Below are 72,089 nucleotides of genomic sequence, written 5' to 3'. Positions count from 1 at the left end.
CGCTGCAAAACACAAAAAAAAATCAAATCATTTAACAACCAGTCAAACAACCATATATATAAAAAAAACCCTCATCATTAATTCACCCTCATGTTGTTCAATCCCTCCATGACCTTCTTTTCCTGTGGAAAATAAAACCATACAATGAAAGTCACTGGGGTGCAGTGCTGTTTTGCACCACATTAACTTTTCAAAATTCACTCACTCTTAAAAATATCTCTTTTGTGCTCCACAGAAAAAAAAAAGGAAAAAAAAAGTCAAATAGGTTTGGAGCAACATGAAGGTGAGTAAATGACAATTTTCATTTTTGGGTGAACTCATCTTACATTTGGCATTTAAGGATGCACAAAAGATTTTCAATTTCACAAAACAGTTAACAGTGAGAATTCAACTTCAAAGACTTGTATAAGGATTATATAAAAAGAGACCCTTACATTTCAGGAAAAAAAAAACAAAAAAAAACAAACAAACTGGTTACTATATTTTTGTTCCTGCAGAACATTCAACAATTTAAATACAAAATTTGTATTTTAAGATCTATATTCTAAAACTTTTTTTTGGCATACAGTATAAAGCAGTGGAAGCTGGTGAAAGTGGATTGAAGGCTAAAATGGTCAATTTTTCTTCTGACTGTAACTTTATTAAAATGGTTTTAATTAAATCGGGAATTGAACTTGATGCTAGTTCGGCTAGTAGTTTTTTGCTGTGGTTTCAAAATTGGAAGCAAGAATTGTGAAAGAATAGCGTTATAAGCCTATTTATTAGAATGCAAGGTTACATGAGACAAAAACATTGAAAACAACAACGATTTTATTTTTTTGTGGTGGGGCCAGTAGAAAAAATCCTTAGTGTTGAGCCCTGTGCATATTATAGATCTTATTGTGAACAATTCATCCGTGCTTTGTGTGTAATATTTAATCAAAATGTCAAAACTGTATCTTTCTGTGGCCCTGTTTACACCTAGTATAAGATGCATTTTGGTCAATCCACTATCAACACTTCTGTCCTGATTTCTTTGAGTGGAGGGTCTATGTATAGATAAATGTATGGGTTTTTCAGATCTTTCAATCAAATGGACGAAAAAAGCTAAAGCAATATATATAGGAATGCGAATGGAGACAATGAAAAAAAAAAAAAAAAAAAAACATATACGAAGAGCAGCAGCTTTAGTTTCTGCTCTGATAGCCACAAGACCATGGCTGTTTCTATTATATGTCAAATTATTCACATATCTTGTAAAGTTTCCATACTTTGGTCTAGTCGGTTGATGAGTGTCCGACAGGCGACTTCAGTCTCTGGACTGGGGTGATCGAGAACTTTTCTACACCATTTCAGTGGTGATTCAGGCCCCCGTTCAGTCACAACCTGCTTCTTTGGTGACACGTACAACCTGAAGAGAAGAAAAACAGGATGTTTTGCATTTACAGAACAGCAATAATGTAAGTAAACCTGTAAAATTAGTTTTGGAGAAGAAATTAAAAATTAGTCACAGCACCTGAAAAAAAGCACTTCTGGAGAGCTCTGGTGTGTCTTTATCTATCAGACTATTTTACCAATCATCAAGTCTTACAATGACAGAACTTTCTATCCCATGAAAATGTCACACCAGAGCTTCCTGTTCTTCTACATGATTGTTGTTCAAATGTAAATATAGGGGAAATTTAAACAGTCGTTTCTGTGGGACAGACAGTGTTTACTAGAACAGATGCTTGAAGTTCATTTGTGAAACATCCATCCATCATGAACAGCTCATCAAAATTCTGCACATGCCAATAAATGCTGCTCTGATGGAGCCCATTCTCTTTCTAGACAGACACAAACATTCATTTCTTTTTGAGAGGAGGAATATAACAATGGCAATAAGATTCCCAATCCTTTTTGAAAGCAGAGTTTGGACTGCTGACTCATGTGAAAGGATTGCCAGCAGTCAAAAAATTTACAAGACACTTATGGCGCTTTTCCACTGCGTGGTACGACTTGGCTCGGTTTGGCATGGCTTTGGCACTTTACTTTTGGTTTGCTTTTCCAATGCAGTTTAGTACCGCTTCAAAGAGGGTGGAATTATAAACTGATTGAACAGTCTGCACCTCATCTACTGACTACGATACAGCCATTTTTCAAGTTGCGTGCGACAGTCGTTTAAAGCAAGTTGCGCGAACAAATGATACTGCAGTGGCTGTTACTGACTATTTAAATCTAGTGGGTTTAGTGCCTCGGGTTTCAAATCCAATGACACTAGTAGTGATGATTCTCTCTGACCAATCAGTGATCTGCAAGTGTTTACACGTCACATTTAGTATCGGTACTGCACGCCTGGAACCTCAACCGAGGTGGTACTATTTAAGCGAACCGTACCGTATTGGGCCGTCCCATGCAGCGGAAAACTGCCAATATTTGAATTAAAGGGGACATGACAATCAACTTTTCCTTAATCTTTTGACATATAAGTGGTTTGAACCATTAAAACTAAATGTTGTCTTCATTATAAACAAAGCATTTTTTTTAATTTATTTTCCTTGATCTTTTGACATAAGGGGTCATTGAACTAGTCATTTTTTAGTTGAAGACAGAATTAATTAATATTTAGTCACTTAACAGCTGACACCCGCGGACTAGAGCACGAACGCATAATATTCACTTAGGCTGTCTACACTGGATACAGTATAGAGATTCACTTTCTGACATACTCCACACGCTTGAGTCTGTCAACAACAGGACAAATGGAAGATTAAAGGAACACTCACTTTGATGTGTCGTGTTTAAACTGCTCATTTCTGTACAAAGTTCAGAAGGATTTCAGCATCAGAAACAAGTGGATGGTTTATTTTAATGGCGTACCGGATCGCATTGGAAGATTATATGTTTGTACGGGCACAGTGTAATGAAGAGATCAAAAAAACTTTTTGTTAAAAGATGAAGCAGTCAACTGTATTGGTTTTATATGGATGTTTTCAAAACACACTAATTTACAATAGCAGCAGGCATTGATAGGCATTGTACTTGTAGATACTTGATACAATGACATTAGCCAAGTGGCCATTTACTGACAAGCCTTAAAAGGAGTCGCCACTTAAAAACAGAGAGGACAGAGGGTAAGAATGAGGGATGAAAAAAAAATGTCCACTTTTTTTTGTGAAAAAAAAAAACAAAAAAACTTTGAAGGTTTAGTTCACCCAAAAATGAAAATGATAATTTAATAGTCATTTTAACTGATGATAAAAATAATAATTGATTGTTTAATATTTTATACCGTGAAACCATGATACTTTTTGAGTCTTATCATACTGTTACAACCCTACTCTTTTAAAAAGCATGAGCTTTTAAATTTATAATGAAATTCAAACAATAAATGTGTTGAGAAATGTTCACGTTTCCTCTTTACTGCTAGTTACAGCAGGAATAAAACATGAATGGACATCAGATGGCATGTTGATAGATACAGAACAACTGCCTATGGTTTACCAGTCCTTATATTTACATTAATTACTTTACATTAATCAGATATATGAGAGACAACATTAACAACATGCCAAACAAAATGACACACTGCAGCTTTATGTAACTAGTCCTATTAAAAAAAAAAAAAAAAAAAAAAAAAAACCCTGTTGTAGTCACCATCCAGGTCAAAACAATCCTCTTTTTTCACCATCTACAATGAGCAGTATCACATGAAGCATAAATCCACCAAAAGCTGCTTACAACCTCACCAAAGATACGACCCAATGCTGCTACCAGACATGGCTCTATTAACCTCAAGCAGCAGATATGCACATATGGAGAGGCTAATTGCTGGCCAATGTCAATCCACTGAAGCATTAGTGGCTAGATTATTCTGATGAAAATTAAAGCTGCATTAGAGAGATTAGCTGCTTGTTATTGATTTGTTTTGGGAATTCTCTATTAACTAAAATCAATGCAAAATAAAATACAAGGGATGTACTAAAAAAGAACAGCCTTTAGCCTAATAATTACATTTATGAAAATCGATCTTTTTAGGGGTGCCCCCTAATAGCCGATTAAACATTAGTCGTCGAGAAGAGGCTTAGTCAACCAAATATTTATTAATTGGTTAGTTGCAGAAAAGAACTCCACAGGAAGGGGCAAAGTCTGTGGCAGATCACTAAAACGGCTGGTCCATGTGGTAATTATGTCTGGCAGGAAATCCAAATGTTCGCCTATCATTCATCGATCTCAAACATAATTGAAACAAGCAAGTAGTAGCTTAACGTTAGCCACTTCACATGGCCGCTCGCTCTAACGTTAACCTAGATAAATGTGTGCTATTATTAGCCACATATCTAATTCATGCATAGTGTGGAAGCTAAATTAGTACCTTGCTTTACTGCATGACATGTTTAACTAACGTGCATTTTTTCTCTATAGGCCAGGGATGCAAACACATCAGGGTGAAAAAGGTGAGAAAGATGCGAGACATCCCAGGCGGGTCAAGCCATAAAAAATAACATTCCAAAAATTGCAGGTGCAGTAAAATAATTGAATCTCCCTACTTTTAATGGAGACTACTGTGTTGAGCTTCAGGATGAAGTTTCATTTGCTGCAGTTTTTCGCATCAGCTTGCTGAAGAGATACTGAGCTACTCGAAACACATGAAGTGACCAGCATTAATGAAGTTTGCACATGCATCACGGTCATTGTGATGTGTGTGGAATGTTTAATAGGACTTTATATACTTAGTTTAATATCTCCTAAATTTATACAATTACCTTTGTTTTTTGTTTTTTCTCAAAACTAAGTGGAACAAAAGCAGAACAAGCTGTAATCTGTCAATCAGTAACTTTTGTGTGTGCAGCACTCGCGCTTTCAGAGCTGTGCGCGTTCATTGTCTTGCGTGGTGGATTAAATCTCTCACTTTATATCAAGTTTAGCTACCAACTTAATAAAACACGCTGTGTTACTATGATGAATGATTAACTTAAAATGTATTTCTGCATGCAGGTATACTCTATCTGAATTAAATACATACACATCTCTCACTTTGGCTCACGTGTCATAGGTTGCTGTTGCTGGTTTAGGCTAATAAGGAAATGTAATTTTCCCTAAGAATAATTTTTGCTTTAAAGAAATCCTTATTTGTGCGTCGGCTGCAGATATCTAAATTAGAGAAAATCATAGGTACTGGTGGGTGGATGATTTGTTTTTAACAGCAGGTTAAAACAATGCATCTCTTGTCATCTCCACTATACTGTGGAGATGACAAGTCAGTATTATCAACTTCAACCTTGTAGCCAACATTTTACATATAATATTCTTTCTCAACACAAACTCAAATCATTTTCCAATGCCACCACCCAATTTAAATAATTAACTTAATACCATTAAAATGTGTGACTAATCGACTAATGGCTTAAATGAACGACTACTATCAACTAGAAAAATTTTTAGTCAGGGGAATCCTTCGATCTTTTTTTCCCATATTTATTTCCACAAAAACTGAACATAATATCTGATTAACATTCATCTTATTACTAGTCTTCTCCACTAGATGTCAACCTCTTATTTACCTTGCGCGATGTAGCCTGTCATTCATTCAGCACTTAATATAGCAGATGCAGGTGCACCTTTCAGTGCAAATGGCATTTCGGAATTTATAAACTTTCTGGTCACAAGAGTTATCATTTTCAAATTGCACGTTTTAAAGTCTTGTCCGTTTAAACAGTCTAGTGCAAGAAGATACGAAAGAAAACTCAATTCGGTACTCGCACGCTGTACGAGAAGTTTTCTGTGAGCACGTATGCGAATTAAGCGCCCAGAGAGCCACATGCGAATACTAAATTGAGTTCTTTCATATCTTCTTGTGCTTGAATGGACAAATTTACACAAAATTCTGTCAGAATGCCCGTTTTGGTGAGTATCCCACAGTCATCATTTGGCTTTATTATTGTTAGCCGTTTATTTTAGAAACTGTTTTATAAATATTATTTTAGAAATATTTTCCCCACATTTGCATCCAAAATAGGGCTGGGCGGTATATCAAGTTTGAACGATATATCAATATATATCTATATACAATATAGGATGAGGCAATACCGTTTATATCGATATACAGTAGTTTGATCCTATGAGCACATCTGAAAAATAGCAGAGGACACACAGACTGACGCAGTGAGCTGCTGCGGGGAAAGTGCATAATCCAATTGGTCCTAAACATGAGTCATGCTTTATATAAAGGGCTTCAAAACTTGTAAGATATAGACAGTTTCATGTGGCTTGCCCCATCAGATGCTCTGACAGATACATGCGCTGACAGATTGTGCTGTTTGAGATGTGGCGTTTTCATCAGTGCATAACTTACATTTCACAGGTATATTCTCTTTCTCTAAATGTTAGAAACTCTTGCAAATATTTCCATTTTGTTGTCAGGAGTGGACGAGCCGTGTTACAATTTTAACCCTTTTTTCTTTTATTCATAATGTGTAACATAGCCTACATGGTTACATTCACTATATTTGTTTTCATAGCCAATATGAACATTGTTTGTAGGACAACACTAAGCAGTATGTGATTTTTTTTTTTAACAAATAAATAAATAAATAAATAAATAAATACAGAAAAAAAGAAAATTTGACTTTTTTTGGTGTCCAAATAATAATAATAATAAATAAAAAAAAAAAAAAAAATAAAAAATAAAGAGTAGAAAATAGGGTTATATAATGTACATTGCCATTCAGCCAAGAAATACTGAAATATTCCTATCACCCAGCCCTAATGCAAAACCACCTCTTGCAGTAATCCTTCCTCACTGACATGCAGGCTGTGTATTTAGTTATTGGCTTAGTTATTGGCGGAAGGCGTAGAACTTTGTGTAAGTGATTTGAACAGCGAGAGGCGTTACACTTTCTTCTTAAGTTGAACACGGAAGGCGGTCTGGTGGAAGCTAGATATTTTAATTTATAACTTGTAAAATATGGATATTTTTCTTACACAAATGCATCACTTTGCTTCAGAAGGCCTTGATTAACCCCCCAGAGCTGTGTGGAGTATGTTTATAATGGATGGAAGCACTTTCTTCAGCTTCATACTCGTTGGTCCCAATCACTGCCATTATAAAGCTTGGATGCGTCAGGATATTTATTAACATAACTCTGATTGTGTTCATCAGAAAGAAGAGGAGCCAGAAGATCAATAAGATCATTCACCAATGCATCACTTGTACACATTCTGAATGACAGTAGTCGCAAAATATCTCACAATAAATGACATTGTTACCTCATTTTGTTCCAAACTCCTAAGACTTCAAATCACAAATCAAGAAATTTTTAATGAGAGTTTAATCCAAGTTTTGTAAGGAGATATCATCGTTTTATATGATAGATTTAATTTAGGCATTTATTCACATAAAAACACACATACATACACATAAAAACACAAAGTGGGCGTTTCATGAGAACCAATGAGGTTTGTTCTAATGTGTGACACGTTTGAGCTTCTGTGTTTAGCATGTGATTGGCACTATGTATGTGTTTTAATTGTTTATGTAAATAAATGCCTAAATTACATCTGTTCATCATAAAGCAGTCATATCTCCTTATAAAACTTTGATAAACCACTTGCTTAATATGGAATTGTTTTACGCTGCCTTTATGACTTTTTTTGGATCTTCTAAGTTCAGGTTACCTGGGGCCTGTACCATGATGGTAGTTGAACAAACTCAGGGTTATAGTTTGTCATAAGCTGACCAAACCACATCACTCCAATCTGGCTTTGTTGGTACCATGATGCTGATCATCAGCTTTCTCTGTTCTATTGGTTCAAATAAAGTATCAAAAGCAAATAATCATATGGTTTTATTAAACAACACTTAAAATACATAATATAATACACATAATATAAACATCAACTCATGTACATTGCGTATTATAACAAATGCCTGCAGAGGGCACCAACGGCCTGGGGGGCAATTCCAGAAAGCACGGTTAACTTATCGTAACGTATAACCTGAACTCTCAGTTGATTAACCCAAACCTTGCTTACTCGAGGTATCCTGGTTCCAAAAACCTATTTGGTGGTTGTGCAATCACTTTTTAAACTTTTAATTTAATAAGTAATCTTTATTCACTGAGAAGAATTATATTGTTTGTTTGATGCTAATTATTGAATAAGATTATATATTTTATTATCGAAATTATAGTATAGATAATGTCTTGCTATTAAAAGGGGGAATAAAGCAGTTACCACTTCATAATAATGCTTTATAATATAAAGCACTATTGTGATTACCACTATTGTGTTAACTAGCCCTGGAACAGAACCTGCTACGGAACAGGATATGTTCAGAGAGTAAATTGCTATGGCTACTTGCATACCCTGAAAGTTACCTCCGTTTTTGGAACCAAAAGTTGAGGTTATCCGTTAGCTTACTCTTAAACATACCCAGGTCTGTCACATAACCTGCTTTCTGGAATACCTCCCTGGTGATTGTTGTTGTTACACTTTACAGCAGATCAAATCCTTGTTTAATATTGGTCAAACAACATTTAAATCAAATGTCCAATTATTCTTTAATATTTGGCCACTTCATTATGATAGAAATGCTACCGTGAGGGTTTAAACTTTTATTTTGAAATTGCGATAAACAACAGTTTGCAAATTTAGAAACATTTGTGGCAAGGGGGGCGTAGTTCAGCGAAGTCTGCAGCGGGAGAGAGAGTCGGGAGACAAGCGGTGAGTGAGTGGTTCGCTGACCCCTGGGCACGCCACCATATGGTCCTCCGCGAGGTGGATGGCTGAGCCAAGCGACGTGGATCGAGTGGTACTGGAGCAATTCATCACTCGGCTTCCGAGGAAAACAGCCGAGTGGGTCCAGTGCCACCGCCCCACGTCGCAGGACTCGGCCATCCACCTCGCGGAGGACCATATGGTGGCGTGCCCAGGGGTCGGCGAACCACTCACTCACCACTTGTCTCCCGACTCTCTCTCCCGCTGCAGACTTCGCTGAACCACACCCCCCTCACCACAATATTGATCTATTCTCCTGAGTTGGCGTAGGTTTATGAGTGATTTTCGTTATATATGGTGAAATGGCGTATGTTGCATTACACTGATAAGCCACGCAATATCGCGTTCAATATCGATATGAATCGCCGTCGATATTGAATGCGATATTGCGTGGCTTATCAGTGAACTACGGCTCTGTCTATTAAATGCCGCTTCATTTGAAAGCAGGTGATGCCGATTTAGCGGTAATCAGGGAACCGGCTTTACTGACGAAATGCGCGTGACAAAAGCATCCGATATATCGCCCAGCCCTAATTCCCATATGAACATTATAAGCAACCCAAACATACAGAGATGAAGTTTGTTAACTGAGCACTCCACGCACGTAAATGACATTTCATTTCAGTTCATTTTGAAACCTGCTACACAAATACAAATTGAATCTCAGACTTTGTAATTTCACAATAGCACTATGCATTTATCGCGTTTGTCTGAGCGCTCTGAGCCTCAAGTGATGGAGGAAAAGAGACACAGTGACCGCAACTTCCAATTTTATTACATATATTTTGTAATGATTTTGGGTAACACTTTACAATAAGGTTCATTAGTTAAACATTAGTTAATGTATTAACAAACATGAACTAACCATGAGCAACACATTTGTTACTGTATTTACTAATCTTTGTTAACATTAGTTAATGAAAATACAGTTGTTCATTGTTTGTTCAAGTTAGTTCACAGTGTATTAACTAATGTTAACAAGATTTTAGTTTTAACATTAACAAAGATTACTAAATGCTGTAGAAGTGCAGTTCATTATTAGTTCATGTTAACTAATGAACCTTATTGTAAAGTGTTACCTGATTTTGTTCTCTTGAACACATGGGATAGAAACAGCTAATAAAAATATATTAATTTGTGTGTTGAAGATGAAGCAAAGTCTTATGGGTTCGAGGGTGAGTAAATTATCATTTTGGGTGTCATCTTAAAGGCCATTGTTCACTTTTTAGGATAGGCTCTTTTAACCCTTTAAGCCCTGAAGGCATCTTAGAATTGCTTTTTTTGTTGCTGTTGCTATAGTTTTTTTGAGTGATATACACAAAAGTAAAGACTCATAACTCCAAAACTATAGCAAGGAGTGTAAAAAAGGTAGGTTTGGTACATTTGGACATTATTGTGCAGAGGAAATGCTGATAAAAAAAAAAAAAAAAGTGTGCTCAAGGGAAATTTTACATATCTTATTTGACATGCAATAACTCAGGAAGGAAATAATGTAGCAATTAAAAAATAAATAAAAAAAATTGTGTGTGTTGCATGCACATGTGAGCTGCAACAAGATCTAATTTTGTGGTGATAGCATAAAAAGTAATCAAAAGTTACAGCATTTGGAACCAAGGTAGCCTTTTTGTTTAGCCCTTGACACCTCAAAGGCATTCTTAAAATGGTTGTTCCTCCGTGAAGATCTTGTGATCAATGCAATGGATTATGTTGATTTTGGACCATTTCAATAGTAATCCAAATCCACTGTAAATAAATGATGAGCCATTTTCTACAATCTGTGCATGTTTCATGAAGTTGCAACTTGCAAGCGTAAAAGCCACATGGATGCTACATTTGATTTTACTTAGCTACATGTGCGTCTGTGGAGCTTTATGTGTTATAACTCCAGGATAGAATATCTTTAGATCTAAGTGACGGATTACGACTCTTTGTAATCGTGAGAATCTGCTGTAAATAATGATGTACCATTTTCCACGTTCGGAGCATGTGTTCACAAATTCTTGATGTTACAAGCGAAAACAGGACAAACGCTGCATCCGTATATTTTTTACATATGGGTCTGGGGGGGCTTCATGAACAAAAACTCGCTTTAGTCAGAGCCCAAAATAATTATGCTTGTTGTACTCTACTCCATGAGACCTTTTAAATGACATATGAAACATGACTATCTGAGCTGTATGATTTGTTTTGTAATGTGTTTGACATATTACAGTACATAGTACAACAAAATATTTTATAAATTACGAAAACTTTTTTTAATTAGCAAATAACTCAACACTACTTTGGAGTTAATCAAATTGCATTGTAAAGTTCAGACTCTAAGCTTTCAAATGACACCTATTTTGTGATCAAGGCAGTAGTTTTGAAAGATATGATTATTAATTTTTTTGTAGTTAGTTGGTGCCTGTCGGTGGTACACTCCATTTTAGAGAGACTACTCAGAGTCAGCAATTGTTAAAGGATTACTCCACTTTCAAATGAAAATTACCCCAAGCTTTACTCACCCTCAAGCCATCCTAGGTGTATACGACTTTATTTTTCCTGACAAAGACAATCGGAGAAATATTAATAAATATCCTGACGCAGAGCTTTATAATGGCAGTATGCATTACAAAACAAGTATGAGCTGAAGAAAGTGTCTCCATCCACATTTATCCATCATAAACATATTCCACATGGCTCCGGAGGGATAATAAAGGCCTTCTGAAGCGAAGCAATGCGTTTGTGTAAAACAAAATATCGATAACAAGTTATGAAGTTAAATATCCAGCTTCTGCCAGACCGCCTTCCATATTCTTCAAAAAGCTTACGCTGTATGTCCTATGCCTTCCCTATTCAACTTATGGAACTGACACGACGCCAGTTCCGTTTTTTCCATAATACGAATGCAGAATGTGGTTTGGTGGAAGCTGGATATATTACTACCTAACTTGTTGAAAATGGATTTTTTTTTTTTTTTTTTTTTTTTTTTTTTACACACAAACGCATCGTTTCGCTGTTTATGATGGATAAATGTGGATGGAGACACCTTCTTCAGCTCAAACTCGTTTGGTAATGCGTACTGCCATTATAAAGCTCAGATGCTTTAGGATATGTATTAATATTTCGATTCTGAGCTTAGCTTTTAACAGTAGATGGCACTACTATACATGCTTTAGAAACACTCGTACACTGCCTGCTTCCAGTTCCTTTACACACACCACTTAAACCTAAAACAACCATTCATAAAGTTCAAAAAGGTTGAAGCAAATTACAAATCTCGCATCGTAAAAGCATTCTGAGCTTAGGCTCAGAATGCTTTGAATACATGACTCAACCAAATGTATGAGCGCTGTCCAGCAGTCTACTTCGTAAGCGGGTAAAAACTAGAATCGATGCATCGTCCCAGCCCTATTAGATGCATTAAAAAGCTGAGTTTCTAAGTTTTAAACGGATATGTATTTTGTGTTATTCCTGTCATTTTTTTCACGGGGGGAAATTGGAATGGGGGGGGGGGGGGGGGGGGGTGTACCGCCGGCGGTACACTGTGGATTTACAGGGTTAAAGGGTTAGTTCACCCAAAAATGAAAATTCTGGCATTTATTACTTACCCTCATGCCGTTCCACAACCGTAAGACCTTCGTTAATCTACGGAACACAAATTAAGATATTTTAGTTGAAATCCCATGGCTCAGAGAGGCCTTCATAGGGAGCAATGACATTTCCTCTCTCAAGATCCATTAATGTACTAAAAACATATTTAAATCAGTTCATGTGAGTACAGTGGTTCAATATTAATATTATAAAAGCGACGAGAGAATTTTTGAAGTGCCAGAAAAAAACAAAGTAACGACTTATTTAGTGATGGTCGATTTCAAAACACTGCTTCAGGAAGATTCGGAGCGTTATGAATCAGTGTATCGAATCTGCTGTTCAGAGCACCAAAGTCACGTGATTTCAGCTGTTGGCAGTTTGACACGCGATCTGAATCATGATTCGATACACTGATTTATTATGCTTCATGAAGCAGTGTTTTGAAATCGGCCATCACTAAATAAGTGGTTATTTTGTTTTTTTGGCGCACCAAAAATATATTCTCGTCGCTTTATAATAACATTGAGCCACTGTACTCACATGAACTGATTTAAATATGCTTTTAGTACCTTTATGGATCTGGAGAGAGGAAATGTCATTGCTCCCTATGGAGGCCTCACTGAGCCATTGGATTTCAACTAAAATATCTTAATTTGTGTTCCGAAGATTACCGAAGGTCTTACGGGTGTGGAACGGCATGAGGGCAAGTAATAAATGAATTTTCATTTTTGGGTGAACTAACCCTTTAAACTGATCCAGTAAAGAGCCACCTGGCAGCAACACCTTACTAATATTGCATACAACAACCTAGCAACCACTCACCAAACCCTAGCATCGTGGTGATGAGTTTTATATGAGCGAGCAAATGCCAGCCTTACATTTTTCAAAGAAAAAGTATAGCACATATTCAGTGCTACATGACATTATAATAAAAAGTCACTTTATTTTAAGGTGTGCTTGTTACAGCGCAATTATACATTTAATTACATAGTAATATGAATTAAAGGGTTAGTTCACCCAAAAAGGAAAATTCTTCTGTCATCAATTACTTACCCTCATGTCGTTCCACACCCTTAAGACCTTCATTCATCTTCAGAACACAAATTAAGATATTTTTCATGAAATCTGAGAGTTCTATGACTCCTCAATAGACAGCAATTTAACAACCACTGTCAAGGTCCAGAAAGGTACTAAAGACATTGTTAAAATAGCCCACGTCACTGCAGTGGTTCAACCTTAATTTTATGAAGCAAGGAGAATACTTTTTGTGCACAAAAACTACACAAAAATAAAGACTTTATTCAACAATATCTTCTCTTTTGTGTCATTCTCTTATGCTGTTTACGTCCCGCATTTTCAGGCTCATTATTGGCCGGCTTCTGCGTCAGCATCATATGCGCGTGTCGTGCTGCTCACGTGTACAGCTTTGGCCAAGCTTTGCTGAATAAAGTCGTTATTTTTGTTTTGTTTTGTTGTGCAAAAAAGTATTCTTGATGCTTTATAAAATTAAGGTTGAACCATTGCAGTGACGTTGACTGTTTTAACGATGTCTTTAGTACCTTTCTGGACCTTGACAGTGGTTGTTAAAGTGCTGTCTATTGAGGAGTCATATAGCTCTCAGACGTCATCAAAAATATCTTAATTTGTGTTCTGAAGATGAACGAAGGTCTTAAGGGTGTGGACCAACATGAGGGTGAGTAATTAATGACAGAATTTTCTTTTTTTGGTGAACTAACCCTTTAACAACATGTAGCTACTTACTGCTGTTTTTGGAGATCTAGCTTCTTGCAAAGTTCAGCTCCAACCCTGATCAAACAACATAACCAGCTAATTAAGATCTCCAGGAGCACTTGATAATTGTGTTAGATCAAGTTTGGAACTGAACTCTGCAGGTAGGTAGATCTCCAGGAACAGGATTGGGCTCCACTGCTTTAGGGTTAAGGTTTGGTTTAGGGTTAGTTTCAAGTAATTATGCATAATTTATAATCATTACAATAGTAAATACTAGGGATGTAACAGTTCTTGGTTTAAAAAAAAACAAAAACAACCCTACTATTCTCCACATGGTTCGACACGCACTTACTCGGTTCAACTCATATCTGATGACGCATGTACGCATCTATAATATGGTTTGTTGAAATTAAATAAAACAGACATAGTTAAGCTAATGTATGTTTCTGTCAATATGCATTGCGAGTGCCGTATATGCCATATGATCAGTCATTTACGCCGCCATCACCCAGGTGTTGATAGCATGCGAGCGCAGGTTAGAACTGAATAGCACACGTTGCTATCTGTGTTTAAACTAAGCTCATTTAAGCCTTGCCAATTTAAACATTCGAGCACAAGCAAAAGAGAACTCGCATGCGCGTGTTTGGAGAAGATTTGTGCACTCATCCGAAGCGTGCAGCGCACAAATATTGTGTTCTTTTTCAAGTTTTGCACTTGAACGGACAAATTCACACAAAAATTATGTCAACATGCTGTCTTGGTGAGTATCCTAGCAAACATAATAGGTTATGTCTTAAATTAACTTAAACACTTGAGAAAGAATGCATGTGTTCAGCATCAGTGTACTGAATCCGTGCATTATGACTTAAAGTGACAGCAGCCTAATATTCCTGCTGTCTGTATGTTAATCAATAAACAAATCAATAAATCAAAAACAAAAAAGACAAGGAAATCACTCATTATTTAAATTATACAGTGAAGATTAAATGCAATGTTGTTTTACATTTGATTAGCTACTGTATTCAAATTATGTACCTGTAAACTAAGATACATGAAAAACCTGAAAAGCATTTTATTTTATTTGTATCTTTGCTCTTCTGTATTTGTGCTGTTGCTTGTAGTTTATGTTCTTATTTTCTTTATTTTTATTTAACAGTAGTACTTTTTTACCTGAACATAGCACATAATGAACCATACTGAAACCGTGACGTGACCCTAAAACCGTGATAAAAACTGAACCATGAGTCATTTGAACCATTGCACCCCTAGTAAATACTGTAAAATAAAAGTGTTACCGAAAGATCAATAGACCCACCAGCTGTCTTCATCCTCGGCCTGAGCACACGTCTCCAAGTCAAGTACATCCACCTCGTCCAAGGCGGACTGGTCCATACCCGCATGACCTGCTCCCAGTGTCTCTGAATCACAGACGTCTGGAGACAGACTCGTGACAAAGCATGCCAGTGTTTGTTTGGAGCCAGAAGCACACGGTAAACTCAAGAACCCATCCTGCTGCACTTCATCCTCTGCCCTGCAGGCATCAGGCAGTGGAGACATGTCCTCACTGCTACTGCTGCCCACTGGAGGTGACAGCACCAGGTTCCCAGCATCCTCTGCTCTGGGAGAAGTGTCCATGACCTCGTGCAGGCTATTAATGTTACTTCCTGTAGTGAGGTTGCTATTGCCCCCCAGCACTAGTTTGCTGCCCCTGTTGCGCAGGGCTTGATTTTGGACCTCCAGACGTCGCACCAGCTCCTGAAGCTTACGGACCTCCTCGAGCTCCACTGTGGTCAGATTCGGACCAAACTCTGGCTCAGAACTGGACATCGTGCCGTCTGCGTCACCATTATCGGCTGGCTGAATGACACTTCCACCATCAGGGACGACCATTCTCCTACAGAGTTAATGTAACAACGTGTGAACAACAATGATACAAACAAACAAAAAAATGATAAAACACATCATAGAAAAACAGCAAAATTCATCAACATATTTAGCTGCATTTCACAAAGCTTTTTTACGGTTTTACTTTTATAGTTCAATTTATTTACATACACAAATGCATTTACATACAGGTGCCTCCTGTTAGGCAGTTTGTTAGAAGTTAACGTGTTTTATAAGTAACCTATAATAGAAATATTAGCTAGTTAATCACGTAAAAATATTATTTAACAGAATTAAAACAAAATGCAACTTGTTATTTTATAATATTATTCGTTTTATTATTCGACACTAAAACACAGGGGGTTCTATGTTTGCAGTATGATCAAAATCAAACCTTGTGTTTCACATCTTTTAACAAACGAACACGTGAGTGTACTTTACGCGCATAATACGTTCCCCATAACGCTTTGTAAACATAGTTTTAGCCGGTGCTCACTTAAATATTTTTTACCAACATTACTATTATTAGAAATGAAATTGCACACGATTACTTAATAGTAAATATAACGATTATTTAGTGTATAGATGTTATTGTAGAGATGTTCAAGAAAGCAAAGGTTAAATCTAGATCCGTTACACTTACGAGCTCTTTAAACTAGAAGGTTAATACTGCCATATAAAGTAACAGCTATGTTATACAATATACATATTTGGTTAATAAGATGTTCAAAACAACAACAACAAAAAATGGCACACAAGTTAGCAAAACAAATAAACAAACCAGCAAACAAATGAGGTTTATTCAAACTAACAATGATATACATATAGAAAGAATTTAAAAGAACGTGAAATATTCTGTAAAGATTAAACAATACTTATATAATTAGCGAAAATGTGTTTAATAATCACAGAAATGTTGAAGTAGTTATTTGCATGAGCATTAAGCTAATGTTTGACTAGTAGCGTGTAAGCTGAGCTACTGTTTCCAATTAACTTATTAATAATCAACATACCTCTCCTTCGCCCCAGTTTCTGCAACTATCCGATTTAATGTTTCAATATTTAAAAACAAAAAAGTAGATTTAAATAAGTAACCCGCCGGTTTCTCGCTGTTATGCTGCAGACACTGTATTTTGTCTGTGTGGAGCTAGTTAGCTCGTTTGCTATCGACCTAAGGTGATGGACACCAGTTGAACCAATCGAATTAGAGGTCCCGCCCACTGCAGTAAGACACGAGCCATATTTGGAAGTGTAGCTCCGCCTGCTGGAGATTTGTGGAAGGTGATGGAGAGTCTGCAATAACAGGGTCTGTCCGGCAGATGGAGGCACGATAAAAAAAATAAAAAAAAAAAGTCCACTGCAGCTTTGTTTGTGTCGAAATAAATGTTTTTGTTCATAATAAAATGCTAGTGCACAAGTTCCTGAACACTGCATACTGTCTAGTGATTACTTTTGTTATAGAATGTAAAACAGCACAGCGATTATGCAACATTAAACTCCAAACAAAAGTGTTCTATATTTTTGTTATTTGACCTTACCCAGTTATCTTGCAAGTTATCATTTTTGGCAGGCATAAACATGTTTTAACTAGAAGTTGAGTATATAGCATTGTGGGACACCATGCATTGTCCTAGTTGTATAGGCACATTATGACAAATGTAGCAGATCATCTGGGTATTCTAAGCATACAGAATATTATATATATATATATATATATATATATATATATATATATATATATATATATATATTATATATATATATATATATTTTTTTTTTTTTTTTTTTTTATTGAACTGAGACCCATAGAATGGGTATTATAGGTATAAAAAGAACTTCATTTAAAGGACCTGGAACCTGCATAATGATGAATCCCTGTAACATGCATATTTTATTGCCTTATTGGAAGTATTAATTTATTTCTTTATTTATTAACCCTATAAAGCCTAACTAATAAAATAATAGTCGATAAAAAAAAAACTTTTTTTAATGGAACAGTTTGTTGAAACTTTAGACAAAATATTTATTTAAAAATAAAATCTTTTAAAAAAGAGTGCATATGGCTATGTGTTTTTGTTGAATAATGTTTAATACATGAGAATACGGATTTCACATTCAGGAAGAAAAAACACTTCAGTTATATTCAGAGGCCCAAACAGAGTAAAAATATGCAAATACTTTGGTGCAGGTTATGGCGAAAAAGTAAGATGAAATTCTGATCTTTATGACAGTATAGCAGACTACTAACATGAAATGCATAAACATATCAGTTGTCGCTCAATATCTGCCAATAATAATACAATAAGGTTCATTAGTTAACATTAGTTGACTACATTAGTTAAAAAGAACTAATAATGAACTGCACTTCTACAGCATTTATTAATCTTTGTTCATGTTAATTTCAACATTTACTAATACATTATTAAAATCTTGTTAACATTAGTTAATACACTGTGAACTAACATGAACAATGAACTGTATTTCCATTTTTACTAAAAGGCCTTTTATTTGAAAAAAAAAAAAGATTAAAAAAAAATACCAGACAACAGAAGGCATGTAGTAGATAAGAACAACAGGTTCTTCAGCAATGTTTTGATCATGTTGATAATTCAGATGCCTTTTAATTTGCATTTCAAATTTGACAGACTTTCAAACATGCTATATTGTAATTCTATAACAGGTATGGACATCCAGCACAAAATCAGAATGAACTTCCAAGCTTCACCTGCACTGTAACAGCTTCCTAATTTTGGCCATTCATTACACATGTACTGTATACAGAGTGAAAGTCATGGGGTGATATATGTGTCTTGAAGTGTGTATTGTTGGCTGAATACATACTCATATCAATAGAGGGTATGCACTGATGTCACTTTCCCATCGGAACAAGCCCCTTCAACTGGACTGAGTGGCAAAAGAGCCTGCTGCATGACTGAATTTAATAGGGGAAACTGTGAAAATACAAGTAAAACAAACGATTAAACTAAAGATTGGACTCAATAGTGTTCCTGTTACAGCTTATATCGTATTCCATGGATATTGAAATGCAGAATCGTGTTTCCAGACATTTATATGTGCCCAATTATGCAGAATATAAGATGGTAAATATTTAATTAATGAGTTGTCATAACAATATACAACAATACAATATATAGGGTATGATTTTATCCCAAAATTCAACATACAAAATGATAACTGCAAATTCACGTTTCTCTGCCTGGAGTCCAGTTGTTTCTGTGAATTGCAGCAATTCATTTGCTCCTGTTTTCTTTAGCTTTTGGCAGGCTATAAAATATTCCTCAGATTTCGTGTCAAATCTATTTATACAGTCAGTTGCAAAGCTCTTTCCCATTTTGAATGTGTTTTGTGTACTCTCAGCGCTGAAAACCAATGCTGCCACTCTGTGCATATACACACAGTCATTCTGGCCGACGGTGACGTCGTGTGCATACCTTCTATACAAGTTTTTCCATCAGATGTTACATAATCTTGATTGTGTTTCAAATTCCTCTGATTTTGTGCATAATGGTAATATGCATTAAAAATAAAACCAATTTTTCCAATGTCTCCATTAACACTCTTTTTGATCATTTGCAAGCTTTATTTAAAGTAAGAGTGGTCGTACAGGCAGGGTCAAAGCAGGGGCAAAAAGGAACAGCAAGGGCTAGGCAGAATCGTGGTCAGGATACAGGCAGTAGATCAGGGCAGGCAGATATCGTTCACAGTCCAGATAACAATAAACAGTCCAAAGGCAGAAGGCAGAGAATCATAAACCGGAACAATAACAGACAGGCAGACAGGATACAAACGCTCAGAATCTGAATCAAGACCTCGCAATGAGGTAGTGTGAGAGTGAATCTTAAATAGTCCAGAGAAGTGCTAAACTGTATGTGGCAACAGGTGATTGGTGTGGAGTGTGCATGTGACTGGCAGGGAGGATTATGGGAAATGGAGTCCGGAATGAACAGGAATGTGACATTTAATGCAGCGACTTTTGGATATTTTTATTAGGGCTGGGTTAAAAATATAAATTTTTCGATTTTAATCAATTCTCATTTTGATGGACCGATACTGATTCTTAAATCCCAAGAATCAATCTTTTAGTCTATGCTGTTTTGCTTTGACGCTGACAGATCGCTGTAGCACATCTGAATCAGCTAACTTGTGAATCAATATCTAATCAAATTGTAAAATTTGTGTCAATACCCAGCCCTAATTTTTAATTGTGACGTAAGGGTCCAAATACTGGTAACATTGTAACTGTTGCTCTGACTTTTTCCTGTATCTCCTTTGGAGTAGCTTATAGAGTACAATGAACTATATGCTTTAGCTCTCTTTATTTCCATTAAAATGTTGCATTGCATAATCATGGACCTGCAGAGTTTGTGGGAAATCACTCATGCTGAAAGGTAGAGAAATAAAAAGCGGTGAAGCACTGACATGTAGTGGCACAAGTAATCAAGATCAGGTCCAGACTGCACAAGCTGTAGTTCGCAAAATTGGCAACATGCCATCAGGCACAGGTTTTGTCCTCTGACACAATGTGGTTTTATTAGAGGGGTGTGTGAGTGTGATGACATCATAGAGGACCAATAAAAAGTGAACTTTGTGTGTTTGAATGTGTGTGTTATATCTCAAAAGGGCTGCTTTAATGTATTATAAAAATCCTGAAACATTTAAAGTGTAAAATAGTTTATGCCTTGGGTCTTGTGAATCTATTGGATTTCCAACTAGATTCATTTTTCACTTATCAGTGTTGCCTATAATTTACTGTGTTTGTTAAATTTCTTAACTGGTGGGTCATGGTTTAATTAAGCGTATCTGAGTAAAACGCGTTGTCCTGATTCAGTATCTGCTGTCAGGTGAGATGTTGTCAGTGTTATTAGGGGCCAAGCCTCGAAGGGACTGTAGCCCATATTGTAATTGTTAGTTTTCAGGGGCCAAGCCCCTATTTTCTTCACTCCACATTCTTCTTCTTCTTCTTCTTCTTCTTCTTCTTCTTCTTCTTCTTCTTCTTCTTCTTCTTCTTCTTCTTCCTTATGGGGTGTCTATGGCAGCCCTATGAACGGAACATTTGAAAATGATGAAATTTGGCACAGTTGTAGAGATGGTAATGAATAATGATTTGACCAATTTTGGAGTCTCTAGGGCACTCTATAGCACCACCACCAGTTAAAAACTGTATTTTTCTAAAGGTTATAACTTTTGAACCCTTTGTTCTATAAAAATTTAGTTATTCTGATTCCGCTCTTCATGCTGATCACATTCAAATTCTTACATTAAGACTCCACCCATTACAGTAATGGCCATTTTGTATTCAGTTTTTTTCATTACTCCTCCTTCAAATTTTGTCCAATACTTGTCCAAAATTGGCTCAAATGATCTTTGCACCGAGACGCACAGAAATGACTGAACATATTTCTTTTTATTCATCTTTGTTCAAAAGTTATGATGTTGCGAACTTAACAAGGTCGACCCAGAATTGGTTCAGAGGCTGTATCTCGGCCAAACTTTGAGGAATCATAATGAAAACTGGTATGCTTCATTGGAACCATGATCTAAGGGTTTTTTATTTGGGAACAGTGCCACCTACAGGTCATGAGATCTGAAAAATGGCTATTTTTGCTAATAATGTTTGAACAGTTTATCAGAAAATCATTATCTTGGTGTCATTTGTCATTTTCCAACAATGTGACTGACTGCCACACTGAAGCAAATGAAAAACCATTTTGTTCGCTACTCCTCCTACAAATTTTGCCTAGTTTTGTCCAAAATGGGCTCAGATGAACTTTGGATTGAGCAGAAATGACTGAACGGATTTTTGATATTCGCTACCTTTCCCAAGATATTCATCTCCGAATGTGTATTCTGTTAGCTTGCTAACCAATTGCCATTCTTTCTAATATGGCTCTTCAACTATCAAGTTAACCATAAGCTATATTGGCATTCAGTTAGCTTTGAATGCTAATTTGGTTAATATGCTAAGGAACTTTTTTGTAAAATTCATTCTCACACAGAAACCTCTCCTCAGCAGAATGGTTGTGCCTAAGAATGATCTCATTTGAAGCTATTAAAAATACAGCATGGGGTGAATTTATGTACACATTTATTGTTCTTGTTTTTCCCGAATGTCAATGGCAGCCCTATGAACCATAAGTAGGAAAATTATGAAATTTGGCACACTTATAGTGATGGTGATGAAAAGTAATTTGATCAACTTTAGAGCCTATAGGACCAACTCTATAGCAAAACCAGCAGTTAAAAAAAAAAAAAAAAACACTTTTCTAAAGGTTATAACTTTTGAACCATTTGTTCTAGAAAAATCAAACTTAGTACACCATATTCCTCTTTTAATTTTGCCTGCCCCAGACGCTGGGGGTTCGAGACCCTTGTAGGAAAACTTCATATAATTGTGTGTAATGTTGTGTCATTTCAGTTCCTTTATAATCCAGGTAAGCGTTGTACTAATCTTTATTTCTCTTGGATTAGACATAGGTGTGTTTTTGTTCATTCGGTTCTCTGAACTTCTGCTAATTTTGAGTTCATTCTCTCCGGTACTTCCGAACCAACTGTTTTTAATGTACATTCAATTTCTGCTGTTTTTGCTCTTCCTGCTCTGCATTGCACTTTCAGCCAGGCTTGGCCCTGTATCGCTGCTTGCAGCTATATTTCGAACAATATTTCTGTAACTTGTTAAGAAATAAAAAAACATACCTCAGAAAAACAAACTTTCCTGTCCAGTCAGACGTTATAATGTTCTCAAGGTTCTCACTCAATTGGTGCCTGCTGTATATCACCTTTACCTATTTATATATAAAGAGCAAATGAAATCACAAGCATGCAAAGTCGTGCTTATGTTGTTAGTTAATTCATGAAATTACCAAAAAGTAGGCTACCAATAAATTATGTAACTTGTACGTTGTGTGTTAGCTGGAAAGGATTTGCATGCAGGTATGATTTCCATATCAACATCAGGATCAGCGTCCATATGTTTTATTAACAGTTCATGTTAGCATTGTGTATTTACCATGGTAACTATAGTTTCCGTAACCTTAACCCAAAATACCACGTAATTTTCACTTTGCAATAAGTCACCAGGCTCCTCCGTCACACACACCCAGTGCTCACTTTCACCAGAATTCTAATCACTTGCCTGTACCTGTCCCTAATCAGCTCACTCATCAACCGCAGCACACACTTCTCAGTTGCTCACCATCTGGTCTCCAATGTGGATTACAACTCCTTAAGGCAGGCTCACACCACACAACTTTTGGCTGGATTTTGCTGTCGCAGACAGATTTCCAAGGAGTGTGGCAAAAGCCCTAGATTGCCGCCAAATTGATGCTTGTTGCGGTCACTGATGCTTGTCAAATATAAACACGTCATGTGATCTGAGCCTGTTTTCGAACCTGTTTGATATTATCGCACATGATCTTGTAGTGTGAGCTATGAAACAACATGGTAAACTGCTCTAATGATATCATGCACCTTAATGTACATGAATGTAAGGTGACAATTTGATCATAATTACCATCAGTTTTTGATGAACAGTTATGCACAGCCAGTCCGTGTGTATTTCTGTCGTTTTCTTCTTCTTTCTTTTTTTTTTTTAGTCTTTTTTTTTTTTTTCTATACATATGACTTGTGAGCTTGCCTTTACCTGATCTACTTACCTGCTCTACTTACCTGAAGTTGTCTCCTCTGGATTCCCAATTATACTCCTGAGATCTCCTCGTATAGTCTTATTCTCCTGGTAAGACTCTCCAATAACCTGTGTTTCCTCACCTGTTCCCTGCTCTGCTACTCACCTGTTCCAACCATCCAAGAAGTGTTTGCTCTCCAGTCTCCTCCACTCACAGGTCATCACATCCCAAGCTACCTGGTAAAAGGAAAGGACCACTCATCAGTCATCAATAACTATGACTTTATTATTACTCACCTGCTTCATCTGTGCATTCCATCTGTTCAATAAAAACCTGTTTAAGTTTGACGATAATCCTTTTTCTGACTGGTATTCTGTTACACTTTGTGTTATTTTCTATATTTTTGATGACTGTGGTGGCTCATACCAACTTACTAACTGATGAAAAACTAGTTTAGGACTGCTATTTAATAGCCTTAATAGGCCAGTATAGATCCATATATTTTAGATATTTATCACCCCATCGTAATTGACCATTTATCTCTAAAGTACTGGAAAAGGAGGTTTTCCATCAATTGCCTGCATTTTTAAGTGACAAAGACTTATTAGACAAGTATCAATCGGATCTTAGACAGCAGCACAGTACAGAGTCAGCATTGCTTAAGGTACTGAATGAACCTTTGTTAGCTGTGTATTCAGCTGACTGCAATTCTGGTCCTCCTGGATCTCAGTGCATCTTTTGACACCATTGACCTGCATGCTATTTTGCTTGAACAGTTATAAGTAGGTTGGAATTCAAGGAACCACATTAAACTGGTTTAAATTGTATCTTTCTGATAGAACATTTTCAGTGGAGGTTGGGAATTTTTCTTCCTCTCCGGTACCATTAACTTGTGTTGTACCTCAGGGATCAATTTTGGGCCCGCTCTTGTTTTCGTTGTATTTGCTCCCTTTAGTTTTGATTTTTCAGAAGCATAATATCCTGTATTAATTTTTATGTGGATGATACCCAGCTATTCCTCCCTTTGAAACATGCACTCTTTGTTGGACTGTCTTGCAGAGGTAAGATGCTGGCTGGCAGCTAACTTTCTTACGCTGAATGAATCTAAAACAGAAATTGTATTTTTTGGACCACCAGCATCTATTAAACAGATAAACAACAATCTGGGACATGTATCTATGATATCTTTATCATGCTCATGTTAGAAATTTGGGAGTGATATTTGATAACAGCCTAAAATTTGATAACAAATTTATTCAGTGGTGAAGAGTGTCTTTTATCATTTCAGATCCAGTGCAAAATTGAAAGTGTTTTGTAGCAGTAAAGGATTTGGAGACAGTGGTTCATGCTTTTGTTTCCTCTAGGCTGGATTACTGTAATTCACTGTACCTTGGTGTGGCTCAAACCTCTTTGTCCCACCTTCAAATGGTACAAAACAATGTTACAAGTCTCTTTACAGGAATAAGAAAAAGGGAACATATTTCTCTTGTTCTGTCTTCACTACACTGGTTGAATATTGTGTTAAAGGGTTAGTTCACCCAAAAATGAAAATTCTGTCATTTATTACTTACCCTCATGACGTTCCACACCCGTAAGACCTTCGTTCATCTTCAGAACACAAATTAAGATATTTTAGTTAAAATCTGATGGCTCAGTGAGGCCTCCATAGAAAGCAATGTCATTTCCTCTATCAAGATCCATAAAAGTACTAAAAACATATTTAAATCGGTTCATGTGAGAACAGTGGTTCAATATTAATATTATAAAGCGACGAGAATATTTTTGGAGCGCCAAAAATAACAAAATAACGACTTATTTAGTGATGGCTGATTTAAAAAAACTGCTTCATGAAGCATCGGAGCACAAGTGAATCAGTGTGTGACACACTGATTCACTGTGTTCTGATTCACAAAACACTTAATTTGTGTTCTGAAGATGAACGAAGGTCTTACGGGTGTGGAACGTCATGAGGGTAAGTAATAAATGACAGAATTTTCATTTTTGGGTGAACTAACCCTTTAACACAATATTCAACCAGTGTAGTGAAGACAGAACAAGAGAAATATGTTCCCTTTTTCTTACTGATTTAAATATGTTTTTAGTACCTTTATGGATCTTGAGAGAGGAAGTGACATTCACATTGCTTCCTATGGAGGCCTCACGGAGACATCAGATTTCAAGTAAAATATCTTAATTTGTGTTCCGAAGATGAACGAAGGTCTTAAGGGTGTGAAACGGCATGAGGGTAAGTAATAAATGACAGAATTTTCATTTTTGGGTGAACTAACCCTTTAAATTTAAGGAAATGTCTAGGTCCTTAAAGAGTCATAAAACGCTAAAACATTTTTGAGATGTTAACAGATATGTACAGATTGCACATCAATGCAAATAGCAATAGCACTCATTTTGTGAAGTGTTTTTTTCCAAAAGTGAGGTATAGGCCTATACGTTAATTCTAAGTTAATTAAGAGTTGGAGTACTGTGGGTATTTGGAAATCTAAACAATTCTTGCCACTCACGATTCTGAAGTAAAGCAGTTGAATGTTTACTGCTGCTCTTTTATATGTCAATGACATTAATTAGGGGCATTTGCAAGGTAGAGATTGGAAACCACTAATCTGCAAACAATTTCAAGATAACTCTCTCTCTCTCTCTCTCTCTCTCTCTCTCTCTCTCTCTCTCTCTCTCACAGACACACACAATCCCTGTGTGCCAAACTACCTAAAATGATGCCTTCGGAGGGTTAGTGTCGGTCTAATCAATTTTTTTTTTTTTTTTTTTTTTTTTTAAATAAAAACAACTTTATAAATGAGTTCCAAATCACACCCTCCCCCTTCCTCTCTCTCTCTCTCTCTTTGAGAATTGCCTCTTATCCCTCACAGTCACACATACTGTACAGCAGGCATCCTTTATATTCTAAATAACTGGATAGAAACAGCCAGATACTCTGACATAAGGGCTGCTTTTGAGTACATATTGATACATTCTGAGGGATTACTTAATGTAAAAATGTAAAAGAAGCTTGATAAATAATAATACAAGAAACATCATATCTTTTAAACAGATATGATGTAAAATCTGACTTACCTGCAAAATTTGGGAATCTTTTTTGTAATTTATCATGGATGTTTGCAATGATTTTTGTGTTTGGCAATCAAATGAAACTCTGCATAGACTCTTTCATACAAACATCTGCCCTGTTATCTGTCAGAGCACAAATATGTTCTCTTCAGCATGACCACACATGTCCAAGTGCGGTGAAACATTCTTTGGCTTTCACGCTGAACATCTTCACTAATTTATCAAAGCTAACTTTCACACTCTTTCACTGCATTCTTTTTGTGAGCTCCGCTTCAAAAATATTTATGGTGGTTAAACTTTATTTCAATTGTCCACTTTAGACATTCTATAACTTTGTAACTACATGCAACTAACTATCATTAGAGTATTAGAAAATGGTCTAAAACGGTCTATCAAAATAAAATGATACCTTCATGGTTTCTTGCAGTTTTGTAGAGGGAATATTCAGCACATTTGAATGTGCAGATGTATGTGTCCCATATGCTGTAATATGTTGCTATCTGTACTAATCAACCAAAACCTGCATTTTTAAAATTCTTAATAGATTTATAAATGACAATGACTTTTGAAATTTGTTAGACTGTACTATAAGACAGTGATCATGCACTGTGTCTGAGAATTCACTCCCTCACACCCTTTGGCACAAGTGGCTTTTTACGCAACTGCGTAAAGGTGTGGTACTTTATAATAAGATAAAACTCCTTTAATAAGTTAAATAAATAAAGGAATGGTTCCTCCAAACATGAAAACTTACTCAGCCTTATGTAACTAAAAACTTTTGTTTTTCTGTCATCCATGAAACACAAGCTACAAAAAGGACTTTATAAGTACCATTAAAAATAAATAAATAAATAAAACCCTAAAATTTTATGATAACTTTGTGTGGAGAAGATGGGCCAATAACAACTGCAAGCAGATCGAGTTCATTCATGAACAAATCATTCAGACAAGATCAGTGAATTCCTTCAACCAATTCTTGGAAATAATTAAACTCTGAAGATTTTTTTTTTTTTTTTTTTCGTAAATGGCACAGCAATACTTTCATGAACAGGCATGTAGGGAAGATGTCAAGATTCAAAAATGTGTCCTGTGACTTCAGTCATAATTTTATATACAATAAAACATTTTCATTTGGTTTGTAAAATGTTTTTTATGCATGTTTGAGCGGAGTTTTTGTTGCAGTTACACTGTTCTGAGCAAGCGCTTTTAAAAAGTGAATCATTTTGTGAAGCAATTTGATTCAAAGTTTCGAAAAGCTTCTTTTCTCCCATCACTATCTATGTGGACTTTTATTTTGATACTTTCCTGTTTCTCCGCTTTCGGTTTCCTAGTTTCTGTGGTTGGCTATCATTTGCACACCTGTGTCTAGTTTAGTTTCCCTTGTATAACCCTGAGTTTCAGCTGTCCTCTGTCAGTTCTCATCTTTATTTGTATATGGTTTGTTTATCTTCATATGTATCTCTAGCGATGTCCTGAGTTTCATAATAAAAACTATTTAAAGTGTATCCTGAGTGGTATTCCAGAAAGTTACATACCCGGTTATATTTAAGGGTACGTAAGTGGTTAACCTCAACTTTTGGTTCCAAAAATGGTAACTTTTCAGGGTAAGTAGTCATAGCAACTTACTCTCTAAACATAGATTACACTATATATATATATATATATATATATATATATATATATATATATATATATATATATATATATATATATATATATATATATATATATATCATTATATCGACATATAAAGCACTACTAAAACAAGATAGTGATACACATATCATACATTGTTGATCTGCATTCAGACTTATAATCTTGCAACAGTATGTTTTCTATGCTATAATGTATTTCTATAATAAAAAAGTAACACATTACAATAAGGTTAATTTGTTAACATTAGTTAATGTTTTAACTAACATGAACTAAAACAATGAGCAATACATTTGTTACTGTATTTGGTAATCTTTGTTGTTAACATTAGTTAATAAAAATACAGCTGTTAATAGTTTGTTCATGTTACTTCAGAGTACATTAACTAATGTTAACAAATACAACTCTTGATTTTAATAATGTATTAATAAATGTTGAAATTAACAGTAAAAAAGATTAATAAATGCTGTAAAAGTGCAGTTCATTATTAGTTCATGATAAATAATGTAGTTAACTAATGGACCTTATTATAAAGTGACCAAAATAAACATATCTTACCTTTCAAGCAATGTGGAAGCAAAATGACTGAACAAAAAAATCAACTTTTACAGAAATGTTATCTCTGCAAGCACAGACTGTTATTTAGTATACTCAGGCATTCTTTTTATTATATATTTAGAACATAGTCTGTAAAAAATTTATTTAAAATCAATATAGTAAATAAAATTCAATATACCAATATAGAAAAATAACAATATAGTTCTTATTCACAGTGATTAAAGATTATTAAAAAGATTGAAAAATGATTGCACAGCCACCAAATAGGTGGCGATGTTGTGCACTAAGAATGTAAATCGGCATAAAAACAAAAGATAAAGAAGTAAGTAGTGTGCGCTCCTTTTCTTAGCGTCCGTTTCAATGGAGACTCGTCGATTCGTCGCTCAATGTCTTGTGTGTCAACCGTGAACATACTCTGGGTTGGCTTAACTTAGGACGTGTTTTTGAAACCAGCATACCTTGAGTAAGCAAGATTTGGATTAATCAAGTTCAGTGTGTGTTTGACGATAAGATAAACTTGCTTTTTTGGAATACCCCCCTGTTTGTGTGTTGCTTACCACAACATTTTAGTGTCCAGCAGGCAACACTCATCAAGCTGCACACATTTTGAGTTATCATTTATGTCACTCGCACAAATTGTACAGGACAAGATGCAGAAGTTCACTAACCCTAACCATGAGTATTGGTGATAACATTGTAACATGTTATAAATTCCCAGGACACCATTACTAAGGATTCTTTTCAATAAGCAAAAAGACACCTTTTAGAACTTTTTATCATTATTTATTAAACAAAAATATCATCTCACATGTCATTTAAAGAATGCAGAATGTCACCAGATTGATGTGGGCGGTCATTAGTTGGTAATGTTAGATATGTGCTCATTAACAGCCCACGTCATCATCTCCTATCTAAATAACACATTAAAAAGATTGAAAATATCCACAGTTGCAATTAATACATGATTCTCGTCATTTTAAAAATGCCAATAAGTTTAAAAATGATCTGATATGCAGAAGTAGAGCTGACGTCCAGGGGCTAAGTGTGAGGATGTGAGAAGAGCCATGACAGGATTCATTTTGCCACTTCTCCAGCCTTCTTTTCTTGCTCAATATCTGTGAACAGATGAAAGGAGAGTGGTGTAACAATGAATGTGGTGGTGCGGAGAGAATATGCCACATGACAAGTGAAACAGATGGCCTTCTCAAGCTTCTTGCCCAACTCAGGGTTAAACACTGTGGGCTCAGGGTACATTTACACGATAACGATGTACTAAAATTGGAAAACTTTTTTTTTTTTTTTTGCGTACAGACGACAACGTTGTCAAAACAATCCATGTTCACACGTATCCACGCAAACGACTAAAAACGTTGTATTCTGCTACCACGCCAGTAGTTGGCGATGTCACTTTGTAAAGAAACACACCTATAGACTGAACATGTAATACGCATGCGCATAACATCACTGTTTTCACAAATTCACATTTTTGTAGTATACATGGAGACAATAACGGTATAATTTTTAAAAAATTGCACTTTGAAACCTGTTTTCAAAGGTCTGTGTTTTCAGGCCCCCAAAATGCTGTTGTTATGTAAATGAATGACCAAAAGTTTTCTGTTTTTCTGTAGTGTAAATGACCCCTGAGAGTGAAAAGAGCTCTCTATCTTAAAAAAGTTCAAGTGACAAATACTACATATTCCATTTCAAATGTTTTTTTGTTTTGTTTTGTTTTGTTTTTTTATTAAAAGTAAGGACTCATTTTTAGCTAATAAACAGGGAATATAATTAGCCAACTAAAATATTTGAGAACCAATGTTATAGATCAGGGTTTCCTCAGGACACACCTCAGGTGTTTTAATTTGTGAGAGATCTAACACTGTTATAGAGTAAAGTTACAGACATTATATGCTGCTTTTGAAATAACCTGTATTGTATATTATATACAATACGTTAATTAAATATAAATAAAGGTGACTTCACTAAATCATCATTACAATGCCAACGCATCCATATTTTCTTGTATATTTCTTTCTCTTTTTTTTTTTTTTGAGGAAACTGTAAATGCAAATTGAGATGTAAATGAATTACTGCCTATATTGAATTACTTCCACTGAACGAGAAAACAAAGGACAACTTCAGGCACATTAAACAAAATACTACGCAAACAATTTAAATAGATCATATGGAAGATGTTTAGAATTATTATTAGTAGTTCTCATAGTAGTTGAGACATACTGATCTGAGCATCTTCAGATAACTTACAAGTTGCTCTGAAAACAGATATTAAAGGCAGTGCTTGGAGAAAATAAATGCTGAAATCAGTAAATAGAGTTTAAGATTTTGAAGCCCAATAAAGTGCAACCATTCATCATAAAACATATACACATCTCTGGAGAGTTAAAAAATGCCTTCTGTGAAGCAATGCGTTTGTGTAAGAAAAATATCTATTTTTAAATTAAAACTTTAAAAACTAAAATAACTAGCTTCTGGCAGACAGCCGTAAACGTCGGTTTACGACGAAACAGTGAACTCCGATGCATGACGTACTGATGAACGCAGAACCGCAGAGAAGAGAGCAAAACAAAACACTGATCATGAATTTCGATATAAGAGAATAGGAGCTTGATTTGTTGCTCTGCTGTATTTGTTTGAACAGCGAGAGGCGTCAAAGCTTACGCTACTCCTACATCGCGTCACGGGTTGCTCTTTTGGCTTTAGTCGACGTGTGTATGGCCGTCTGCCGGAAGCTAGTTATTTTAGTTTTTCAATTTTTAAATATGGATATTTTTCTTACACAAATGCATCGCTTTGCTTCAAATGGCCTTTATTAACCCCCCAGAGCCGTGTGGATATCTTTTATGATGGATGGATGCACTTTTTTGGGCTTCAAAATCTCATCCCCTATTCACTGCCATTATAAAGCTTGGAAGAGCCAGGACATTTTTTAATATAACTCTGATTGTATTCGTCTGAAAGAAGAATGTCATATACACCTAGGATGGCTTGAGGGTGAGTAAATCATGGGCTAATTTTCATTTTTGGGTGAACTATTTCTTTAAGTGTGCACTTCCTGGATTTTTACTTCTCATTCCCTGCCGTATGCAGTTGCATTTTATACCTGTGAGAATGGGTGTTACACCTATTTTCCTTAATGAAAATGAAGCTTAAAGTCCATAACACAGTTTTGTAAATTGTGCTGCTGTTAGTAATCATTGGAGTCACTTAACAGCCACTCCTTTCTATGTTGTAATCTTCTGCTCAGCTACAGGTGAAAGAGACAGACGGTCTTATCTCAGCAGAATTCCTCTGTAATGTATATTCTCAGGGGTGTAATTTCCACTGGGGATGGGGGGACATGTCCCCCCCACTACTCAAACCAAAGTTACACCCTTGTATATTCTTGTAATGTTTGCTTTGCCGTGTCAGATCGACACAAGACTGTGCAAGGGTGAGCAGTGTTCTGGAACAATGAATCATGTGGGCGAGGCTGCCAAACCCGCTTACCTTCTTTAGTCGGCAGAGTGTTCTTCTCCGCTGTGTTTGTCTTTTTTAGACACTTCTTGTCAAAGGTTTGCACTTCGTGTTTAACGGGGTTGTTGTCACTCATTTTGGAGAGTCTGTAAGAATCCAAGCAATTCAACTTTAGTCTCTACATGCAGTGTTTGCTTAGGCTTATCTTTTCCTAATTAGTCATTAAAAATGTCTCATGTTCGTGAATCAAAACACTCTTTACACAAATCATTTGACTTTCTATGAATTGACATTCTAATGCTTTGGTCAATGTGTGTTTATACAGTATTTGTGATTTATTTATTTTTTTTTTTTTGCTGTTCCTATCTTTCTCAAGCATAGCTGGTAAGGCGTATAACGGCATCTAAACTGTGGGTAAACCACATTTGAAAAAGGAGAAGTGTCATTTTTAACTACCCAAGAGCTATTTCCTCAAAGGTGTAAGGTTAAATTTTGCTTGTATGGACACGTCGACGTGCCCCACCCGCCCCTCAGGTGTGTGTTCAAAACCAAGTTACACAACCCCTTATCAGAAAGAGGCTGGCAAATATTAATACATTATTTATTTTTTTCTTTGGTTTTTCAGAAAAATTCAATCTAAGTGCGCTGGAGCTTGTATGTTTAACAGATAAAGTCAGCATAATGCTAAAGCTATAAAAAGATCTGCACACCAACAGGAAGTCATTTTACAAAATCACTCTGTTCTCATTAAAAAATAATCCTACTTTGTTAGCATATTGTCTTTGGTTTTCCATGGCATAAACATATTTTGTTAAGCATTACCTAATATGACTGAATAATTTAAGGGCCACTTTTTACAGTTTTATAATTTAATATCAGATCTCTCAAAAAAAGACAGATATGTGATGATACACAGTAACCCAGAAAACATATTAGTTTAGCTAACCAAGGCTTTTATTCGTGTGCTGAAGACTTCGATGTTCCCTCTCAGTGTTCTTGAGAGCCTCCGTGTTTTGTGAATATCAGAACAATTTCAAAGCAGAGAATCACACTTATATAGTAAATGAACGGAATTTCAGTGTGATGGTGATGAAGATCACGTTATAATCACGTTAAAATCCTCATGTCTTCACCACACCCAATATGACTCGGCGCCAATCTCAGAGATTTTGCAACACTGCCAAATACTTCATACATTAGAATGTTCCAAACGTTCCAAGTGACGTTTGCTGCAAATGGTTTTAATGCGCCATAAGAATTTATGACATAATGCGCAAAGCAAATTCATACACACCTTTTCTACACCGCAAAAACGTAAATACTGCACTTAATAAACTAAACTGCAAGCGCACACGCACACACTACGCATACTGCATTGACAAGCGTGCACAAGCATATGCTGCACTGCCTTGAAATTTAAAACATGAGTTCCCTTCTTTTTATTACTATACCTATTAAGTGCGTATGCACCGTAAACGTACAGTATCTAAATAACCGCATGTTTACAATTGTATAATGTACATACGCGCTTGTAAATACACATGTCCGTAATAATATCTGGAACAGTAGGCTATGCAAAAAATATATGATATGGTAGGTATCTGTTTCTCAAATTAAATAAACATATAATTCAAAAGCCTTACCTTTCGCTGGCCTCGATGCTGTGATACACAAAATATCTTAAGACAGAATCTCTGTGCAGTGCTCAAGGTGGGCAACTGGTTTAAATAGCCATCACACCCCGTTGCACAACATAACGCGTAATCCGCTTGCTCTGATTGGCCCAATCTCTCACCACTATGTTCGGATTGGATAAACTTGCAACGCAGTAACGGTAAATCGAATGTACAGTGAGTGAAAGCAAAGACTTTGGTGAAGTGAACGTGTTTCTAAATGTAGAGGATAAGAGAGACACATCGAATCAAAGTACTGCATCTTAAGTAACGTTAGATTTTACTATGGAAGCTTGTTTCCGCCACTGAATGAAACATGTAAAAGGCAATTGTGACTTTTTGCGTTTTTTTTATTTCACAATTTCGAGTTTATATAGTTTATATCGCAATTCTGACATTATGGCTCAATTGCGAGTTTATATCTCGCAACTGTGACAGAAAAAAAAATTGTAAACTCGCATTTGTCATGGGGAAAAAGTCAGAATTGGGAGATTAAAATGTCGCAATTATATGTTCCTTGGCGGAATCCAGCAGCGCCATCTTTTGGCGATTAACACCTTCAGGCACTGATGCAAAATCCTCAATACAAGATCATATTTTTTTAATCAATCCTAATTTGGAACTAACAATAATGCTCTTTCAAATCAATTAAGAGCCCACTGGATAGACTGAAACTTTGCAAAATTAATACCTAATGGATAAACTACAGTACTTTCAATTTCTCTTACAGGATCCCATATGGGATTAGTGCCAAATTATGATGACAACGGACAAAAAATAGATTTTTGAGCTACATAAAAAAAGAAAAACACCCCTTTCCCACACATGTTCCATATTTATGATTATCATTTATTAAAAACAAAAACAGTTTCACATGGTCTTGCTGAACAAACAGCATTTGAGGTATATTCAAGTAAAGAATAATGAGATAATTGCACAGGGTCTTCGATATACAGTACACATCAATGAATCCTGCAGCAGGCATGGCCTCGCAGCATTTACTATTAACCTGAGATATTCTGGGAGTTTGAATGATCATCTTGAGTGCCTTTCCAGCTGGTCGTATATGGCAGTAGTGATTCCCCAGGTGACGCAGGAGCGTAAGATGACCAAGAAGCCTCCACGGTACAGAAGAGTCAATCTGTGCTGACGCGCTGCCCAAAGCTGCTGCCAGCTGGTTTTTACTCCTCTGCCTCCTCCATCTACTCGGGCTTGCATGTTGGCCACCAGTACAGAAAGAGGGTACAGCGGCAGACTGATCACCACTGAGTTTAAGACGCCAGCTGTGAAAGAGGCTGCTACCGGAGAACAACCATAAGACCTGAGGGTATTAGACATGGGGCCCTTCAGGCCAAAATAGAGGCTGCTCCCTAAGGCATTGCGGATGAGTATAGGCAGAAAGGCTGTGTAGTACCCTGATGCTAAAGGCCTTGAAGCTAGTTTGAGCAATATGCTCCTTAAGGTAGGAAGACGACTGTCATTCCTGCTGTTCTGCAAGATGTTCTGCACACGCTCAAATGGAGTGAAGAGCAAGGCCTCCACCACACCCGCACCTAAACCTGCCAGAGCAGGGAGGGCATTCCTGGGAAGAGTAGGCATAGAGCAGAGGGAAAGCTGCTGTAGGAAGGTATCCTGGAGGCCGAACAGAAGCGTCCCATTAAGAGACCTCATCAGCAGGGGTGGTGCCACTCCACGGAACAGTTTCACTGGACCCTCCTTGAACAACTGGGCCACCGCTTCTCGTACTAAAGTGCTGTGCAACTGCTGGCGGAACACAGTCTTGTACAAAGGGAATGTAATGATTGTGGTCAAGGTGGAAATTAGGCTAGAAGTCCCTCCATGCAAGTAGCTGCGAAACCAGGCAGTAGAGTCGGCAGATTTGAGGACGTCTTCCTGGTTGTGATGCGAACTGCCTCCCATCTTCGGTACTGCTGGTGTAAGTGATGAGTCAAACTGCATTAATATGTTAAATTGCATTGCATTGGGAAATATTTTTAGAAAATAAAAAATCCAGTATCATAATTTTTTAACATAACTGTTGAGTAAACTAGTGAACACAAAGCCACCCTGACATACATTCAAGTAAGGGTAAACAGGTAGGCGGTCATGTGTTGTAATTTTATACTATTCATCCATTCTAATTTCTGTTTCTGTTGATATTTTTGTATGTTACCTTTGTAATTTGTGAATTTGTTCTGTTGAAAGCCTTAAAATTGTCCATAACAATTACAGATTTATCTTTTTTATGTAGTGGGGTAGTGGTTGTAACATTTTTTAAAATCGTTATACGTCTTAAACTTTGAGATATTTTCCCTGCATTTATCTGCTTTATCAGATTTTGAAATCTACAATTTAACCCTAAACTCTGTAGATTAACGTTAAAAGTTTAGTTCACCCAAAAATGAAAATTCTGTCATTTACTCACCTTCATGTCATTCCAAACCCGTAAGACTGTCGTTCATCTTTGGAACACAAATGAAGGTCTTTTTAATGAAATCTGAGAGCTTTCTGTCCCTCCATTGACAGTCTATGCAACTACTAATTTCAAGCCCCAGAAAGGTAGTAAAGACATCATTAAAGTAATCCATGTGACTTTTAGTGGTTTAACCTCAGTTTTCTGAGGTGGTTTAACCCCACAATTTTTGTGTTTAATCTCTGATGCGTGTTCACGGGAGCACCACCATGCATGCATGTTTTGTTGACGTGAGAGCGGACGTTGTTGTGTGAATGCGCGTAAGAGATTAATATTTTGTAAGTAAAGTGGTGAATTGTGTTGTTGTTTTTTTGCTTTTTTTGAAAGTGGTAGTCACGTAGGTTGTCAATGGAGGGACAGAAATCTCTCCGATTTCATTAAAAATATCTTAATTTGTGTTCCGAAGATAAACAAAAGTCATTCGGGTTTGGAACAACAAGAGGGTAAGTAATCAATGACAGAATTTTCATGTGTGGGTGATCTAACCCTTTAAGAAGTGGAGTTATTGTAACCTGCCCCACTCCCAGTGAGAGTTGTAACACTATAGAAACTAAACATCAGTTTAGTGTGTCCAGTAAATTTGATCCAAAAAGCGTAGAGACTGCAAGGCCCTGTCCTAAATGGCACACTTTATGCAGTCTTGCGGTCTTGTCCGTTAAGTCTACAAGACCATAGTTTGTCCCATTTGTCATTTTAGGTTTCAGAAGAATTCTTGCTAGCGCCCCCTTTTACTTTTGCCAATCTAGCACTGAAGCGAGCCCCACGGCAGACTTCTACCCGACAGTCAAATCGGCGTTTCATCACAAAAGTGTGGACCCAGAGGAAGACCGCAAGGGCTGAGGGTTCCATTTGGGACAGGGCCCATATCATAGAAAGCCCAAGCTTGGCAGGATGATCCCAAACGTGCACACAGACACACATACATCCGATACTAAGTGGGACTAATAAGGCGGCCATTTGCGTGTTGGATCATAACAAATTTCTAAAGAAAAAATTCTCTTTTTCCTTAAATCCACGCCATATAAAATGTATATCTCCAGTATTATTTCCATATATATATATATATATATATATTTATTTATTTTTTGCTACTTTGAATTTTCATAAAAGCCTATTTTTTTTTCAGGCCATTGGTCCGATCTTCACTAAATTTTGCACACAGCAGCTAGAGACAGTGCTGGCAAAAAAAAAAAGAAAAAAAAAAAGATTTGAGGTTCATCGAAGCAGAGGATCAAAGATTTTAGCTAATACTTTTACAAATTAACCTATATTACCTGAACGCAACGTCCAAACTTAATGAAACTATTTACTCTAATGGTTTGCAGTCAAATCTGTGATCTCCACAAGGCTTTGCTATAGATGATTAAATGTTCAGAAACATGCTTACATTCTAAAAAAAAAAAAAAAAATGCTGAGTTGTTTCAACCCACAATTTATTATAAAAATAAAATTTTTTATTAAAATAAATTATTATTATTTTTATTTTATTTATTTTTTTTTAGCATTTTTTAGAGTGATAGGTTCATGAATTTTAATGGGAATGATGGATGAAGGACATACTACTAATGTTGTCCAACAGAGGGAGCCACATGATAAGAAAAACCTTTTTGATCTCATTAATAAAAACCGTCCCTACTGTGGAGTAAAATGTTCAGTAGATAAAATACTTTAAGTAAAGAAAATACATATACATTCATTCTAGTTTATTATACAGATCAATATAATCAGTTTGCAGTCAAATCTGTGATCTCCAAAAGTCTTAGCTATAGATGATTAAATGTTACTCTATTTTTTTAAATAGGTTATTATACATTCTAATAATGTTGAAACCATTTTTTTTCTCATTGCCAGACTGAATGTAATGCTATGTTTAATACAATTAATTTTTGTCATATTCCCATGAATTGTAGTGATCATTAAAAAACAGAAATAGCCTCTTTATGTTCAGAGTGGTTGTACTGTCGCAGTGTACTCTACATTCATTCATTAAGCTTTTATCCAAAGCGACTTACAAATGAGGAACAACAGTGAGATCAAAAAGACAGTATCAATTCTGACACGCTTACCTTTGGGAAGATCTCTGTAACGTTAAACGTTTCCTGAAAAATGATAAACAACAAAACAGATCATTTCATGTGATCTGGTATGTCGTGTGTTGTTAAAAAAAAAAAAAAAAAAAAAAAACACGACAATCATTAATGTGAGGAAATGTGGAACGATTACAATGTAGAAAAAGCTATTTACTACCTCCAATCTGAGCTTTTCAGTGATGTGCAACCGTTCTCTGCGAATGTAATCTCTGACTTTAGGAATATGCATGCGTTATAAACAATATACAGTCGTATGACACGACTCATCTTTATACGGGTAAAGATGCGATGTGATGCTCATCCAGCTCCCTGTGACGTTTGCGTGATGCCGTGCTTCCTGTAATGCTTAATATGAAGCTTGAAAATGTATTTTGACTGATAAATTTAAGTTTATAAAAATAATTTGAAATTATAGCTCCAATATAACTGGCGCGTTGTTTAAGTATTTATTTACGTAAAATATTTTTCAGCTAAATTATTCACGCCATCCTGCAAACCTCCATGTCAACACAGCGGTAAGACTCGTTCTTGTAACTGCGGTCAAGCCAGCCGCAGTTTGAAAATACACGGTCAAGCCAGCCGCCAAAAAAAAAAAGTGTGTGCGCCTATTACTATAAATACGGTAATTTCAGGAACAGCAGAGAGAGAACGCGCTTTCAGAGCGCTTGAGTTGCCCATATCTATCTATCTATCTATCTATCTATCTATCTATCTATCTATCTATCTATCTATCTATCTATCTATCTATCTATCTATCTATCTATCTATCTATCTATCTATCTATCTATCTATCTATCTATCTATCTATATTCAGTCTAATATATAAAACATCTCTTTCTTTCTTTTTTCTTTCTTTTTCTAATATATCTATCTTTTTTCTTTCGATTATATATTCATCTCTTTCTTTTTTTCTTTCTAATGTTTCTTTCTCTTACTATATCTTTCTTTTTTCTAATATATCTATTTCTTTTTTCTTTCTAATGACTTTCTGATATTTCTTTCTTTCTCAACATATCTTTCTTTTTTTGTATTATATCTTTCTTTTTTCTAATATATCTCTTTCCTTTTTCTTTGTAATGTCTATCTTTCTAATATTTCTTTCTATCTCTCTGTTGTTATTTTCATATATATATATATATATATATATATATATATATATATATATATATATATATATATATATGACAATTACTCTTGAATTAAATTGTGTTACTGTCTTACTGCATAAGGATTACTGTCTGATCAGGCCTATAAAGACCTTATTTTAAATAAGTGGAAAATACCAATGGTCTGTTTCTATAGGGGACGTCCCATACAGTATGCATACCTCATAAATATCCCTTTTACTGCAGCATTTTGGAGATATGCCACATTATTTGACTTTGGAGGCCTATAAAGACTTCATTTCAAATAAGTAGAAAAAAATAATGGTCTGTTTCTATAGGGGGCGTCCCATAGAGTATGCATACCTCATATGAGTACATTTTACTGCAGCATTTTGGAGATATGCCACATTATTTGACTTCAAAGGTCTATAAACACCTCATTTCAAATAAGTAGAAAAAACAAATGGTCTGTTTCTATAGGGGATGTCCCATAGAGTATGCATACTCCATATGAGTACATTTTACTGCAGCATTTCGGAGATATGCCACATTATTTGACTTTGGAGACCTATAAACACCTCATTTCAAATAAGTAGAAAAAACTAATGGTTTGTTTCTATAGGGGACATCCCATAGAGTATGCATACCTCATATGAGTACATTTTACTGCAGCATTTTGGAGATATGCCACATTATTTGACTTTGGAGGCCTATAAAGACTTCATTTCAAATAAGTAGAAAAAAATAATGGTCAGTTTCTATAGGGGGCATCCCATAGAGTATGCATACCTCATATGAGTACATTTTACTGCAGCATTTTGGAGATATGCCACATTATTCGACTTCAAATGCCTATAAACACCTCATTTCAAATAAGTAGAAAAAAACAATGAACTGTTTCTATAGGGGATGTCCCATAGAGTATGCATACCTCATATGAGTACATTTTACTGCAGCATTTCGGAGATATGCCACATTATTCGACTTCAAAGGCCTATAAACACCTCATTTCAAATAAGTAGAAAAAACAAATGGTCTGTTTCTATAGGGGGCGTCCCATAGAGTATGCATACCTCATATGAGTACATTTTACTGCAGAATTTCGGAGATATGCCACATTATTCGACTTTGGAGGCCTATAAAGACTCCATTTCAAATAAGTAGAAAAAAATAATGGTCAGTTTCTATAGGGGGCGTCCCATAGAGTATGCATACCTCATATGAGTACATTTTACTGCAGCATTTTGGAGATATGCCACATTATTTGACTTCAAAGGCCTATAAAGACTCAATTTCAAATAAGTAGAAAAAAGTAATGGTCAGTTTCTATAGGGAACGTCCCATAGAGTATGCATACCTCATATGAGTACATTTTACTGCAGCATTTTGGAGATATGCCACATTATTCGACTTCAAAGGCCTATAAACACCTCATTTCAAATAAGTAGAAAAAACAAATGATCTGTTTCTATAGGGGACGTCCCATAGAGTATGCACACCCCATATGAGTACATTTTACTGCAGCATTTCGGAGATATGCCACATTATTCGACTTCAAAGGCCTATAAACACCTCATTTCAAATAAGTAGAAAAAAACAATGAACTGTTTCTATAGGGGACGTCCCATAGAGTATGCATACCTCATATGAGTACATTTTACTGCAGCATTTCGGAGATATGCCACATTATTCGACTTCAAAGGCCTATAAACACCTCATTTCAAATAAGTAGAAAAAACAAATGGTCTGTTTCTATAGGGGACGTCCCATAGAGTCTGCATACCCCATATCAGTACATTTTACTGCAGCATTTCGGAGATATGCCACATTATTTGACTTCAAAGGCCTATAAACACCTCATTTCAAATAAGTAGAAAAAACTAATGGTTTGTTTCTATAGTGGACATCCCATAGAGTATGCATACCTCATATGAGTACATTTTACTGCAGCATTTTGGAGATATGCCACATTATTTGACTTTGGAGGCCTATAAAGACTTCATTTCAAATAAGTAGAAAAAACAAATGGTCTGTTTCTATAGGGGACATCCTATAGAGTATGCATACCCCATATGAGTACATTTTACTGCAGCATTTCGGAGATATGCCACATTATTTGACTTTGGAGGCCTATAAAGACTTCATTTCAAATAAGTAGAAAAAAACAATGGTCAGTTTCTATAGGGGGCATCCCATAGAGTATGCATACCTCATATGAGTACATTTTACTGCAGCATTTTGGAGATATGCCACATTATTCGACTTCAAATGCCTATAAACACCTCATTTCAAATAAGTAGAAAAAAACAATGAACTGTTTCTATAGGGGATGTCCCATAGAGTATGCATACCTCATATGAGTACATTTTACTGCAGCATTTCGGAGATATGCCACATTATTCGACTTCAAAGGCCTATAAACACCTCATTTCAAATAAGTAGAAAAAACAAATGGTCTGTTTCTATAGGGGACGTCCCATAGAGTATGCATACCCCATATCAGTACATTTTACTGCAGCATTTCGGAGATATGCCACATTATTTGACTTCAAAGGCCTATAAACACCTCATTTCAAATAAGTAGAAAAAACTAATGGTTTGTTTCTATAGGGGACATCCCATAGAGTATGCATACCCCATATGAGTACATTTTACTGCAGCATTTTGGAGATATGCCACATTATTTGACTTTGGAGGCCTATAAACACCTCATTTCAAATAAGTAGTAAAACCTAATGGTTTGTTTCTATAGGGGACATCCCATAGAGTATGCATACCCCATATGAGTACATTTTACTGCAGCATTTTGGAGATATGCCACATTATTTGACTTTGGAGGCCTATAAAGACTCCATTTCAAATAAGTAGAAAAAAATAATGGTCAGTTTCTATAGGGGGCGTCCCATAGAGTATGCATACCTCATATGATTACATTTTACTGCAGCATTTTGGAGATAAGCCACATTATTCGACTTCAAAGGCCTATAAACACCTCATTTCAAATAAGTAGAAAAAACTAATGGTTTGTTTCTATAGGGGACATCCCATAGAGTATGCATACCCCATATGATTACATTTTACTGCAGCATTTTGGAGATATGCCACATTATTTGACTTTGGAGGCCTATAAAGACTCCATTTCAAATAAGTAGAAAAAAATAATGGTCAGTTTCTATAGGGGGCATCCCATAGAGTATGCATACCTCATATGAGTACATTTTACTGCAGCATTTTGGAGATATGCCACATTATTCGACTTCAAAGGCCTATAAACACCTCATTTCAAATAAGTAGAAAAAACAAATGATCTGTTTCTATAGGGGACGTCCCATAGAGTATGCACACCCCATATGAGTACATTTTACTGCAGCATTTCGGAGATATGCCACATTATTCGACTTCAAAGGCCTATAAACACCTCATTTCAAATAAGTAGAAAAAAACAATGAACTGTTTCTATAGGGGACATCCCATAGAGTATGCATACCCCATATGAGTACATTTTACTGCAGCATTTTGGAGATATGCCACATTATTTGACTTTGGAGGCCTATAAAGACTTCATTTCAAATAAGTAGAAAAAACAAATGGTCTGTTTCTATAGGGGACATCCCATAGAGTATGCATACCCCATATGAGTACATTTTACTGCAGCATTTCGGAGATATGCCAAATTATTTGACTTTGGAGGCCTATAAAGACTCCATTTCAAATAAGTAGAAAAAAATAATGGTCAGTTTCTATAGGGGGCGTCCCATAGAGTATGCATACCTCATATGAGTACATTTTACTGCAGCATTTTGGAGATATGCCACATTATTTGACTTTGGAGGCCTATAAAGACTCCATTTCAAATAAGTAGAAAAAAATAATGGTCAGTTTCTATAGGGGGCGTCCCATAGAGTATGCATACCTCATATGAGTACATTTTACTGCAGCATTTTGGAGATATGCCACATTATTCGACTTCAAAGGCCTATAAACACCTCATTTCAAATAAGTAGAAAAAACAAATGATCTGTTTCTATAGGGGACGTCCCATAGAGTATGCACACCCCATGTGAGTACATTTTACTGCAGCATTTCGGAGATATGCCACATTATTCGACTTCAAAGGCCTATAAACACCTCATTTCAAATAAGTAGAAAAAAACAATGAACTGTTTCTATAGGGGACGTCCCATAGAGTATGCATACCTCATATGAGTACATTTTACTGCAGCATTTCGGAGATATGCCACATTATTCGACTTCAAAGGCCTATAAACACCTCATTTCAAATAAGTAGAAAAAACTAATGGTTTGTTTCTATAGGGGACATCCCATAGAGTATGCATACCCCATATGAGTACATTTTACTGCAGCATTTTGGAGATATGCCACATTATTTGACTTTGGAGGCCTATAAAGACTCCATTTCAAATAAGTAGAAAAAAATAATGGTCAGTTTCTATAGGGGGCGTCCCATAGAGTATGCATACCTCATATGATTACATTTTACTGCAGCATTTTGGAGATAAGCCACATTATTAGACTTCAAAGGCCTATAAACACCTCATTTCAAATAAGTAGAAAAAACTAATGGTTTGTTTCTATAGGGGACATCCCATAGAGTATGCATACCCCATATGATTACATTTTACTGCAGCATTTTGGAGATATGCCACATTATTTGACTTTGGAGGCCTATAAAGACTCCATTTCAAATAAGTAGAAAAAAATAATGGTCAGTTTCTATAGGGGGCGTCCCATAGAGTATGCATACCTCATATGAGTACATTTTACTGCAGCATTTCGGAGATATGCCACATTATTCGACTTCAAAGGCCTATAAACACCTCATTTCAAATAAGTAGAAAAAACTAATGGTTTGTTTCTATAGGGGACATCCCATAGAGTATGCATACCCCATATGAGTACATTTTACTGCAGCATTTTGGAGATATGCCACATTATTTGACTTTGGAGGCCTATAAAGACTCCATTTCAAATAAGTAGAAAAAAATAATGGTCAGTTTCTATAGGGGGCGTCCCATAGAGTATGCATACCTCATATGATTACATTTTACTGCAGCATTTTGGAGATAAGCCACATTATTCGACTTCAAAGGCCTATAAACACCTCATTTCAAATAAGTAGAAAAAACTAATGGTTTGTTTCTATAGGGGACATCCCATAGAGTATGCATACCCCATATGATTACATTTTACTGCAGCATTTTGGAGATATGCCACATTATTTGACTTTGGAGGCCTATAAAGACTCCATTTCAAATAAGTAGAAAAAAATAATGGTCAGTTTCTATAGGGGCGTCCCAGAGAGTATGCAGACCTCATATGAGCACCTTTTACTGCAGCATTTTGGCTATATGCCACATTATTTGACTTTGGAGGCCTATAAAGACTCCATTTCAAATAAGTAGAAAAAAATAATGGTCAGTTTCTATAGGGGCGTCCCATAGAGTATGCATACCTCATATCAGTACATTTTACTGCAGCATTTTGGAGATATGCCACATTATTCGACTTCAAAGGCCTATAAACACCTCATTTCAAATAAGTAGAAAAAACTAATGGTCAGTTTCTATAGGAGACATCATATACAGTATGCATACCTCATATGAGTACATTTTACTGCAGCATTTTGGAGATATGCCACATTATATGACTTTGGAGGCCTTTAAAGACCTCATTTCAAATAAGTAGAAAAAACGAAGAGTCTGTTTCTATAGGGGGCGTCCCATAGAGTATGCATACCTCATATGAGTCAATTTTACTGTAGAATCTAAGGCCTATAAACACCTCATTTAAAATAAGTAGAAAAAAACAAAGGTCTGTTTCTATAAGGGGCATCCCATACAGCATGCATACCTCAAATGAAACTGTTTTTACTGCAGAATTTTGGAAATATGCCATATTATTTGACTTCAGAGTCCTTTAAACACCTACTTTCAAATATATAGGAAAAAACAATGGTCTTCTTTTATAGGGACGTATGCATACCTCACATCTATTATTTGTTATTGTTCTATTTTATACACCTATAAAAACCTCATTTCTAATATTTAGAAAAAAACTATTGGTTCTGTAAGACTTGATTTTCAGTTTTAGACAAAAACTGAGATCAAGCACCCTGCAATAAAGCAATAAAACTCTTGTGTAAAAAAAAAAAAAGAAATAGCATAGGACAACGCCTTGCCCTAAACTGTCCTCACACGTCTAGTGTCAGTAAATGATTAATAAAATATTTAAATGTACATTTATGCATCTCAATATTCAGACATATAGTATTAGTTACTCAGTGTGTTAATAAATGCTTTATTCAAAACTACCTCACTACTAACTTTAAAACATGAGAGAACAGCACTGCAGAAGATCACTGAACCTTTAAATCTCATTTATAAAAGCTTTACAAAGCATAAATAGTCCTCACTTTAGATGAGCTCACAAAAATTGTTAACTAAACACTTCTAAATATTTTATAATTATCTGAATTAATCATGAATTGCAATAGGAATATGTGTTAATAAAGCATTTATTAACATACTAAGTAACTATTATTATATGTCTAAATAATAAGATGTATAAATGAATGTTTAAATATTTTATTAATCATTTACTTACACTTAATAAATGATTTTATGAATCACTGACAACTTCTGAATAACTGATTTGTAAATAATGTTATACTTAATTTAGAAATGATAAATTGGTTATTTATAATGTATAAATACAATTATTAAACTCATTATCGATATGCTTATAAATCAAAAATAAAGCATTTATATCTGTATTTATAAAATGGCTTACTAATGTCTTTTAATGCTTTATAAGTGATGAATTAATCGTTTACTAATGCTTAACTAATGATTCATAGCGTGCAGTTATTATAAAGTGTTACCATAAAAGGTTATATTTGATTTACTCTGGATTCTCCTGATATCATTATTAGCAGTAAATTATGGGAGGCTAATGTTACCGTAAATCTGTGTCCAGGGTAGAACAAACTGAAGACGCATTAATGAAGGAGCAGTAGGCACTTCATCTGAAGACCTTTTGATTTCAGTTTACCACTGATTTAGTAAGGTGTATGGAAGTGGCTAAATTAAAATACACTTTTGTTCGAGTAAGCAGTAGGCAACTGACTAAAGGTTTAGCTAACTTATTACACCCTCTGACGAAGATCAGACTGGCGAGTTTATGTTTGTGAGTTTACCGCAAAAGCCGGGAAGAGTACCTCTGTGTGGCATTGGGTCCTTGATGAACGAAGAATTGAAAGGATACCCAGAATAATCAAATATCTAAGTTAATACATAACCAATGATTAATTTCTTATTGGAAACACAACCTAAGACTAATAATCATTTGAAATCGGAGTCAGATTAAACAAGTGAAATTAAGTGAACTTCACAGGGGCACTGAAAAGACATACATGCGTTAACCTTCGCCCAGGCCGTCGGATTCCGTTTTTGGGTTCCCTATACAGTTCGTTTCTAAAGGGGATGTTCCATACAATATGCATACCTCATATGGAACCATTTTACTGCAGCATTTTAGAGAAATGTCACATTAATCGACTTCAGAGGCCTATAAAGTCCTCATTTCTAATAAGTAGAAAAATATAAAGGTCACTTTCTATAGGAGATATCCCAAATACACACCACATATGAAAACATCTTACTGCAGCGTTTTGGAGATATGTCACATTTTACTACTTCAAATGCATATAAAGTCCTCATTTCTCATAAGTTGAAAAAATAATGCCCAGTTCTCATAAGGGATGTGCCTTACTATATGCACAACACACATGAAACCATTTTACTGCAGCGTTTTGGAGACACACATCTTTATTCTACTTTATTCACCTATAAAAACCTCATTTCTAATAAGTAGAAAAAACGAATGGCCAGTTCTTATAGGGGACATCCCGTACCATATACACACACCACATATGAAAACATTTTACTGCAGCATTTTGGAGATACGCATGTCACATTTTACTACTTCAGATGCCAATAAAGTCCTCTTTTCTAATAAGTAGAAAAAAGTATTGGCAAGTTCTTATAATGGACGTCCCATACTATATGCACAACTCATACGAAACCATTCTACTGCAGCATTTTGGAGATATATCACATTTTACTACTTCAGATGCCTATAAAGTCCCCATTTCTAATAAGTAACAGAAAAACTAATGGTCAGTTTCAGTGGAGGTGTGTCAGGCATTAATGCCCAGCCAATCCCTGTTTCCTATCAGTCGAAAAAAATGGATGGTATATTCCTGTAGGGGTCATCCCACATTATATACGCACTTCATATGTAGCAATCTAACTGTGGTGTTTGGGAGAAATATGCAATTTTTCAAGGACATTATGAAGTCCTTATAAGTATTAAAAAAAAACATAGTCAGCTCTTGTAGGGGACCTAAAGAAACGTCTCAGGTTACGTATGTAACCTTGGTTCCCTGAGAGGGAACAAGATGCTGCATCAAATGCTTTGTGAATGCCTCTGCATGATTGCGTTGTGAAGCACATGTGAAATCAGTCCAGTGGGATCATGACGTCATGACCAGGAAACTATAACTACTCTCAGGGAACCATGGTTACATACGTAACCTGAGATGTTTCCTTTCAAGGGAACTCATTTTAGGAATGAATTCAGCTCGAATTAAATAATTGATTTATAGTGAATTATAAAGAGTCATTTAGTTTACAGCCGAGCAACTGAATCATATAGCGTTCATCTGCTCAGGCCGTAATAAGCTCTTGTAGCGGATATTAATATCCACTATCGTAAAAACTCTAATCAGAGTGCAGTAACTTTAAGATTGACAGTTTAAGACATTACTTTTTCGAGCACATAATACAAGACACTTTCTTTTAAAATCTACAAGAGACTTTATTTATTCTAACACAAACTAATCTAACACAAACACGCAAAAACACGCAAACATTCATACACGTTGCAGAAAGAAAGGACATGAGAGAAAGAGTTTTGAGAGAGAATGAAATGATGAGCATGATTTTTAGCAAAATATGCACTTTAAAAGACCTGACCTGAACGAACTATGAATCATTAATTTAATGCACCAGTTAAGTGTTAGAATCTGGTAGTACTTGCTTGTTGACTTCAAATGGAGAGAAGGGTTTTTCAGAGTCGATGATTTGTTGCAGAATCTTTTCAGGTCCGGATTGTGGTTAGGTAAAAACCAATCACGTTTGAGCGTGCTAGCAAATGAAATTAAGTCTCTTGTTGTGGCTGGAATTAAAGTTGAGGCGACAAAAGTCATTAGAAGGCGGCAAAATAACCCTTATCTATCGTTATCGGTCTCTGGAATCACCGGCTTTGCCAGAGAGCACCATTTAGACATGATTTCTATTAAATGGAATATGATACATTTTACACAGATTTCATTCAAGCCATGATTTAAACATACATTTGAGATTTAAATTAATTTCAAACCAGACCAGACATGCTTTCAATCAATCATTCAAAAGTTATCACACTTTCATGAATTGTGGGTGTTCTAAAGCATAACAGCTTACATGTAGCATGTTTAGACATGATATAAAATGTATGCAGTTGAAAGATGTTTGGTACAAATTGTTTGGAACAATTCAATGCTTTTTTAGTTGTAGAAACAGTCTCTGTGTGTTTTTCTGTAAAGTTAGGTCACTCAGAGAAACAGGCCTGCATAGTCTCTGTCTCTTTTGATCTGGAGATCAAAGATTCTTTATTTTCTGGTGACCATTTAGTTTCTACAAATGACTTAAAGGTTTGTCTCCTCTCCTTCAGTCAGGAAGCATGGGTGCCATAAAAGTACCAAGCAGGGGTGGTTCTGTAGATGGACTGGAGCCGAAAATTAGATTCTTTTTGGTTTCTGGAATTATGTTTTGAAATAATCATCTAAATGATTAATTTGTCTGGTTCATCCTTAGTCCTTACATTGTGCTGCGTCAAGCACTTTGGGAACGATATACCCACGCCGCCGTGAAACCAAGTGCCTGTCTGTGTGAAATCGTGACCCCAGGGTCAAGGTCAGGTCCAGGTTATAAAACCTGACAAACGTTTGCGGCGAGGAACAACCTGCCGCATCACACACTTCTTGAAGAGAGACTCCAAAAAGCAAATCCTTAGAGGCAGCCATACTCCGAGTAGAGTGGGCTCTGATCATAAGAGGTGACGGTTGGCCAGCCAACTTGTAAGCAAATGAGATAGCCTCGACTATCCACTTACTTAAAGTTTGTTTAGATGCAGGTTGGCCTCTTCAAGGGGACCCGAAACACACAAAGAGTTCAGATTCACACCACAGGGCAGCTCTGTGAATGGAAGCATCTAAAGCTCTGAAAGGACAGAGAAAATTAAGTTTCTCCTGGTCTGAATCCTGGAAAGGAGGAGGACAGGAGGCCTGCAGCATAATAGGGCCTGCCACATTAGTGGGAACCTTAGGAACATAACCTTCCCAAGGAAACAAGAAGGCTTTAACCATGCCTGGAGCAAAGTCCAGGCAGGAGGGAGAGACCAACAGAGCTTGAAGGTCTCCAATTCTGGAGACAAAATAGCGAGGAGAACAGAGTTTTGAGAGTGAGGAACTTCTCAGGAACCTCTTCAATGGGCTCAAATGGAGAAAGAGATAGGCCTTCTAAGACTATGGCCAAATCCCAAGTCAGCACCCTCTGATGTACCTTAGGTCTTATCCTCAAAGTGCCACAAAGGAAGCGAGTTACCTATGGGTGTCTCCCCACTGATGTACCATCCAGAGGAGTATGGTAAGCTGAGATGGCTGCCACATATACCTTCAAGGTGGAAGGAGATAACCAACATACAACCTCTACAACATGCAGAGAACACATTCCACTTATGTACAGTCGCAGCCTCTGCCATGTCTGTACCATTGCATCCAATCCCAGAGGGGCCGGATACGTGAGGGAGTAAAACAATGTACAGTTTGTTATCTCTCGAGATGCAAACAGAGTGCTCCCACAGGACCTCCACCACCATGCTGCAGTCTTCACTCCAGCATTTTCACTCTTCAAATGCTGCAGTCTTCACTCCCCAGGCATCAGCCCCTGCCTCGACAGGATGTCAAATAATGTGGCATATCTCCAAAATGCTGCAGTAAAAAGGATAGATATGCATACTGTATGGGACATCCCCTATAGAAACAGACCATTGTTTTTTTCTACTTATTTGAAATGAGGTGTTCATAGGCATTTAAAGTCAAATTATGTGAAATATCTCCAAGATTCTACAGTAAAATTGACTCATATGAGGTATGCATACACTATGGGATGTCTCCTATGGAAACTGAACATTAGTTTTTTCTACTTATTTGAAATGAGTTGTTTATAGGCCTTTGAAGTCAAATAATGTGAAATATCTCCAAGATGCTACAGTAAAATGTACTCATAGGAGGAGTGTAAACTCTATGGGACGTCTCCTATAGAAACAGACCATTAGTTTTTCTACTTATTTGAAATGAGGTCTTTATAGACCTGTGAAGTCAAATTATGTGAAATATCTCCAAGATTCTACAGTAAAATTGACTCATATGAGGTATGCATACTCTAGGGGTCAATTTCTATGGGACGTCCCCTATAGAAACAGACCATTTGTTTTTTCTGCTTATTTGAAATTAGGTGTTTATAGACCTTTGAAGTCGAATAATGTGGCATATCTCCGAAATTCTGCAGTAAAATGTACTCATATGAGGTATGCATACTCTATGGGATGTCCCCTATAGAAACAGTTCATTGTTTTTTTCTACTTATTTGAAATGAGGTGTTTATAGGCCTTTGAAGTTGAATAATGTGGCATATCTCCAAAATGCTGCAGTAAAATGTACTCATATGAGGTATGCATACTCTATGGGACATCCCCTATAGAAACAGTTCATTGTTTTTTTCTACTTATTTGAAATGAGGTGTTTATAGGCATTTGAAGTCGAATAATGTGGCATATCTCCAAAATGCTGCAGTAAAATGTACTCATATGAGGTATGCATACTCTATGGGACGTCCCCTATAGAAACAGACCATTTGTTTTTTCTACTTATTTGAAATGAGGTGTTTATAGGCCTTTGAAGTGGAATATCTCCATAATGCTGCAGTAAAAAGGATAGATATGAGGTATGCATACTCTATGGGACGTCCCCTATAGAAACAGACCATTTGTTTTTTGTACTTATTTGAAATGAGGTGTTTATAGGCCTTTTGAGTGGAATATCTCCATAATGCTGCAGTAAAAAGGATAGATATGAGGCATGCATACTCTAGGGGACGTCCCCTATAGAAATGTACCTTTCTTTTTTTCTACTTATTTGAAATGAGGTCTTTATAGGCCTCCAAAGTCAAATAATGTGGCATATCTCCGAAATGCTGCAGTAAAATGTACTCATATGGGGTATGCATACTCTATGGGACGTCCCCTATAGAAACAGACCATTTGTTTTTTCTACTTATTTGAAATGAGGTGTTTATAGGCCTTTGAAGTGGAATATCTCCATAATGCTGCAGTAAAAAGGATAGATATGCGGTATGCATACTCTATGGGATGCCCCCTATAGAAACAGACCATTATTTTTTTCTACTTATTTGAAATGAAGTCTTTATAGGCCTCCAAAGTAAAATAATGTGGCATATCTCCAAAATGCTGCAGTAAAATGTACTCATATGAGGTATGCATACTCTATGGGATGTCCCCTATAGAAACAAACCATTAGTTTTTTCTACTTATTTGAAATGAGGTGTTTATAGGCCTTTGAAGTCGAATAATGTGGCATATCTCCAAAATGCTGCAGTAAAATGTACTCATATGAGGTATGCATACTCTATGGGACGTCCCCTATAGAAACAGACCATTTGTTTTTTGTACTTATTTGAAATGAGGTGTTTATAGGCCTTTGAAGTTGAATAATGTGGCATATCTCCAAAATGCTGCAGTAAAATGTACTCATATGAGGTATGCATACTCTATGGGACGCCCCCTATAGAAACAGACCATTATTTTTTTCTACTTATTTGAAATGAAGTCTTTATAGGCCTCCAAAGTCAAATAACGTGGCACATCTCCAAAATGCTGCAGTAAAATGTACTCATATGAGGTATGCATACTCTATGGGATGTCCCCTATAGAAACAAACTATTAGTTTTTCTACTTATTTGAAATGAGGTGTTTATAGGCCTTTGAAGTCGAATAATGTGGCATATCTCCAAAATGCTGCAGTAAAATGTACTCATATGGGGTATGCATACTCTATGGGACGTCCCCTATAGAAACAGACCATTTGTTTTTTCTACTTATTTGAAATGAGATGTTTATAGGCCTTTGAAGTCGAATAATGTGGCATATCTCCGAAATTCTGCAGTAAAATGTACTCATATGAGGTATGCATACTCTATGGGACGTCCCCTATAGAAACAAACCATTCGTTTTTTGTACTTATTTGAAATGAGGTGTTTATAGGCCTTTGAAGTGGAATATCTCCATAATGCTGCAGTAAAAAGGATAGATATGAGGTATGCATACTCTATGGGACGTCCCCTATAGAAACAGACCATTAGTTTTTTCTACTTATTTGAAATGAGGTGTTTATAGGCCTTTGAAGTGGAATATCTCCATAATGCTGCAGTAAAAAGGATAGATATGAGGTATGCATACTCTATGGGACGTCCCCTATAGAAATAGACCATTAGTTTTTTCTACTTATTTGAAATGAGGTGTTTATAGGCCTCTGAATTAAAATAATGTGGCATATCTCCGAAATGCTGCAGTAAAATATACTGATATGGGGTATGCATACTCTATGGGATGTCCCCTATAGAAACAAACAATTAGTTTTTTCTACTTATTTGAAATGAGGTGTTTATAGGCCCCTGATGTTGAATAATGTGGCATATCTCCAAAATGCTGCAGTAAAATGTACTCATATGAGGTATGCATACTCTATGGGACGCCCCCTATAGAAACAAACTATTAGTTTTTCTTCTTATTTGAAATGAGGTGTTTATAGGCCTTTGAAGTCGAATAATGTGGCATATCTCCAAAATGCTGCAGTAAAATGTACTCATATGGGGTATGCATACTCTATGGGACGTCCCCTATAGAAACAGGCCATTTGTTTTTTCTACTTATTTGAAATGAGATGTTTATAGGCCTTTGAAGTCGAATAATGTGGCATATCTCCGAAATTCTGCAGTAAAATGTACTCATATGAGGTATGCATACTCTATGGGATGTCCCCTATAGAAACAGTTCATTGTTTTTTTCTACTTATTTGAAATGAGGTGTTTATAGGCCTTTGAAGTTGAATAATGTGGCATATCTCCAAAATGCTGCAGCAAAATGTACTCATATGAGGTATGCATACTCTATGGGACGTCCCCTATAGAAACAAACCATTATTTGTTTCTACTTATTTGAAATGAGGTGTTTATAGGCCCCTGATGTTGAATAATGTGGCATATCTCCAAAATTCTGCAGTAAAATGTACTCATATGAGGTATGCATACTCTATGGGACGTCCCCTATAGAAACAGACCATTTGTTTTTTCTACTTATTTGAAATGAGGTGTTTATAGGCCTTTGAAGTGGAATATCTCCATAATGCTGCAGTAAAAAGGATAGATATGAGGTATGCATACTCTATGGGACGTCCCCTATAGAAACAGACCATTTGTTTTTTGTACTTATTTGAAATGAGGTGTTTATAGGCCTTTGGAGTGGAATATCTCCATAATGCTGCAGTAAAAAGGATAGATATGAGGCATGCATACTCTAGGGGACGTCCCCTATAGAAATAGACCATTGTTTTATTCTACTTATTTGAAATGAGGTGTTTATAGGCCTTTGAAGTGGAATATCTCCATAATGCTGCAGTAAAAAGGATAGATATGAGGTATGCATACTCTATGGGACGTCCCCTATAGAAACAGACCATTCTTTTTTTCTACTTATCTGAAATTAAGTGTTTATATGCCTTTGAATTTGAATAATGTGGCATATCTCCAAAATGCTGCAGTAAAATGTACTCATATGATGTATGCATACTCTATGGGACGTCCGCTATAGAAATTTACCTTTCTTTTTCTCTACTTATTAAAAATGAGGTCTTTATAGGCCTCCAAAGTCAAATAATGTGGCATATCTCCGAAATGCTGCAGTAAAATGTACTCATATGGGGTATGCATACTCTATGGGACGTCCCCTATAGAAACAGACCATTTGTTTTTTCTACTTATTTGAAATGAGGTGTTTATAGGCCTTTGAAGTGGAATATCTCCATAATGCTGCAGTAAAAAGGATAGATATGCGGTATGCATACTCTATGGGATGCCCCCTATAGAAACAGACCATTATTTTTTTCTGCTTATTTGAAATGAAGTCTTTATAGGCCTCCAAAGTAAAATAATGTGGCATATCTCCAAAATGCTGCAGTAAAATGTACTCATATGAGGTATGCATACTCTATGGGATGTCCCCTATAGAAACAAACCATTAGTTTTTTCTACTTATTTGAAATGAGGTGTTTATAGGCCTTTGAAGTCGAATAATGTGGCATATCTCCAAAATGCTGCAGTAAAATGTACTCATATGAGGTATGCATACTCTATGGGACGTCCCCTATAGAAACTGACCATTACTTTTTTCTACTTATTTGAAATTGAGTCTTTATAGGCCTTTGAAGTCAAATAATGTGGCATATCTCCAAAATGCTGCAGTAAAATGTACTCATATGAGGTATGCATACTCTATGGGATGTCCCCTATAGAAACAAACCATTAGTTTTTTCTACTTATTTGAAATGAGGTGTTTATAGGCCTTTGAAGTCGAATAATGTGGCATATCTCCAAAATGCTGCAGTAAAATGTACTCATATTGGGTATGCATACTCTATGGGACGTCCCCTATAGAAACAGACCATTTGTTTTTTCTGCTTATTTGAAATGAGGTGTTTATAGGCCTTTGAAGTCGAATAATGTGGCATATCTCCAAAATGCTGCAGTAAAAGCGATATTTCTGAGGTATGCATACTGTATGGGACGTCCCCTATAGAAACAGACCATTGGTATTTTCTACTTATTCAAAATGAGGTCTTTATAGGCCTAATCAGACAGTAATCCTTATGCAGTAAGACAGACAGTAACACAATTTAATTCAAGAGTAATTGTCATTATGTATATATATATATATATATATGAAAATAACAACAGAGAGATAGAAATATTAGAAAGATAGACATTACAAAGAAAAAAGAAATAGATATATTAGAAAAAAGAAAGATATAGTAAGAGAAAGAAACATTAGAAAGAAAAAAGAAAGAGATGGATATATAATCGAAAGAAAAAAGAGAGATATATTAGAAAGAAAGAAAGAAAGAAAGAAAGAAAGAAAGAAAGAAAGAAAGAAAGAAAGAAAAAAGAAAGAAAGATGTTTTATATATTAGACTGAATAAAGATAGATAGATAGATAGATAGATAGATAGATAGATAGATAGATAGATAGATAGATAGATAGATAGATAGATATGGACAACTCGAGCGCTCTGAAAGCGCGTTCTCTCTCTGCTGTTCCTGAAATTACCGTATTTATAGTAATAGGCGCACACACTTTTTTTTTTGGCGGCTGGCTTGACCGTGTATTTTCAAACTGCGGCTGGCTTGACCGCAGTTTCTTGTAAACCTTGTACACCACCTTAGGTTTATTTTTAATGCTCTGATTAACGTTGTTTTACTTCCTGTAATCTGTGCGCATTCCATTTTTAATATTTAATATAATTATTAAACATTAGCAAAAAGCAATGTTTGCTTGCATATAATTTAAAACTATGTATTCTTAGCAGAATACATTCAAAGTATTTAATCTAAAGTGTACCACAGCAAATGTGTTATGAATGTGAACATGTCTCCACAGCACATATGTAAATTAAAAATTTAGCCTGGTATTCTGAAATATGATAAACAATTCAATTACAGATATCAAAAAAATCAACACGCAACACAAAAATCTAAGGGTTAATCAAAATGGCATCATGTAACCAATAAGATTGTTTTTTATTCATGGAAATGTTCATATAAAGAGTTATTTAAAAAAACATCCTTGTGAAACAAAATCAGGAAATGAAATAAAACTGCAAATTCTTTAAGACTACTGTTGAGCTCCAGCCTGCAAGAGGAACAAGCTAAAAATCGCCTTTATCTAGTGAACAAAATCTTGAATTTCAAAATATCGTGATCATGTCCATTTCAAGAAGGCTGTCAAAGTCTTCTCTCGACCACTTATTCAATAATGTGACTTTACTTTTTCCCAAAGCACTGAAATGAATACAAATTGATGCAAATAAATAAATTAGGTTGTGACTAGCTCTTGTCTCGATTAACCTAACGTCTAACTTTCACAGTCACAGATTGTAACAGCGATTTTTAAGTAGAACAGACTGTGAAAACAGAAGCTCAACATCCCATGTTTAATTTTCAGAAAAGAACTTGTGAAGTCTTGCTGAAGTCTTCAACTATGGAAATACATTCCCTCAGGTCAGATCTCTTTGGGTAAGAGGAACGCAGTCATGGAGTAGACGCTGGAGAGGTTACAACGGAACATGGCTGAAGAGGTACGACACGGACTCGCCGTTGTGGGTCCTGCGGATGGCCTCGGCGAGGATCATGGAAATGTCGATAACCTGCAGAGATCAGCGAGCAACAAACTTGACATGTATCCGTTACAGCCGCATGGAGGCATATTAAAGAAAGAACATCTGTATCATACCATCCCAAATGTATTTTGAAAAGTTTCGAGAAGAACATAAGACACCACTGAGACTTTTTTTTTCTTGTTTATAATAATTGCCATCCAAAGCCACTCCCACCAGACTGCTATGGATACGCTTACCAGAGCCAAATACTGTTTTGCTTTAGTAGGAAATATTCCTCAGCAAACCTTTAGTCATAATGGTGTCGACTTATATTGTTCCCAGGTGCAAGAATTCAAAGAGTAAACGTTTAGCAGAAGTGAGTTACTTTCGGTTTCCAGTGAAGGATCCAGTGTGTTAAAGGCAGCAGCTAAAGGAACTATTGTAAAATCTGATAACAGGGTGTCTACAGATATGAACAAATTAAATTTAAGACTTAAGACCATTAATTCCACCTTACATGAAATTTATGACCAAACCTGCGATGGAAATACACACACACAAAAAAAAAGTTTCAGTGTCACGATTCTTCAGAAATGCTGATTTGCTGCTCAAGAAACATTTATTATTATCAACGTTAACAGACACACACACACACACACATATTTATATATATGTATATATTTATCAGGCATGTGATCAGCTAGAGATAAAAAAGCAGGAAAATGTGACCGAGCACCCAAGCCATGCCTCCGGCACTTCTATTTTTGTTTTTTAAATATATATTTTATCAAATTAAAATATTGTAGTAATATATACTATTGTTCTGTAAAAATAAAAAAGCAACATTTAATAATCATAATAATTAATAAGTTATACAATATATATAATATATATTTAATAGACTTATTATTAAAGTACCTGCGAAAAGTTTGGAAACAATTATTATTATTATTTTTTTAATACATCTCTTCTGCTCACCAGGGCTGTATTTATTTTTTTGATCAAAAATACAGTAAAAACAGCAACATTGTGAAATATTCTTAATAAAAAAAAAAAGTTTTCTATTTTAATATATTATAAAATGTAATGTATTCCTGTGATCAAAGCAGATCCTTCAAAAATCTTTCTAATAATGATTTGCTGCTCAAGAAACATTTCTGATTATTATCAACGTTGAAAACAGTTGTGCTGCTTCATATTTTTGTGGAAATGGTGATACGTTTTATTTTTCAGTTTTCTTTGAAAAATAAAAAGTTCAATGAACAGCATTTATTTAAAATTATATTATATGTATATAAATATATTACATTTATCGAAGCATTTATTAAATAGAAATATTTTGTAACATTTTTAATGTCTTCACTCTTCATTCACTTTTCATTACTTTAATGTATGACAAATTAAAGTTTTTATTTTTCTCTTTTTTTAAATCTTACCACAAATGTCTGAATTGTTTCATTGTTTCCACAAAAATGTTAAGCAGCAAAAACTGCATTTTAACATTGATAATAATAAATAGTGAATGTTTCTTGAGCAGCAAATCAGCATTTCTGAAGAATCATGTGACAATGGAACTCTCTTTGTAAACAACAGAATTATAAATTATTCTAATGACAAATGCAAATTTAAATGTCACAATGGACTATATGCACGGAGCGTTCTTTAGAACTTCCACAATAATATAAGCCAGCTCTAGTAATGTAATCAAATGTAAAACAACACTGTATAGTTTTCACTGTATAAATTGATAGATTTATACTTATCAAATACTTATTCAAGAGCTGGGAGTAATTCTCTTTGCCTTTTGTTGATAAATTCACATTAATGGTGCAATCGTCAGCAGGTTTATTATTAGACTGCTGCTACTTTAAGACCAAATTCAAATCTAATATGCTAATACACATTTTCTCCCAACTATTTACGCCCATTTAAGACAAACTCTGTTAAGTGACTACTCTCCAAGCTGATAATTTTGACAGTTTTGTGTGTATTTGATCTTTTAGAAGTGCAGACGAAGTATAATTTGCTTGTATAGTTGCAGTCTGTTTCAGAGCGCACACACAGAGAGCCACTTTGAAGTTGGAAACAACGTCTCGTGTGGATTGTTGTGCTTTTAATAACTCTTTTTATTATCAAACACATCCCGCAATTTAGTAACAGCAGAGTCTGCATTTTACAACAATCGCAGATTGTGCTGATTCTAATGTTAAGTTTTGGCTTTTAGGGAGGAACAAATGTGCACTGCTGTGAAGGGAAGGAAGTTGTGCTATGCGGCTAGTTTTAAATAGTTTTACCTCAAATCTCTTCTTTTTATAATCCTTGGAAGCCAAGTGTAAACAGAAATTTGAATGTTTAGTTCTTTCCTTCATCGTCACTCATTAAGCAGGGACTGAATTCAGTTTTGAATTGAATCAAACATTTCTGGCATGACAAACCTGTATTTTGGGGCAATGTTTCATCTTCTCCTCCTGTGGAATGGTATTGGTCACAACTACTGCCTCAAAACAAGCGTTGTTGATGCGTGAAATGGCCGGTCCAGAGAAGATGCCATGGGTCAGGATGGCATATACTTTAACTGCACCAGCTGATATTAACCTAAATACAGAGAGGGGGAGGGGACCAATTCACTCAATTAAACTCTTAAATTATTCAAGAACAAAACAACTGAATGACGCGATACATACTAAACTTTTTTTTTACTCATTTCATATTTAAAGTTTTAAATAATATATTTTTACTGGTTTTCACTCCAGGTTTTTAAATTCTGAGCAGTGAAGCATTCTAAAAAGCATATGCTATACAAATAGCACATGTTAGTATTTGTTTTAGTTTCTTACTTATCGGCAGCATGGCAGACGGTACCGCAGGTGTCTGCCATATCATCGACCAATATGGCCACCCGATCTTTCACATCTCCAACCAGAACCATGCGGTCCACCTCATTTGCCTTTTTCCTTTCTTTGTGAATAAGGGCAAAGTCAACATTTAGCCTGTCTGCAATGGAGGTCACCCTGTCAATTGAAAAACAGCTCAGTCAGCAGTTACACATGCTAGGGCATAACTAAACAGGTGGTAAAATCAGACAGCCAACAGACCTCTTGGCTCCTCCAGCATCTGGTGATACAATAGTGCAGTTCTTCCATTCTGGGATATTTTCTTTAATCCATTTCAAAACGGCTGGCTCTGCATATAAATTGTCCACTGGAATGTCGAAAAAACCCTAAAAAAAAAGAAGAAATGTAAATGGGGGTATAATGGAGTTTCCCTCTTTTCCACTTCGCTTTTAAATCGCTTATGAATGCCTGTGCATTTTACTTTTGCTTTTGAATTAGCGGCAATGAAAAACATATCTATAAAACAGTAAAAAATGCTTATATTAAACATATCGAATACACATACTATAGACTTAATATAAAATTACAAATGACTTAAACAAATTAGCAAACACTGTGGAACCCCCCCCCAAAAAAATATGAAACAAATATAAACTCGCTTTAAAACATATTAAAGATAACGTTTATTAACAAAACGAATAAGACAGCTTGGTGGCATGGCATACACCATGCTGATCTGTGCTGCGACTCTCGTTTGATTCATGCTGAATTGAGCTCTCTTTCGCGTCTCCTTGCGCTTGAACTAGTGGTTCAACGGATCACAAAACTCACGGTTCGGATCAGATTGCGTTTTTTTTTTTTTTTTTTTTGAGTCACAGATCGGATCATTTTTTGGATCAGCAAGAAAAAAAATATTCTGGGGGTGGGGATAACTTTGCTTTCCATTTATTACTTAAAGCACTCTTTAAGTACTCCAATACCACAGCAAAAACTACTAGCCAACTAAGGTTGAAGTCAGCATGAAATCAAAATTGACCCTGATTACTTTGTTAGTGCATATTACTAGTCTTGTGGTGAACAATTAATCTGTGCAAGTTATTACACAGAAAAAATTGTTTGCCATGCCAAAATCTGAAAAGTTACTTCCGGTCTGGAAAACACTTAAACCACTCCCCTCCATAAGTTAGTCTGCTATGAGCGAAAGATGGAGAAGAGGAGTGCTAAAGTGAAACCCTGCCCTCTATTCAATCAATGTTTTACTTGGAAATACGTCACACCACTGGAGAAAAGTCGTTTGCTACTTCCGGTTCACAGGGACTTTAAAACATTATTAAAAGGCAAGTAAAAACAATAAGAACAATTACAAAAATTAAATGCATAGATAAATACAATATAGCCTGACAAATTTGCAAATAAAGTAAGGTCTAACTGTTGTATACATTTCAGGTACAGAAATGTTATAATTAAATGTAAAATAACACTAAGTTCACTATATAAATTTAATATAGATTAATCTTTGTTAAAGCTGTGTTTGGTAGTTTGAAAAACCTTAAAGGGATAGTTGATGAATTAAATGAAAATTTTGTAATCATTTACTAGCCCTCAGGTTGTTCCAAACCTGTATAAATGTCTTTGTACTGCTGAACGCAAAGGAAGATAGTAAGAAGAAATATACAGGCTGCTTTGAGCCACCATTGACTTCCATAGTAGGAAAAATATACTATGGAAGTCAATGGTGACCTAAAGCGGTCACATTACAAACTTTCTTCCAAATATCTTCCTTTGTTTTCAACAGAACAAAGAAATTTATACTGGTTTGGAACAACCTGAGGATGAGTGAAGGATGATGATAGAATTTTCATTTTTGGGTGAACTATGCTTTTAATGACATATAGACAAGTATTTATAGGCTGCTGTCACTTTTAGACCAAATACATGGACCCAAAATAATGATCTCTTGTTTTCTTTCTCTTGAGACATAACCAACTGTGTTTACGAGAATACATGTTGTGTGTATGTGTCCATTCAAGTGCAAGTAGACACGAAAAAAGAAATCAATTCACGAGCGATCTGAAATGCGCCTCTCTGTGTTATCATTACTGTTATTTAATAATGTTTTAAATGTATATTATTTAGGCTTGTAGTTTTAGCTGTGGTATCAAAATTGCAATAGAGAATTGTGAATTTTCACTGGTATCTAAAATTTTGGTGTCATAACTGGCTGTTTTTGCAAAAACAGTTTCATGGCTGGTAAAAAAATATTTCTGGTAAAATGTTCTTAAGCCATCGGCTATTGGCAGGTGTGGCAAGAAGTTTTAGTCCCTGGCTACAAAGTTTCTTATAGTTAGTAGAATGTCAAAAACGGACAACCTTTTTGTCCCATTATTCTCACTCTACAATCTACACCAAAATCCCCCCAAAAATCTAGGAAGTCATATTAACTATAATCAGCACATATTATGTCTAAAACACATGCAATATTTGTATTTATTATTAATCACAAAATCATTTTCAGTCCCCTACCTGTATTTGAGATGCATGCAGATCCATGGTTATGATGTGGTCAGCACCAGAGACTGACAGCATGTTTGCCACCAGCTTGGCAGAAATGGGTGCCCGACTCTGCAGAAAACAAGAAGATCAAACATCTTTTTGCAACACTTTCCAACAATGTACAAAACATTCTACAAGCATGCATACAAATGTTCTTCCTTTAACATTCACAGAAATACAATGGCACAGATTTCATCCCAAATAATGGCATTTAAACTTCACCCCACCTTATCCTTCTTATCCTGCCGGGCGTAAGGGAAGCACGGGATGACCGCTGTGACTCGGCAGGCCGATGCTATTTTGCAGGCATTTATCATAATCAGAAGTTCCATAAGATTATCATTAATTTCTCCACAGCCACTCTGGACTATGTACACATCTTCCCCGCGGACACTCTCTCCAATCTCCACACTGCATAATACACAGAGACATTAGGGACATTGGGAACAGGTCAGGCTTGACCCAAATCAACTGTTGCATGTATTCTGTAAAACATTACACTTGTTTTAGATGTCCCACTTGGTACATCAAATAAACTTCCCTTACATAACATTTGTATAACAGAGTTTACGCAGCAACAAAAAAGTCTGGTGTCAATACAAACAGCAGTACGTCATGATCTACATTGCCTTTTTTTTAAATGGACAAGATACTTTGATAATATCATGTGACCTTGGAATAACGTGTAAATAAAATGAGTAACGTCTTACACCTAAACTACTGTATTACCATACTACTTGTTTAGTAAAAGTACAGGGAAGCATGAAGGCATGCTATGAAATAAAATATTCTTTATCAGTGTTCTCATTGAAAACCGATAAGCAGTGAATGTATCCACAGGGCAGCACGTTCAGGGACATTTCACATTTTAATACGATGCCCGTGGAGTCAGAAAGCAGGCGAAGAATTATTCTCCTAATAAACAAATAAATGCAAATTGCAGCCATGTGACAACATTTAAGTTACCCACAGCCACAAGACTATCATCATGGTAAATGTAATTAAATTGACCACATGGGGAACATAAGCAAAGCAATCAGAGAACTAGATAAAAAAAGTTTGTAGACAAACTTTAACATGGCTTGAAAAAACCTAACCAGAAAGTTTGAGGAAGTTTTAAAAGCTTGAAGGTTTTCAGTTTGAAATAGTTTAAGTTTCAGTCTAGTAGTTTTAAAAGCCAGATAGATAGATAGATAGATAAATAAGCTGGTTGCTAGGGTGTTGCTATGTGGTTGGTGGGATGTTGCTTTGCGGTTGCTAGGGTATTCTGGGTGGTTGGTATGCAGTTAGAATGGCAGCTTCATTGAGCCTAATGGGCTTCTGGCAGTTTAAATTTGAATTATGAATAATGATAATTATATATATTTGAATAATAAGAACTATAAGTTTAAGTAGCATTTCAGTAAGTTAGCTTTTTCAAACCAGCTTAATGAGCGAAAGATCTTGGTCTCAGGTGCATAAGCTCAAACGATACTAAGAGTTATGCCCATTATATGTTTAGCAATTAAATGACATTTAATGACAATATTAGTTACAAAATGTACGTTGAGGCTGAAGCAAATAGACATCGCCATGTAGACGCACAGTATTCTGGGATTCTTCTGAAACCCACGTGGACCGTTTGGCGGTCTCCATCTGAACTACAACTCCCAGCAGCAAGCGAGTAACGGCACTTCAACATGATAAAGTAACATATAACCAGATAGTATACAAGAATAACTCACCACGTCTCTTGGTTGCTAAACTTTTTCGTCACCACTTTGCCTAATTCGAGTCCGAGGCGGTCCGCGATTTTCTGAGAAAGATCCTGGTGGGAGCTGCCGCTAAATATTTTGATATTAGGCATGTTTTTTTTCAGTAGATTGTATATGAAATGCAGCAGAACTCAATAAATGAAGAGTGGTGTATCGTTCAGATATCTGCTACCCGATGTCAATATTACCAGTAAAGTGTGAGTCGCCACTACCTCTCGGCCATAGCTGATCCTAGACGTTACGCGCGTGACGTCACACCCCGCCTCTGCTGGTCGACGCCTTCAACTCGACTCAACTGTATTATCGCCACCGACTGGACTGGAGTGTGAGGAAGGGGAACAAAACGTAACAAAAATAAAGATAACTATTTCACTTTTGCAGCATGTGTCATTTAAATTATATTTTCTAATACTCTGAGATCATTCTTTGCGAAGGGTCAATTCCCGAACATGTGTCCTAAAAGTCAGCTTAGAAACAATGTCCCAAATATCTCATCGTTTTATAATAACAGTAATAATTGTTTTTATTATTATTATTATTCATAAATAAAAACAAGTGAGATTTTTGACCAATAGGAAATATCTCTTTTTCACAAATCTGGTCACCTGAGCATCTACAGAGAACTTTCTATATCTATTTTAATAGGAACCACAATATCATGATATTGAATAATCCAACCAAAATTAAAAATAATCAAGCAAAATGTTGTTTATCTGATTAAACATTATAGCTTTAACCCATTTACTTTATAAACTTTATTAACAGCTCCTCCAGCATGTCTTTTGTTGTGCCTTACTTGTGTCTGTCTCTAAACATAGCATCTACATTTTTCACAGAAGCCACTCTGCTATGGCAAAATAATCCCTTTACTTTCAAACACATCGTTCAGTCCAAAATCATACATCCCATTTTTCCCCTCTGTAAATGTGATTAGTGATTGCAATCACTATTTCATAGGGTAACAGTGCTTCAATCCCCTACTACAATAACCCAATATGACGAAGCAAAAGAAAGAACAGCAATCACAACTAGTTATACTGCAGCACTACACTGAAATAAACTATTCTAACATCCAGATAGAAATGCTTGTTTTGTCACATTTATTAATGCAAATAGATTAAAAGCATATAGCACAAGTCTCAGCTTTCCACTTTCACAGCTTCAGTCTCTGCATTTGTTTTCACTGGCCATCATCTGTGTCAATTGTCCTTGTTGACTGCTAATTCAAAAATCATTTTATCCTTTTAGCACAAGTTTATTAGTCTAATTTTTCTCATTTTACAGAAAAAGATGTCAATAGCAGAAGAATGGAATCCATTTTTTTCACCTGCATGGCACACACTGCAATGTCACCTCAGCATTTCTGATAAAATAGAAAATAAATCACAAATGCCCTTGTAACTTGCTTTCATTCAGTGGAACAAAAGAGTCTGTTCAAGGTTAGTTTCAAGCTTCAGTGGCTTACCATGAACACTTTGCTGTATAGAGAGATACAAAAGAATGGAAAAATGCTGACACTGAACTCTGAGAGCAATTAATTAAAGCCAGAGCTTCTCATTTCTGCAGGGTGAAGCGAGGCTATATCTATGTTTGATTTCATTTTCATGTTTTCTTTGCAATGTGGCAAATTCATTTAACACAAAATGAAATAGTTAGCATTTTAACAGTCCATGTTGCTGAAGATATTTGTAATAAGATTGTGTATAGGAATTTGACTCCTAGTGTGTACAAATACTCATATTTGTGAGCTTTGAGTTAAATACTTTTTTAGAAGAAAACATAATTTTATGCAATTAGATCATCAACCCCATACTTAAACAATTCAAACTGGTTCCTTTTCTTTTCGAAAGATCCAACCTGATTGTTTTAATAAATTATTAATGTTGAGTAAATATGTTTTAAAGGACAGTACAGTTTGATTTGGCTATGTCTTGCCATTATTTTAATTGTTCTATGTATAGCTGATTAGAAGTAGCTGAGTATTAGAAGTATTAATTACCAAATACAATTTCCTGTGTGTGGTTATATGGACCATACATCCCCACAAAAATAGTAAAACCAGTCATTTTTGACCTTGTGGAGACATCTTTTGGTCTCCATGAGGAAAACAGCTAATAACATATATACTAAGTGTTTATTTATTTAAATTTTAAAATGCAGAAAGTTTTCTGTGATGGGTAGGTTTAGGGTATGGGGATAGAATATACAGTTTGTACAGAGTAGGCTATAAAAACCTTTATGTATATGGAAAATCCCCACATAACATGGAAACCCAACATCCCTCCATCTCTCCCTCTCTCTCTCTCTCTCGCTCTCTGTGTGTGTGTGTGTGTGTGTGTGTGTGTGTGTGTGTGTGTACTTGCCAATAAAGCTCTTTTAAATTGTGATTCTGAATCTGGTCAGAGCTTTTTATACACTAGATGTCAGTGTTTCATTGTATTTTAATATTGTGTGGCAAACCAATTTAGTTGTATTTTATTGGGACTTTCTAGACTTAATCTGAATGTGGTTTACAATTTTTTTTTTTTTTTATTAGCCTATTGAAAATGTATGACACTTACTAATGTGAATAATAATAAAAAAAAAAACACTTAAAAACAGTAGATCAACTGATTAATAATGTTAGTAACAACAACAATAATAATGTTATTAGTAGAGAAATAATATGATTAATAATCAAAAATCATATTTTTATTAATAAGTGATAAAAATAAACATAGGCTATAGAAACTAACATCGAGATGCATAAATAATGACATGCTTAATAAAGCACAAAGTAAATGAGGTTTTATGAAATGCTATATTCCTTGCACTGATACGTTTAAGAGATAATAAAGTGTAAGAAATTACAATTAAGTAGACTTTTGGTAAAGCAACAAGAATTTTCATCTCATGTCTCAAGTATAATATGACGCCACAACCGCGGAGGCGGGGTTAGAGTAGAAGACGTCGCAATATAGGGGCGTGGCTAACGAGGGAATATTATGGTTCAGTTGCAGTGCGCACAGAGCGAGAATGAGCGAGCGGAGCACCGTTTTACTCAGCCTGTGAGAAATGGATCATCATAACGCTTTATTATTTACATCTCTTTCTTCCATGGACATGTACGCAAAATCAGCCATTTAGATGGCATTTTTAACTGCTGTTCTGTATGCCTTACGGTAGGTGTTTGTGAATTGGACGTTTGTGAGCCTTCGATTATGGGCATGGATAAATGAAAGGGACATAATCTGAAAACTCTATGCAGAATCTGTTTTTCTCTCATTTGGCAGTGTTTGACATCGACGAGCTTTTCTGAGCCATGTACGCTAATTCACATAGATTTGAATTTTGAAGTAATTTTCTGAAGGATTATTATGCTTAAATTGTGTTTTGCAACTGTGATAGTGAACTGGAGACGTATTGTCAGCTCACTGGGATATCTCTGACCTTACAGTAGCCTATACTCAGCTACATCTTCATTTATCTACACAGTGTGAATTTTTGTTCCAGGTGAACAGACTTTTTAAATCCTTTACCAAGTGTTGTATTCTGAAATATGGCATTACCTGACAATGCCACTGGCATTCCTGCAGAGGAACTGGCCTTTCCAGAAATTATTGAACTGAACGTTGGGGGTCAGGTGTATATAACCCGCTACTCAACTTTAACAAGTGTGCCAGACTCCCTCCTGTGGCAAATGTTTAGCCAGAAGAGCACTAAGAGCCTGGCTCGTGACACCAAGGGTCGTTTTTTCGTTGACAGAGATGGCTTCCTGTTTCGTTACATTCTGGACTATATGCGGGACCAGCAGCTTGTCCTTCCAGACCATTTCCCAGAGCGAGGACGGCTGCAGCGAGAGGCAGAATTCTTCAACCTCCCTGAACTTGTTAAACAGCTGGCACCAAAGATAAGTAAGCAGAACTCTCTGGGCGACGAGGGCTGCCAGAGCGACCCCGAGGAGTCCTCACCTAGCACCGACATTGCCCGAAACCTGGCCTCGCTGGGGGTGGCCGCATGTTCCGGCCTGGCCTCGGCTGCAGGTGACGGCAAGTGCTCCGGATTCATCACCATTGGCTACCGGGGCTCCTACACCCTCGGCCGTGACAGTCAAACAGACGCCAAGTTTCGCCGAGTGGCTCGGATTATGGTGTGCGGGAAGACTTCTCTTGCCAAGGAAGTTTTTGGGGAAACGTTGAATGAGAGCCGCGACCCTGACCGCCCCCCAGAGCGCTACACATCACGCTATTACCTAAAGTTTACTTTCCTGGAGCAGGCTTTTGACAGGTTAGCCGACGCCGGCTTCCACATGGTGGCCTGCAACTCCACAGGGACTTGCGCCTTCGCTCATGAGCAGACTGACGACAAAATCTGGGCCAACTACACCGAATATGTATTCTACCGTGAGTGAACTTAAACCTGTGTTCCAGTGTCTCCTCCCTGCCTCCCAGACCAGAGATCACCTGCAATAGATGTAGAAGCTTCTAGATCACAATCCCCACCACCTTCACCAGACTTTCCCATGCCATCAGAGCCCTAAATGTCTCTCTCATCCACTGCGCTCAACTAACCTTACTTCCCTTCAAACAAGCCCCATTGACCTTCCCCTCACCAAGAGACTGCCTTCCCTTTTTTTCTGCTTTTACAGCTTTTGAGAAACACAAAGTTGTACTGTTGTTATATATTTTGTCGAGCTGAATGTTGGAAATGAACGGCTAATCTAGGCTTGAGCCATTTGAAAGGGCTTCACTTCTATCAGTCAAATTGTTGGACGTATTATAAAGCTTTTGAGCTGTTGGCCATTCTTGATGAGAAATAGATATTTAATAGATTATGTAATTTTAGGTCATTGTTATCATGTGTAAACCTTTAATGGGGTCAAAGGAGAGGGAATCCATTAGGCTTTAAAACTCTCTTTACAAATAGATGCAGTTACTGCATGTGGAAATTCAAGTGTCACTGTGAGACCTAACGATGTAATAATACAGAAAATTTCAATTGGTAAAAAGTTGTTTAACACGGAGTATATTCGCGTGTCATACTATTTTAATTTTTAACTAACATTATACATCTAGTGAAAAGTGTCAAGGCAGGTTATAAAGAAAGTTGGCATTAATTGGGCAGAATAGTGTAACGTCACCTGAAACAGTACAGGGCTGTATAGCTGTATTGGCTGTGTTAGAAGCTTTCAGTGTTTTATTTGTGTAAGGTTAGAGAATGTGAGTTGTAACATCGTGCTCAGAACACTCTTTGAACACTCTCAGAACAAGTTTTATTTTCAGGAGTTTCCAGTTCAGTCGAACCAGCCATACTGCATCTTGTTGTTTACACTCTTAAAAATAAAGGTTCCAAAAAGGGGTTTATCACAGTAATGCCATAGAAAAATCATTCTGGGTTCAGTGAACAGTTCTTAAAAGAACCATATTTTCTTGGTTTTTTCAAAGAACATTTGAAAAATCTAAAGAACCTTTTTCTGATATAAAGAGCCTTTTGTGCAATGGAAATGTTCCATGGATGTCAAAGGTTCTTTATGGAACCATTAATGCCAATAAAGAACCTTTATTTGTAAGAGTGTATTATCAATCAAATATTTCAATTGCTTACCGTTTGTGTAATTTCCTTTCTAATTTTTCATATACTAATATTGTTGTTTAATGAATTGAATGTCTTTTTAAATTGATCTTATTCAAATGTGATGATAATACATATAAATTGATATGTATCATCAGTTATATTCAGTAATTGATGTTTGAATATTTAAGCAACACAGCCTATCATTTACAATGACACACCATATATTTATGAAAATGAGATTAGTTACTTTGTGATTAAGTTGATATTTTCTTCTTCATTAAAAGTGAAGTCACTGAGTTAGATGGTGACTATTAGAGCTTTAACTTTCAGGTATTTCCTACCAACACATCCTTTGTAACCTCAGGCTTATAAACTGTAACACAAAATCTTGCAGTGGGCTTTAGTTATGAGATGTCATTTGGGATTATAAATATCAACCAGTAATTTATTTTATGTCAATTGGAATATAAATTAATCCCTTAATCTTAATTTCCTGATAGTCTTTTAAAGGTTGTGTTCGGCATTGTTGATAGTGCTAGCCTCAAAGTGTCATTATGAAAGCATGAATAAAAAATAATTATTCAACAAGTATTTTGTCCTAAATATAAAACAAATGTTTGTATTTAATGTATTTGCACATTATTAAAACAGGCCAAAAATGTTCCACTGAACACATTTCCTGTGAAGTCAAGTTTAAATTAAAGCAACAGTGAATGCTGTATTTTGGCGAGGTAGTCTTTCGTGTTTTAATAAGAGCCTCATTCAGCAGAGATTTCTATATATTGAATAGCAATTTGCAAGCATAAAATATTAAGCCTAGTAAAAACCGCCAGAAATAACATGAGAAAATTTAATTTTGTTTATTCCGTCTTATAAACACTGGTAGCAATTTTTGGAGGGTAAATTTGGCAGATCTGCTTTGCTTAGTCAAAGAAAAATTGAAGCATTACATCAGATTATTAAATTTTTGTCCCCTAAAGTCTCTTCTAAACTCAACCCTTTGCTTCTTCCCAGTTTCTCTCGTTCATTTTGCTCTTGCGTAATGCGTTTTCTCTGCAGAGACGTCAAAGTGTGAACATATAGGTAAGGACAGAATGAAAAACAGGACAAACATATAACCAGCTCAGTCAAAGCAGATTACCCAACCAGCCTTTGTGTTGCTGTGTCTAATCTATCTAATTAAGATTGTGCTGGAACACTGAGCAGCTCAAATTTACTCCGGTGGGGGAACAACATATTTACATATCTTTTTTTCAGCTCAGTTGATAGAAGAGATTCAAAAATTCAAACCAATAACCTGAGATCACTGACAGGAGGACTGAAATTGTCCAGGTGTCTGAAACATCAACATCCCTGAGCTGGTATATGAGAAAGTGAGCCAGACAGGTAAACTTTAGAAGACCTGAACCCCCACAGCCTCATGTCAGTATCTCAAACACTGCTGCAAAAGCTCCTGCTATTAAATCTAATGATACTTAGACACTGAACAGGCTGAAGCAGATGGAGCTGAAAGATCATTTGGCACATCTGGCCATCGGCCGGAGATGCTGGGACAGGCTCCAGCATCCCTGCGACCCTACATAGAACAAACAATTTGGAAAATGGATGGATGGCTAGACTTTCTTAATACATATCCCTGGTCTTATTGTGCATCATCATTGCATTATATTCTAAAGAAAAAAAATATTGGAATAAAACACAGGCTTTTCACAATCCTATCACTTACCTGTTGTGATTGGAAATATGTCATAATACAGAAGTAAAATGGGTTGCAAATACCATTTTCATGTCAACTTCACATGTGTCGTAGATGTATATTACAGCAGGTGGGTTTTAAGATACATCTATGCACTAAAGGGTTTAACTGTCGATCCTTCACTCTGGCCTGCGGTATAATTTGTTGCATTGTGTGCTCATGTTATTTATAAGATCCAGGCGCAGCTGTTAAGCCATTCGGCCTGCTTATAAACTCAAGTGAGTCAAAGTTGCAATCATTGTAGGCATTAGGGGGATATACCCTGGACTGATGACTTGTGCTTTTCTTTTGCTGCATGTCCTTTCTGTTTAGGTCTTTGTAAGTTAGGAAAGAAAAAT

The 72,089-nt window shown here is 36.0% G+C and overlaps 5 protein-coding genes across 8 annotated transcripts in view; 1 reads left to right on the top strand and 4 right to left on the bottom strand.

Moving 5' to 3' along the window:
- zgc:66447 (SLAIN motif-containing protein-like) overlaps positions 1 to 17,074 on the bottom strand; it is a 22,913-nt gene extending 5,839 nt beyond the window's left edge. For 2 of the 3 annotated variants that reach the window (XM_067391145.1, XM_067391130.1), the window contains exons 1-5: positions 16,938 to 17,074; positions 15,356 to 15,934; positions 1,251 to 1,390; positions 87 to 122; positions 1 to 2 (exon numbers count right to left, since the gene is read on the bottom strand). The exon at positions 1 to 2 is cut by the window's left edge. In XM_067391145.1, the coding sequence (XP_067247246.1) occupies positions 1 to 2; positions 87 to 122; positions 1,251 to 1,390; positions 15,356 to 15,930 (753 nt within the window). In that variant the 5' untranslated portion in view covers positions 15,931 to 15,934; positions 16,938 to 17,074. The remainder of the gene's footprint in view (positions 3 to 86; positions 123 to 1,250; positions 1,391 to 15,355; positions 15,935 to 16,937) is intronic. The other variant, XM_067391137.1, reaches the window with a different exon arrangement.
- A 12,546-nt stretch (positions 17,075 to 29,620) lies between these two features.
- tmsb1 (thymosin beta 1) lies at positions 29,621 to 34,117 on the bottom strand. Its single transcript, XM_067382652.1, has 3 exons — positions 33,974 to 34,117; positions 32,364 to 32,476; positions 29,621 to 29,974 (listed from the first exon to the last, which is right to left on the bottom strand). The coding sequence occupies exons 2-3, from the start codon at positions 32,464 to 32,466 to the stop codon at positions 29,934 to 29,936; spliced, it is 144 nt and encodes a 47-aa protein (XP_067238753.1). The 5' UTR covers positions 32,467 to 32,476; positions 33,974 to 34,117; the 3' UTR covers positions 29,621 to 29,933.
- A 920-nt stretch (positions 34,118 to 35,037) lies between these two features.
- Positions 35,038 to 38,575, bottom strand: LOC137017887 (solute carrier family 25 member 53-like). Its single transcript, XM_067382638.1, has 2 exons — positions 38,543 to 38,575; positions 35,038 to 35,934 (listed from the first exon to the last, which is right to left on the bottom strand). Exon 2 carries the CDS (start codon positions 35,921 to 35,923, stop codon positions 35,039 to 35,041), a length of 885 nt encoding a protein of 294 aa, XP_067238739.1. The 5' UTR covers positions 35,924 to 35,934; positions 38,543 to 38,575; the 3' UTR covers position 35,038.
- An 18,087-nt stretch (positions 38,576 to 56,662) lies between these two features.
- Positions 56,663 to 64,703, bottom strand: prps1b (phosphoribosyl pyrophosphate synthetase 1B). Of its 2 annotated transcripts, XM_067391091.1 has the most exons (8): positions 64,631 to 64,689; positions 64,413 to 64,511; positions 62,916 to 63,099; positions 62,659 to 62,757; positions 60,397 to 60,521; positions 60,139 to 60,312; positions 59,737 to 59,896; positions 56,663 to 57,349 (listed from the first exon to the last, which is right to left on the bottom strand). In XM_067391091.1, the coding sequence occupies exons 3-8, from the start codon at positions 63,018 to 63,020 to the stop codon at positions 57,257 to 57,259; spliced, it is 756 nt and encodes a 251-aa protein (XP_067247192.1). In that variant the 5' UTR covers positions 63,021 to 63,099; positions 64,413 to 64,511; positions 64,631 to 64,689; the 3' UTR covers positions 56,663 to 57,256. The 2 variants fall into 2 exon arrangements, with proteins under 2 accessions (XP_067247192.1, XP_067247186.1); XM_067391085.1 differs by having other exon boundaries at positions 64,413 to 64,703.
- A 2,769-nt stretch (positions 64,704 to 67,472) lies between these two features.
- On the top strand, positions 67,473 to 70,587 carry kctd12b (potassium channel tetramerisation domain containing 12b). The gene has a single exon (XM_067382625.1). The coding sequence runs from the start codon at positions 67,981 to 67,983 to the stop codon at positions 68,830 to 68,832; it is 852 nt and encodes a 283-aa protein (XP_067238726.1). The 5' UTR covers positions 67,473 to 67,980; the 3' UTR covers positions 68,833 to 70,587.
- The last annotated feature ends 1,502 nt before the right edge of the window (positions 70,588 to 72,089 follow it).

The sequence above is a fragment of the Chanodichthys erythropterus genome, chromosome 1 (assembly GCF_024489055.1).
Source record: "Chanodichthys erythropterus isolate Z2021 chromosome 1, ASM2448905v1, whole genome shotgun sequence".
NCBI classification, from domain to species: Eukaryota; Metazoa; Chordata; class Actinopteri; order Cypriniformes; family Xenocyprididae; genus Chanodichthys; species Chanodichthys erythropterus.
This window is presented reverse-complemented; position numbering and strand designations above follow the sequence as displayed.

Coding starts and splice junctions, on each gene's coding strand:
- prps1b (XM_067391085.1), bottom strand. CDS start 64,534: ATGCCTAATATCAAAATATTTAGCGGCAGCTCCCACCAGGATCTTTCT. Junction 63,100..64,412: donor TTTAGCAACCAAGAGACGTG/GTGAGTTATTCT, acceptor TGTATTATGCAG/TGTGGAGATTGGAGAGAGTG. Junction 62,758..62,915: donor GGCAGGATAAGAAGGATAAG/GTGGGGTGAAGT, acceptor TGTTTTCTGCAG/AGTCGGGCACCCATTTCTGC.
- LOC137017887 (XM_067382638.1), bottom strand. CDS start 35,923: ATGGGAGGCAGTTCGCATCACAACCAGGAAGACGTCCTCAAATCTGCC.
- kctd12b (XM_067382625.1), top strand. CDS start 67,981: ATGGCATTACCTGACAATGCCACTGGCATTCCTGCAGAGGAACTGGCC.
- tmsb1 (XM_067382652.1), bottom strand. CDS start 32,466: ATGAGTGACAACAACCCCGTTAAACACGAAGTGCAAACCTTTGACAAG. Junction 29,975..32,363: donor CACTCTGCCGACTAAAGAAG/GTAAGCGGGTTT, acceptor ATCTGTTCACAG/ATATTGAGCAAGAAAAGAAG.